Raw genomic sequence first — 69543 nt, forward strand, 5'->3', positions numbered from 1 at the left:
TGAACCACAGGTCTCAGACTGCAGGCTCTGCTGGAGGCTCGGGCATGGGGGGATATCGGGGGCTCCCACCGGCCCCCTCCCAGGTGTCAGACTGTCAGCAACCTGTGCCTTCCAGCAGAGTTGCCAAGGTGAGTTCCCTTGGGTGGAGGACAGGGACAGACGGTGCTGTGCCCATCACAGCTGAAGGCTCCGGCTCTCCTCCTGTTTCAGAGCCCTTCATGGGCTTCAGGCCTCATGCAGAGCCTGTCTCCTTGGCTGGTGTGGGAGGCGTTTTATCCCCAGGTCTCAGCCAGTGGTTGCCCAGCAGCACGGTCAGAGCCGGGCCTACCTGGTTCCCTGGGCTGGCACTCTGAGTCCAAGGTGGCACCGTTGGGCAGTGACCCCTCCCTAAGCCCCCAACCTCTGACCTCCTAGGCACTGGCCCGAGCCATGGCTCCTGAAAAGGAAAACCTGGGGATTCCTTCAATGTCCACCACAGGTGATGACGGGCTCAGAGCACCATGGGGTGTGCCCAAGATGATGAGCCCTCCCTGCATGTCAGTAACAGGGACACACATCCCTGATGCGCGGGGAGGGAAGAGTCTGAGTGTACGAAGCTGTCTGTCCACGCAGGCCACACGTGGATGGGGGGCTAGGACACGGAACGGAGGAAGACAGGACTCAGAGGACTCCCATCTTATGTGGTAATGTCTTTGCATCGACCACTCTTGTATAAAGACTCACCATCATTTCTCGCAAAGTAATAACGCCATGAGATAACGCCACAGTTTATCTTGTAATGTGGATAAGTCAGGACCAACTGGAGACGAGCATCGCCCTGAGGCTGACCCGTAGCAGGGGCCACTGGAGCTTTGGGGAATTTGAGATTTCTTTAGCCAAGCCTGGGGTGCACTGTCAGAGAGCACCTCCAGAGCTGTTCAAGGCCTTTGTCTCCCCTCTGGGAAGGGCTCCGAGTGGAGTCAGATGAGGGGCCTGTGCTTGCCTACCAGGTTGTTCCAAACGTAGGCAGCCGGGCTCCCTGGCAAACTCCTGGGTGCCCTGTGAGCAGCTCTGACGTCAGTGGACAGTGTTCCCAGTGAGTCTGCGGTCAGTCCTTGTGTCCAGCATTGATTTTCCTTCTGCGGTCAAGTTAGGCTGTGTTGTTGGTACTCGCTGTACCTCCAGGTGCTGAGCAAGCATGAGGCTAATCTCCCGCTACACATCCCGCCCCTCTGGCCCTGCTAAACCAGGGCACAGAGGAGCTGGCCCATGGCTTTCTTGAAACCATGCATTTCATTTCTGATTATAAAACTAAGGCGTGCTTTGGTAGACCGTGTGGTGGATACTGGGAAGGATAAAAAGGACATCAACCTGTTCTGAAATCCCAGCACCCAGGGCAGGGACCCAGAGGGGAGATTTGGGTGTATTTCTCTCCATTGTCTTCTCTACAGAAGTGACACAGGTGTGCACACACACATCATGTGGACATGTGCAGATGGAGCCCACCCATGTGTGCACAGGCACGAACACATGTGGGACATTTGCTCTGCCCCGCAGTGTGTGTGAGGCATGTGCACATCCACTGCCCTTTGTGGAAGGCATGTTCACACCTGTGCACATACCTGAGGCCACTCTATCACTGCAGGCCCCTGTGCATTTCCTGGGAGACACGTTCCCATTTCATTAAGAATTCTTGGCTGGGCGCGGTGGCTCACACCTGTAATCCCAGCACTTTGGGAGGCCGAGGTGGGGGGATCACAAGGTCAGGAGATTGAGACCATCCTGGCCAACATGGTGAAACCCCGTCTCTACTAAAAATACAAAAATTAGCTGGGCGTGGGGGCCTGTGCCTGTAATCACAGCTACTCAGGAGGCTAAGGCAGGATAATTGCTTGAACCAGAGAGTCGGAGGTTGCAGTGAGCAGAGATCACGCACTCCAGCCTGGTGACAGAGCGAGACTCCATCTCAAAAAAAGAAAAGAATTATTCGTGATGGATCTACTCCAGGCCCTGCCTCGCCATCACTAGTCACAGAGCAACTCACAGCCAGTGCTCTCCTCACAGGGGTCTGAATGGCAAGGAGTGAGCCCCAGGATTGCCCAGGACAAGTGGCAGCAACAGGGTGAGTTCCCAGGACGCTGGCAGGCTGTGTGCGGCTCCCGGCTCTTGGAGGGTGCAGAGACCCCAGGGAAAGCCATGAGATGCCTCCTGCACTTGTCCCACCGGCAACCTGCAGGGGTGGGTGGGATCAAGAGTGGCAGCAACTGCAGACACCCAGACATCTCCCCAAAAGAGCAGGGTGGGGGGCTCTGGGTGATGTTCTGGAGGGACAGGAGCAAGAGGCCCAGGGCACCAAGGGCTTCTCATCACACAGGCTCTGTCCCAGCCACAGTGCTGTCCCTCCCTGAGCCCTGCATAGCCTCCTGCCCATAGGTGAAGATCCAGCCTCAGCTCCGTGCATGCAGCAGGCCCACCCGTCCATCCATCTGTTCACACCAGGAAGCCCAGTCAGGTGGACGGCCCCTGTCCTGGCAGTGCCATGTTGCTGGAGGCATCCTCCAAGAGTCACCCAGCCCCACAGACACTGATGGAGGACAGCAATGGCGCTTCCTGACAGTGACCACCATTCACCAAGTGCTCGGTAGGGGTGGGCGTCAGGGTCAGCCTCCACCACGTCGCTGTGGGAACAGCCCCCAGGACCCGCTGACCCATTTGATACATCAGGAGGAAAGCCAGGGAGCACGGCGCACTCTCCAGCTACCGTGGGGCCAGCACACTGTCCAGCCACCGTGGGCCAGTGAAATGGAAAAAGTTCCCCTGTTGCCCTTGCAGGGTGTGCAACAAGGGGCGTGGCTCGCTTCTTCAGTGCTCCGCTGCCCAAACCTCTAGGGGAGCTGACAGATGTGCAGGCTGGGGCTCCGACCCCACAGCAGTCTCTAGGGGTCGATGTTTACAGCTGAAGCCCCAGTGGGTGTGTGTTACGGGGGCTCTTTTAGTTTGCCATCTACAGGGCGACTTGTGTTAGTCACAGGGCTTTCTGCATCCTGGGGTTCTTGCCTTGGTGCACCAGAAGACTCAGGTCACATGTGGACTTGCAGAATGAGTGCAAGGTTGTATTGAGTGGAAGCCAGAAGGGGGTGGAGTGGGAAGGTTTTCCCTGGAGTGGGGTCACTGAGCGCCCAGGCTGTCCTCCGGCTGCCCAGCCAAACTCCGCGTGGTTCTGCCAGTCGGTGGCCTGCCAGCATGCCGGTGCCTATCAGTGTGTTCATCTCGACGTCCAGCCGCCCGTGTGTGCCTCTGTGACGTGCTCCTCTCCACGTCCAGCTGCCTGTGTCTGCCTGCTAAGGTCTCGGGGGGTTTTATAAGCACAGGATGGGGGCGTGGCAGGTCAGGGTGGTCGTGAGAAATGCGACATTTGGGCAGGAAATGCCTGTTCTCACCTATGTCCATGGAGTTGGAGCCCTAGTCAGGGATCACTCCCTCCTCTACCCAGCACTTCCCTTTCCCCTCTTCTGTGTCATTTAAATGGACCATACTTTTCCCTTCCCAGCACTTCCCTTCCATATCAACAGCACATTCTCCAGTCACTATGGGGTCAGCACACTCTCCAGCCACGTGGGGCCAGCAGCGGCTGGGCTCCAATTCAGGTCTGCACCAGTCCCTCATTCTTAAACCCCTGGGTCTCGGCCTGCCCATGTCCCAGCTTCTCCAAGTCTTGACTCCTAAAGTCCCAGCCTCCTTGAGGTCTCAGTCTCCCTGTTCCAGGCCTCAGCCTCCCCTGAATCCCTGCCTAGCCCGGTTCCTACCTCCCATATCCCCTCCCCAGGTCTCTGCTACCACGGCTCACCCAGCTGCACCCCCCGCCCCACATATCTCCTGGGACCCAGGAGGCCACTCGTGGGCTAAGCCTGGTATCATCCGCGTGTAAACCTTGCTCTGAGCACACTCCCATGGCTGTGGCTGCCGACTTCACTGTGCATATTAAATGCCATTCAGATGGATGGGATTGGTTTTCAGTGTCCAGCGGACGGCAGCACGTGGAGAAACAGCCGCCCTGAGGGGCCTCTCCCTGAGCCCTGGCGGGTGAGCTCTTGGTGGGAGCGACTGGGGAGCAGGGACCCATTTAGGATGGGGTTGGGGGAGAAGGCAGGAGGCAGGTGGGACCCTCCCTGGAGCCTCTCCTGAGATGCCCTAAGGGCTGGGAACGGAAGCTACTTGGTGGGGGAACCCAGCAGGGGTTTCCTGTCCCCGGGCTGTGGCCATGCCGAGGACCCTCCTGCTGCTGCCTCTCCCAAGGCCACTCGGCCCCCGCTCACTGTGCGACCTCACACAGCAGCTCTCTGAGCCCTTCTGTCGTCTTTAGCCACGGCCCACCAGAGTCCCCTGGGAGCCGCTGGCCAAGGCAAGGCTGGGCAGGGGGTTGACATAGGCTCTCACTCCTTCAGATGCCCTCAAACGGGATTCCACCTTGTCTTGGCTCCTGAGACCTCCCAGCCTGGCCTCTGAGGGTCTGTCCAGACCTGCAGGTAGATGGCTGGGCCTGCAGGGACAGAGGCGGCCGGCAGAGGGCAGCAGAGCGCCACAGAACTGAGCGGCCGGCACTCATCAGGCCGGGACGTGGCCACCCTGCATGCGATCAGCTCTGGCTCTGGCTCTGCCTCTGCCCTGGGCCTTGTCCCACCCCAGGACACCCCAGGCCCTGCCTCGGCTGCGGCAGAGAGGCCAGGCCTCACCCCTCTCTCTCCTGACACCTGCCCAGCCACCGGCCTGAGCCACCGCCCTCCAGGCCTCTCCTGCCATCCACCCCAGCACCGGGCCCCTGATGCCCCTGCTTCCCTCCCATGGGTCCCTCCTAGACACCATCCTGGCCCAGCCAAGATGCCAGCACCGGATCTCCCCAAAACATTCCGGGCCCTGGAGGACAGGGTGAGGCTCCAGCACCTTCCAGGTGGCACACACGATGAACAATCCCGGGGCCACGCACCCTGGACCCACCTCCCCCAACGCAGAGACCCCCACCGCAGGCCTTCAGCCACAAGTATGGACACACAAGGCTCCTGGGGTGTGGGCAAAGGGGTGACACTGGCCCATAGTGTGGGCACCATGTCACAGGGCGAGACAGAGACTCAGCCCCCAGGGTAGCTGACCTCGGGCTGGGCCAGGCCCTGGCCACGCTGAACCAGGCCTGAGCATCCTCAGGGGCCGGCCTCTCCCTGGGGGGTCCCCACAGAGGCAGCCATAGGCTGGGCCCACCTCGAGCCCAGCACCTTGAGGGCCACAGAGCCTCATGGCCCGGGCCACTAGTGGTCCCTTTGTGTCCTCCGGTGACAGGAAGCCCCCTTCCCATCAGCCCAGTCGGTCAGCCCCCTCTGTTCCGGGGTGAGGCCTCTATGGTGAGGCCCGTGGTCCTGGCTCCAACCTAGCACTCCTCGGGACCCACTCCCATGCCCAGCTCCCTGCCAGACCCACACACCCAGCTAACACCAGCCCCACCCGTCCTGCCCCACGGGGGCGGCACCCTCCACTCTCCTTCACTGGTCCCTTCTCTGTCCCCCCTTCCTGCCTCCCCGCCCTATCCGCTGGGCCCTCATTGTCCGGCCTCCTTCCACCACTCCTGAGAACCCTCCCGCACGTGAGCACCCGTCCCCGCACCTGCTCACCAGGCCTGGCTGGGCCGGACCCTCTCCCGAGGTGAGGGCTGCAGCCGGGTCGGCTCGGCTTGGCTCAGCGGCGCAGACTTGTTTCTGCCACAACAGCTGGTGAGGAATGAGCAGACCACGGGCTAGCCAGGTCTCCACAGCCTGCCCCGGGGCTGTGATGCTCCAGGGTGGGGCAATGAGGGAGGAGCTGCAGGTGGCTGAAGCTGGCTGAGGCAGAACGCGCTGATTGGGGCTTTGCCTTCCTCTGGATGCCTCCCCTTGGGAAGCCCTGTGAGAAAGGCCTGAGTGCCCCAGGGGAGAACCTCACACTTCCCAGAGGAGGTAGGGCTGGGGGCGGCACTGGCCCCTAACCTGGAGCCCTGGGCTAGACATTGGAGGCTTCCATGTGTAAGGAGAGGAGGCCCCTGGGAGGCAGAGGAGGAGGGCTGGGAGGTCCGCAGGTGAGGCATCCCCTGGGCCACACCTCAGCACCTGGCTTCCCCCCTCAGTTGCCAAGAAAATGCCACCTCCCCTGGTGGATGGCAGCACATGGAGCTCTCAGTCAGGCGTAGGGTTTGCAGACCTCTGGGTCCTCAAGTCCCAAGTCCTGGTGTGGCGAATGCGCCCCAGAGCTCGGCTGCCAGTGAAAAACCTGTCTTCCCAGTTACCTGCAGCCAGCCTGCCTCAGGGATATTTGGCTCCCTGCAGCTCCTGCCAGGCCCCTTGCCTCCAGAGGAAGCTGTTGGGGAACAGGCTGGGCAGCACAGGCCCCAGAACAATCTCACTGGTGTCAGGGCCCCAGATACACCAAGCAGCCCCTGTAGTCCCAGCGACGGCCCCCGCAGGGAAGCCCATCCTGAAAGGCAGATGGTGGGAGGAGGAGGTGCTTCCGGTGCTTCCTGGAGGCCATCGTGGCCCGGGAGAATGGTTTATTCTCAACCTTGATATTCAGGTCTATACGCTGGGAAGATAGGAGCTGCAGACCCCACTGACGCCCAACCCCGCCCCCAGCCCCGATCTCTCCCGGCCCGGCAGCTCCTCCAGTCTCACACACAAGAGCTCCAGCAGGTCCCAGCCTGGCCATGGCCCCACCTGACTGCACACCTCTGTCCTCGGGGCCCATCACCCCTTGGTGCCCTCTGTCCAGCCTCCAGGAGCCCGCACTGAATGTCTACAGGTCCCTTGGCAGGGTCTCAGGTGATTTTTGAGGAGCTGGCGGAACCACAAGCTCTCTCCTAAGACCCAGCATCAATTCAAAAGCTTGCCTTCCTCTCCAGGGCTCAGGACTGACACCTGCCCAGGGCATCCATGCACGAAAGGGCCCCTGCGCCAAGCACCTGTCTAGCAAATGACAGCCCAACTCAGCAAATGCCCACACCTGCCCGAGGGTCCCCAGGACATGGGCTGCTGGGTCCTGCTGACTGAAGGCTCCGGCACCCGCATGAGGGTGGGGTTGTCTGACTCCGGCACCTGCCCCAGGAGCAACCCCTGCGGATGAGGGCTGCTGGCCAGGCAGACACCCCACTGAACTGGCTTCGTCTCACTCTTCCCTGAAGCAGTGTTTTCAAGGACAGAGGCAATGTGAAACCAAAGAGTTGACTGATTAAAGAAGCACCCTCCTACCACTAACAAAAGATGGGCCAGAGCCAGCACCGTATGCCACAGCATGCAGAACAAAGGCGTCGTGCCCTGTCCCAGGCTGGCCGTGTGTCCCCTCCAGGCCCGTCACTGGGCTTCCTGACCGCCTCATCTCCACTGTCCCTGGTAGCTGCCCTCATTGCACCCTCTTCCATGGTGCCCTCTGAATGAGGCCACCGAGGGGACATGGATGACTCCAGCTGGCATGGCCTTGCCCATCCCTCAAGGCTGCAGCACAGTGGCCACCCTCTCCTCACTGCTGGGAATGTTCTGGAGCTGAGTTGGTGAAGGGAGGTTGGAGAAGAAGCCCCAAGCCCTCCGCACACCCACCCCTGGCAGAAGTTAGCAGCGGCTGGGGAGAGAAGGGTGTGAGCTCTTGCAGATATGGCACCCCAGGGTATCCTGTGCCAGGGGACACTGGGCATGCAGGGGCTGTCGGGGCACAGCAGGCTCTGTGGAGCATCGAGGGTGCCCTGACAGCACGTGTAGGGGAGCAGGGTCCCAGCCTCATCACCGTCCGGTCAGATGGGCCTGGCCTGAGTTCCAACTGCCTCTCCCAGCTCTTTGACCCCAGACGTCACGGCTTTCTGGCCTCTGGAATGGAGTTGGGGAGGGATGAAAGCCTCACCAGGGGTGGAGCAGGACCCACAGAGTCCCGTGGAAGTGCATGGCAGCTGTGAGCCTTTCATTCTGAGTATCTGAGACCCCAGGAGGGGCTGGGCGCTCGTCTGGGCTGAAGTCCCGCAGTGAGGGGCGGCGGCCGCAGCCAGGATGCACCATTCATTGCCGTTGACGAGGTCTGGGAAGAGAGGTGGTTTGGGGGCCATTATCTGGGGTCCCTGGGCTGGAGGGTCCCGTCTTTGGAACGGAGGGGCCGAGAGAATGGGCTCTAAGCCGGCTGCCCAGGCCCCTCGTGCTGTGTGCGGCTCTGTGCTGAGTGCATGGCCCCCAACCCCCCGGCCTGTTTGATGGCTTCTCCCCTCCCCTCTCTGCTGCATGGTCCCCTGGAGCTCTCCCTTCCCCACTGTGGGGCTGAGTTAAAGAAAAAACTGATTCCAGCAGATGAGGGGAGGAACAGCCCTGCTGGAGGCAAGGTGGGCGTGGGGGGAGTTTGTCTCCCCCGATGCGCAGGCAGTGGTTGGGGGAGCGTCTTTGGTGGGAGGATGAAAGCTCAGACTCTGGCCTGTAGGTCCCAGCTCTAGGCTTCCCAACCCCCAGGCTCCCCAAAAGGTCTGTAGTGTCCTGGGCACCCAGGCCCCGATCTCGGGTGGAGGGGCACAGTGCCTCCCACAAGCGGCTCTGCCCAGCCTCAGGGCTCCTCACACACAGCCAGGGCCTCTGGAGTGGGCAACTCCTGCATCCTCCGCTTCCCTCAGCTCAAAACCAGGGCAGGTTTGAAACGCGTGTGCAGCTCCTCGTAGACGCGGGTTTGGAATTTCCAACGCGGTGCCTCCAATTTCACAAAATATTGCCCCACGTTAGACACTCTCAAGGAAAGGAAATGGGGGCTGGGAGGGACCAGGGCCTGTGGGAGGTGGGGCTGGGGGCAGCAGCCTTGGGACCCTTTCCCCGCTCCTTTCAGTCTGGCTCAGATATTTTTTAGATGAAATAAAATCGGATTCAGTGGTGGTTTCTGCACTGCCCCCAGGGCCTGGGGTCAGAATTCCCCCGCTAGGGCACAATAGGTGCCATTTCCCGTGTTTGGGGGCTCAGGGAACAGGGTGTGAGCCATGAGGGGAGGGGCTTGGGAAGGTGGGGATGGGCCGCTGGAGGCTGTGGGCCAGCATCCTGGTGTGGTGCCGTGCCTCCACACGGCAGGCGGGTCCCTTGATGCCCAAGGCCCAGGACCCCAGTCCAAGGTGAGGAGCTGGGTCTCTGGGGAGGCCAGGCTACCTATAGTGGACCAGCTGTACCCTGGAGCCCTGTGCTAATGCCCATCCTCAGATGCTCCCAGCTCCAGCTTGCCTCAGGGCCTTGGCACTGGGGGCCCCTCCCGGCCTCCTGTCCCGTGAGGCCTTCAGAGCCTGCGGAAGCAGCGCCACCTGAGTTCCAGCTCTGCGGAGTCTGCTTTGGGCCGCATTTCCTCACTGCAGGCCCAGCTGGCTTTCAGCTGGTATCTGCCCGGGTGCCTGCGTCACAGAGACTGGGGTATGGAGGATGGCAGGCTCCCAGGGACCCTCTGGGGCCGCTCTCCAGGTTGGGTGCATGCTGGACACTCACTCCATTCTGCCCTCCATTTGCCCATGCTCCGTCCACCCAGCCAGGCCCGGAGGGTCAGGGGTGTGTGGGTAGGTGCTGCTCAGAAGCCCTGGCTATGGGGCAGGGGGCCCAGCCTCAAGACTGCGGCCTGGCCCTGAGCGTGGGCGCAGCCTGGCTCCCCGACTCTCCCTCCCCATAAATAAAAGATTCCCTCCTTCCAGCTTGCGCAGCCGCCGCCTGCTCGCCGGCCCGGCCCTTTGTGCCCACGCGTTGCCATGGAGATGGGCGATTCAAAGGCCTGGCACTTCAAGGCTTCCCTCCTCTCCTGGCGGGCCGGGGCGGGGGTAGCCGGGATGGTTGCCCGAGCCCCAGTGGGTGCCGCCTCCTCTCTCCGTCCAGCAAAATGCCAGATCCTGCCAGGGCTAGGGCAGCCACCAATTCTCACTCTGGTGTGGGTGGCTGACTCTGGCCCCTACCCTGAAAACAGATGCGCTTTTACAGGGACCTTCTTCAAAGTTTGATAGAATAAGGGAAACTGAGGCACAGCTGGTCCCTTGCCCACCGTAGGGAACACAGAGCCGACTCCCTGTCTCATGCACCATTCTCACAGTGGGCTGCTTCCGGCTGTGGCCAGGGTCACCAGGCTCCAGGACGTGGCCCTGGGGAGAGGCTGCCCTTCCTCCATCCCAGCATGGACGGCCTGGGGCTGGAAGCCGGGATTTGGGGTGAGCTGCATGGGAATGACTAATCCATCCACAAAGCCGTCCCCTCCGCACTCTGCACGCCATGTGGGTTGGAGCTATCTCTGAGTCACCGTCGAGATGATGAGAATGTCGCAGGGTCTTTGAGGCTCTTCCGCTCCCCCCAATCCTGTTTCCCATTCACTTTCTATCTCCCCACAATCTGCCCTTTAATCATCTCCTGAGACTCATGCAACTAGCAGAATCGACGGCAGCACTTTCTGGTTCAGCCACTGCCTCCCACCTACCCCACTGTGACAGCCACTTGGCATTTGTTGCCTGCTCGCTGTGGCAGTCAGGCAAGTCTGGGACCCCTTCCAGCCTCGGTTTCCTCTCCTGTGTAATGGAAGCAGTTGTCCACTCTTAACAAATGTCCAGAGATGTCTGGGGGCCAGGTCTCTGTGCTGGGCCTGGGAACAAGACACCTGATTTTGGGCAGAGATTCTGTCCCCCTTGCTCCACCCCATGAACTCTGGTGAGGTGACCACTCACAGAGTTACTTCCCGGCCCCAAGTGGCCGGCCCATCAGGGACTTCCCGGGAGTCACAGGTTGCAGGGAAGGAAGCCAGGGAGAGGTGGCAGAGCCGGCTGCACCCCAAGACTGTCTCCAAGGGGCCCACCCTTGGCCTCCATCCACCCCTCCCTGGCCCGGACCCCTGTCCTGCCTCAGCAGCCCAGCCCACGGCAGCTGTCCCCTCACAGGCTGCAGAGATGGTGGCCCTGGTCCCAGCCATGGAGCAGGCAAGGCACGTGGACATAAAGAAATATGGTTGTGCTGTGGCCAGGCCATGGAGGAAGCTCGGGGGACCTCGATGTCTAGCATTAAGACCTCCTGGGAGTGGGTTGTCCCTTCTGGAAGGGTGCTGGGGACAGCCGTGTGGCCCTTTTCAGTGCAAGGATCCCACGTCCCCAGGCAGTGCCATCACATCCCCTGATAAGCCCTGAAGCCCAGGCATGAGGATGCAGCTGGCCCGGTCCCGGTGGGGAAGGGAGAAGTGCAGCAGCTGGGCTCCGGCTCGCCAAGCGCTGATCGCCAGTGTCCTGGGTCAGAAAGCAGGAGGCTTTTGTGCACACGTGGGCCTCGGGACTGGGTCAGGGCTCAGGCTCCCCAGACAGGAGAAAGTGCACGCAGGCCCACCGGCTCCCCAGCTGAGGCCGAGTCCTTGCCTTCCGTGCTCGGAGCCCTGTCTTAGGTGCTTGGTGCTCTTCTCTGCGTCCTGGGTTTCCCGCCGGCCTGCCCCGCCCCAGGACTTTGGGGAGGCTGGGACTGACCACGATCCCCCAGGAACAAGGCAGAAGATTGATAGAACTGGGCCCTGCCTGCTCTCTCAGCCCCCAGCGTCCCCAGAGGTGAGCTCCAGATGTCAGCAGGGCTAATTTGGGAGCCCCTGCCCCGTAGAGGAAACCCCCTGCGCCAGGCAGAGCCCCACTTGGCCCCTGCTTCAGCTGAGGGCTGTGACCCACGCTGCCACCTCCCCTGCCCTGCAGCGGAGCTAGATGATGGCTGCTCTGTCAAGGGGGCCACTCGGCCAGGACTAGTTCAGGGGATAGTTCCGGGCTTTGACCCTGGCCTGTCTGACCTGCAGGCTGAGCATCCCCCACCACACTGTTTTCTACAGGGTGGACGGGAAAGGAGGCCAGAGACCGGGAGACCCAGCCACAGCCATGCAGGAGAGGGCTGGTCAGGGCTGAGGCTGCTGCCCCTGGCCTGAGAGCGACAGCGCCATGCCCCTCCATCTGCCACCTGCACCCAGGGTCACCTCCAGCCCACAGGGCAAGGGGGCCAGGGCCGGGTCCTGAGTGCAGGGGTGTCCTTGGCAGGGTGAGAGTCAGCCTAACTCAGACTCCACTGCCACACTTGCAGTGAGACTGACAGGTGGAATAAACCCACCAGGCCCCCCGCCACCAGGAAGAGCGCTTCAGAGTGGCCCAGGCCCGGCCCTGTCCCTGAGAGAGGGGTGCTGCTGGTGCGCCCTGAGCAGGGGCTGGGCTGGGCCCTACTGCTTGGTTCTGTCTATCTCGGATTTTTGCTAACAAGCCCGTCTTTTTTCTTTTTTTTAATAAACTTTTTAACTTTAGAACAGTTTTATTTTTGCTGAAAAATTGAGAAGACGGTACCGAGAGATCCCATCGACCACACACCAGTTTCGCCGTTGTGAGCCTCTCGCATTGGTAGGTTATTGCTGCTGAGCCAAAAGCGGCCACTGTTACCAGCCATCGTCCTGCACTGCGCATGTTTCCTTCGTCCTTACCCATGTCCTTTTCTCCATACCAGGATCTGACTTTGGTCATCGAAATTGCCAAAAACAAGGGGACACAGGAGTGTGTTTGGCCAGGTGGGCCACCTGCTGCTTCTGCCGCCAGACGTTCATCCCAGCTCCCCACGCACTCGGGGGACTTCTCAAAGGGTCTCACGTGTTGGGTGCCAGAGACACCCTCGTGGGCCTCGGATTCCTCCTCTGTGATGAAGGCCGGGGCTGCTGGTTCCTCCACACCATGCTCGGCCCCCAGCAGACAGGCAACAGGGCCTTGTCCCACTGTAGCTGTGGTCAGGTGGTCCGGGCCTGGACGGTCCTACAGGGAGCCAAGGCCCCCACCTCGAGGTCTCCCTGCCCAAGACACCAGTGGGGTTGGGGTGGGCCAAAGGCCCCTTGCTCCAGGGGCCATAGGAGGGGCTTCTTAATCTGAGGGTGAGAGGGTTTGGGAGGTGACACCCCAACTCCCACCCCGATTCTCACCCTCCACTTCTTGCCCCAGAAACTATCACCATGACTGCCCACCTCCACTTCTCACCCCCACCTCTCACCCCTACCTCTCACCCCCACCTCTCACCCCTACCTCTCACCCCCACCTCTCACCCCTACCTCTCACCCCCACCTCTCACCCTCACCCCTCACTCTTACCTCTTACCTCTCACCCCCACCTCTTACCCCTACCTCTCACCCACACCTCTCACCCCCACCTCTCACCCACACCTCTCACCCCCACCTCTCACCCATACCTCTCACCTCTACCTCTCACCCCCACCTCTCACTCTTACCTCTCACCCCCACCTCTCACCCCTACCTCTCACCCATACCTCTCACCCCCACCTCTCACCCATACCTCTCACCCCCACCTCTCACCCACACCTCTCACTCCCACCTCTCACCCACCCCTCTCACCTTCCAGCTCTCACTGGCCTCTATTTCTCCCCTGTCAACCTCTTCTTGCCCCGCGCTCAGCCTCCACTGAAAAGGTGGCCTTTTCCCCAGATAGCTGGGCAGGGGCTGGGCCGGACAGATTGCTGGCAGGGGAGGCACACTTGCTCTTCTTTGGTGAGAGTGGCTCTTGCCTCCTATGATCCTGGAGCTCAGGCCTGTCCAGCGCCCCTCCTGGGAGGCAGCAGGGTGGGTGTGTTCTTGCAGATGTGGACAGCCCACCTTGGCACTCAGGGACCAGCGATCCAGCCCCTCCTCCACGCAGCCATCCTGGATCACTCCCCGAAGCTCTGGCCGACTGGCATCTCAGCACCTCCCCAGTGAATGTCCCCAGGCCCTGCAAACTCAGTCCTGTCAGTCCCCAGCCCACTCTGGAACCCCTCAGGGATGCTCCTTTCCTTGAGTCCTCTTCCTCCCATGGTCTCCATTCCCGTGGATTCTCCCTGCTGGGAAGTAGATCTCACCCCATTTCACCATCAGGGAGACTGAGGATGGGAAGGTAAAGGGACTGCCCAGAGCCATGCCTGTGGGAGGCCTGGGACTTGCTGGTGGCCTGTGATGGTTGGGCAGGGGGGTGGGGATAACTGGAGTCCCCAGGACCCCGAGGACCACACCTGGCGGTGGAGGCCTAGGGTGAGGGGCTGGGGCCGAGCAGGGCCTCTGTGCTGCCACTGTTGAATGTGACACTGCTCCTGAGAAGCAAGACAAGAGACAAGCAGGCCTCTGCTAATGGGGCGCTAACAAAGACAAGAAGGGTGAGCAGGCATCAGGAGCGCGTGGGGACTCGCGGTGGGACGGCCATGAGAACTCGGCCCACGGCCATGTCAGTGGTGGCAAGGAGAGGATGGATGCCAGCTGTTTTTTTATTTTATTTTATATTATATTATTTTGTTTTATTTTATTATTTTTCTAGAGGGTCTTGCTCTGTTGCCCAGGCTGAAGTGCAGTGGCACAATCATGGCTCACTGCAGCCTCGAACTCCTGGGCTAACGTGATCCTCCCGCCTCAGCCTCCCAAGTAGCCGAGACTACAGGCCTGCACCACCACAGCCAGATAATTTTGTTTTAATTTTTGTAGAGACTGGGACTCACTATATCCCCCAGGCTAGTCCCGAACTTCTAGCCTCAAGGGATTCTCCCCGCTCCGCCTCCCAAAATGCTGGGATCACAGGTGTGAGTCACTACACTCAGCCTGTTTTATTTTAAAATAATTTTTAAATTTCATTTTAATTTTTATTTTAAAAATGGGTATCCTCTCCGTCCACCCCATCTCCAGCGACCTGATACCCCCCAGCTGTACCTGCAGGTGGTCCCCCTCCTTGCCCCCACTAGATATACCTGTGAGTACCTCACCCTGGCCCCACCAGACCTGCAGGCATCTCCCTGCCCTCCAACAGCCAGACCTCTGGGAGACCCTAAGCAGCCCCCATAGGGAATCCCCACCCTGATGACGGCTGCCGTCCCTGTGGGTGAGGGAGCAGCATCTCCCTGCAGCTTAGATCTGCATGTTTCTCATTCTGAGTGAAGGTCAGCAGGGGTGATGGGAGGTTCCTTTTATGCCTTTGCCCATTTTTCTCTTGGGCTGCTGCTCTTTTTCTTACTGATTCGTGTTGAGAACCAAAAACGGCCCTTTGTGAGCTGAGTTGCCGATATTTTTACACTTTGTTGGTTTTCATTTTATGGTGGTTTTTCTCTCCGTGCATCTGCCTTTTATTTTCATGAGGCTGAATATACCCGTCTTTTACTTTATGGCTTCTGGGTTTTGTATAATTCTTAGAGTGACTCAAGATTGATTTTTTGCATTCCATGCTTTCTTCTAGGAGTTTTATGGTTTCATTTTTACTTTTTAAATCTTAGTTCCACTTGGAACTTGTTTTAGCGTCGAGGAGTGAGGTAGGAACCCAAATGTTTCCTCCATATGTCAATTCCGTTGTCTGAAGGCCAAGTGTTGATTATATATGTGGGATTATTTGTTGAGGATTCCATCTCTCCTCTTGGATTTGACCTGCCTCTTCTCATATTTGCATTTGAGCCTCTTTCTGGACTCTTTCCCATCACGTGACTGTCCAGGGTCTGTGTTAATTATCATGGTCTTAGAATATGAGGTATTTCAGGATGCGACATGGCCCGTCTCTCTCCGTATGCTCATTCTTTCATGTGAACTTCAGAATTGCTCTGCATGGGCCTCCTGATTCATTCAAGGAACAAGCAGTCAGGCTTCGACCAGGCCAGAGAATGGGCTGCGGGTCCCAGCAGGGGGCTTTCATCTGGGTTCCATCCCCTTGGCCTGTGCCCCGGGGCCTGGCTCCTCGGGACTCAGCCAGTCCTGCTGGTGGAGTGCGCAGGCATGACGCTGAGTGCTGGACTCTGTTTCCAGGCGAGGCCTTGGGGTGGAGGGGTGTCCCAAGGGAGTGGCTGAGGCAGAGGACCCTCTTTCTGGACGTCCTCACTTGCCCATGGGAAGGGAGGTGGTCCTGGCTGAGCCACAAGGCCCTGCACACATGCACCTTGGCAGAGCCAGTCAGAGGTCTGATGACCAGAGCACCTAGGTGGCAAGGGCAGGCAGGAGTGTCCAGGAGGGAGCCAAGCTGTGGCTGCTCTGCTGAGCCATCCGTTCCAGCAGGCAGCAGGCAGCAGGCAGCGGACTGAGAATGCTCAGCTGAGAACTCGAGCCTGGGCATGAACTGAAACCTACCCCTTAAGCGGGCCTGCTAAGAGTGGCAGCTGGGAGCTGGAGACCCAGGACCCAGGCAGCGCCCAGCAACCCATGTGGCCTGTTCTCAGCCACACCCCCAGGGCCCCAGGCTTGGCTCCCACCATGGCCGGCCTCCAGGGAGCCCCTCACCTGGCTGGTGGGCCAGTGGGGTGGGGGCATTGAGCAGAGGGTGGGTGGGGCCGGCAGACCCCAGATGTCCAGACACAGGCTAGGAGAAGCGCCTCCGAGGCTGGCAGCAAACCCCGGCCAGCCTGGACCGTCAGCAGGAATCCTGGCTAAAAATACCCCAGTCTCAGAGGCCCGCCGGCTGCTGCAGCCTCCTCAGAGCCCCCTCCTCATGCTGGGCACCGCCCATGTGCCCCTCCACCTCCCTTGTAGGCGACAAGGCCTGCAGGACACAGAAGAAAACTCAGGCCCTGCGCCAGTGAGTCCCAGCCCCAGGCCCCGGCCTCCAGGACTGTCCACAGAGGCCCCCATCTCACTGCAAGGCCAGGGCTGGCCCCGCCCTACTCCACACCCGTGAGCCTGGGAAGCGTTCAGGGCAGGCCCCATCAGGACCAGCTCTGGCAGGGGCCCAGGCTCTGCTGGTCCCACCCTGCAAAGCTCCCTGTCCCATGGCTCTCAGAGGCAGAGCCACTGGCTGGGGACCAGAGCCCCAAGGACTTGGTCTGAGTCAGCCTGGCAGAATGTGGCGTGCTAGGTGGGCTCTTCCCAGTCACCCCTGTGGACTTCAAGTGACCACATGGTGTGGCTATGCCCTTTATCCTGGAATCACTGGCTGGGGGACTCAGGCCAAGGCCCACCTCCCTGGTGCTCAGTTTCCCCACCTGTACCCAGTGGGGATATGAGGAATGGGGGTCCAGCAGAGGTATGCGGGGTGTTACAGCCTGCCTCCCAGAGTGTTTGTTGAGTGACTAAATGACTGACGAAGTGAGCAGATGAAGGCAGTGAGGGAGGCTGTGGAGGGTGGGACCACTGAGCTCAGAGTCAGGCTGGCCCTTCTGTGTCCTTGGCAGAGCACCCGGTGGCAAGCCCTCAGCCTCTCCATCTGGAAAACGGAACAAACCTGCATGCTGCATGGATTGTGGTGGCCCAGAGTGGGGTGCTCAGGGACCCAGCGAGCTTCTGCAAGAGCAAGGCTGGGCACTGGCCAGCCGAGGCATCCCAGGGGCCATCTCACTGTGGCCCCAAGATGGGTCTGGTGGTCCACCCTGCCTTCCACTCCCGTCCACTCCTGCTGATAGCTATCGCCATGCCTTCCCTGCCTTCCCTGCCCCACTAGGAGTTCGTGGGTGTTTTCAGTGGGTACCCCTCCCCCCCGACCCGGTTTTGACTGCCCGCTGGGCTCCTGGTGTGAACAGCGGCTCCCAATTTAGCTGTCACTGCCAGGTGGGTGGCTCTAGAAGGATCTGCACTCCCTGCAGGGGCGGGGGAGGGGCGTGAAGCCACAGCGGATGCCTTGGGCACAGCCCAGGGACCCCCGCCTTCCGGAGCTCTGCCCCTGCACCAGATTTGGGCCTCCAGGGACCAGAAGCTTCCTACTCCCCAGCCCCACCCAGCCGGCCTCCCCAGAGAGAGGCCACCAACTCGGTTGTGCCCACTGAGAGAAGACCCTGAGCCCATCTGCTGGCAAACACAAGTGGCCTGAGCTCATCTCAAGGTCCAGGAGCCCTGGGGACTCACTCACCCCTTCCTCTGGGCACCAGGAAGAGTGGCGGACCAGGGGTCCAGGTGCCAGCCCTGCGTGTCTCACTTGGCGGAGTGCCTGTTCATCTCCTTTCAGGCTCCCATCCTGGAGATGGGCCACAACGGATCCAGTCCGGGGCTGGGGGAGGCAGAGGTAAGGGCCGTCACTGTGCAATGCACACGTCCCATTGACGGTCACCAGCAGCCTCCGGGTGGTGAGAGATGCGCATGGCCCGTCGGGGGGCCTGACCACAATCCAGGATGCCATTCTGTGGGAGGAGGCCCTTGCTAGTACAGAAGTCAGAGGCATTCGGAGATGGGCAGGCCCAGTGGGACTCTTGGGGCCACTGCCAGGGTTTGGCTGTCGGTCCCTTCCTTGTACCAGCCCCCTTTGCTGCTGCATGTGGCTTTGATGAATAAGAGATGAGGAAGCAGATTAATTATGGCTTAATAGGCAGCAAAGTTGGGCAGAGGGACTCCTAGGGACGGGAGTCCTCAGGGTGCAGAGCTGACGGGGGAAGGCCAGGACACCCTCTGCAGCCCCGGGGATGGGGGATGGTGAGAGGCTTCTGGAGGAGGCAGAGTCTGTGGACAAAGAGAGGGCAGAGAGGGGCTGCCAAGATGTGGGTCCACCTAAGCTCCCCAGACCTCCTTCTCCCGTCTGGAAAATGGGTGGTGGTAGTAGTGTCTACACTGCAGGACTGAATGGGATGACTCACTCAGCAGGCCTGGCACAGAGTCCTCTCAGGCCTTGGGCATGCAGCCGCCCTCTGTGGTGAGAGCAGATGGCAGGCTGGCGCCCCCCAGCTCCCTGGCACCGGGACCACATCCCCAGCCGCCCACTCAGAGTGCAGGGAAGGGTCGGTCACACTGACACACTTGGGCAGCAGGCATGCGCTTTCCGCATGACCTTCGCGCTTCCTTCCCGGTCTCTCCTTGCATTGGCCTGGAGTGGCCCAGAATGTGTGGAGCAAAGACACAGTTTCCTTGCTGCCCCATCCCTCCCCAGGAGGCATCGAGGGCCTGGATGTCCATGAGTACTGCACAGGCATGCCAAGCAAAGCCGTGGCACGCCTGTCTCTCCAGGCGGGAGATGAGCCTCCCGAAGCCCTGGGAAGCAGTGACCTTCCAAGGAGGGTGAACCATGTCCCTGTCAACCCAAGACAGGCCACCGCAAAAGGTCCCCTCACCTCAAGCTGGCTTCTATGGGCAGGCCTGGAGTTTTGAGTGAAAACCCTGCATGATCCTCTCAGGGGACAGGAGGGATGAACAAAGGAGGGACGGTGACCAGCTGACCAGGCCCTGAGGCATTAGCCTCTGCCTCTTCCACATGCTGTGCCAAGCTCAGAGAGGCCAAGGGGCTGGGCCGAGGTCACACAGCTGGGCAGGGCCCTCATGACTGGCACACTGGTGATGGAGGCCGAGCCCTCCATCGGCCTCCATCGATGGGGTGGGAGGTGAGGCAGCCCCTGGCCTCACTGGAGTGGGGGTGGTGGACTGGGCAAGCTGGCAAAGTATGTGCCCTACAGGGTGGGTGTGGGGTGGGGAGTGATTCAGGCAGATGCCTGTGTGGCCCTGTTGGCCCAGTCCAGGCAAGGTGTGACAGGTCTGCACGGCTCTGAGGGCACAGCTGTCTGCAGTCTCCAGCTCACTCCTGATCCCCAGGGCCACGTGTCCAGAAAGCCTGGGAGCTTGGATCAGCTGGGCACAGATGGCCTGTCCTCCCAGCATCCCTGCTGGGGCTTCCTAGGAACTGATTGGTGTAGACTCTGGGCAGCAGATGGCCAGGCTCTGCCCACAGGGTCCGTGGCTCCTCCCACGAGGTCACCCCATAGGACTGGCTGTGCCCCTTGACCAGGGGCTCCAGCCCCTGTCAAGCCCTCCCCTCTAGCCCCTCACCAGCCTTCAGCTGCTCTCCCTCTCTTGCCCGTTGGGTCCTGAGGGGTGATGGCTCCGCGGTCACCTGCCCAGAGAGTACACCACTCCCCATACTGCCTCCTACCTGGCTACACCCTGAAAAATGTGGCTTACCAAACCCTCCCACGTGCGTAGCCCGACAAGCGGGCTGTGCCTTGCTGGTAGCAGACCGACCGACTGCCTAGCCCTGCTCAACTCTGCCTCTGCACCCGCATAACTCCCTATCAGCGTTGGCCGACACCTAACCATCCCAGCCAGCACCCAGGAGTGGGCCCAGCTTCCAGTGGGGAGGGCGCTGGCCAAGGTGCTGGCCGAGGAGGCGGACACAGGAAACCAGCCCGTCCCCCAGTGCTCCCTCTGCGGCCTCGGCTCTGCTCCCACTGCACAGACCTGTGGGGAGGTGGAGGCCCAGGCCCCAGCCTAGAGCAACCAAAACAGCCAGGCTTGGTGGCTGGAGAGGGTTCCGGTGCCAGAAGCCTCCAGAGCAGCCCCAGCTCCCCATTTCCCCCCATGCCCATTCCATGCCCCAGAATGGTCACTTCAGCTGCTGCAGGAGGGGCGGGAGGGGCTTTAAACCTATGGGAGGGGGCGGGTCACAATCTTCAGCTGTAGTGGGCCACTCTGGGTCACTGATAACTGAAGTGACGCCTGCGTAGTAAGCACGGAAGTGTCCTTTCAAAGCCTCTCTGCAAGCACAGAGCAGCCCAAGACTGGAGCCTGGTCCACCCCAGGGCTGTCCTCAGACTGATGGCCAGTGCCACGTGACTCATCTAGGGTCTGATCCATCCCTGTGGTGAGAGCTCAGTTCCTGGTCCGGCGGCTGCTGTGTGCAGGGACCCTGGAGGAAGAATGCTTGTGTGGGGGTCGGGCCTCAGCCTCCCACTGGCTCTGTGAGCTTCGCCTGAGGTTCCCCATCTGTGCAATGGGTGACGATGTCTTGGTGTGGCTCTGGGAGGACCCATTGATCCACCTCAGGGGCTGAGCTGGTGGCACTCGGCAGCCAGTACCCCCTGGGGAGGTGGCAGTGTGTGCACAACCCACCCCTTCAGGAGACCAGGGGGCAGAGTGGCTGGGGGTATCTGGGCCCCACCTCACCTTCTGTGTGGCTGGGAATGGCATGCACTCCACAATGCCCTGGCAAGCCTAGGCTGGGACAAGGACGATAGGGTTAAAGCAGGCCAAGGTGATGAGGGGCACAGAGTGGCAGCCAGAGGCATGTGGGCAGTGCAGCCTCCACACCAGGCAGAGGGCCCACCCAGCATGGCTCCGCCCCGCAAAGCTGCCTGCCACTGGGCTCAGATGGGAGCACTGGGGCTCTGGGAGGTCCTCACTTCCTCTGGACAAGTCAGGCAGGTCGCCAGCCCTGCGCCCTGCTCATCTTCCTCAGGGCCACCTCCATGGCCAAGGGCGGGCAGAGAGCACAGGGCTGCCCAGTCACCAGGTCTCTCTGCTTCCTATCAGTGGACCTGGGCTCTGAGGGGGGCCATCAAGGCATCAGGCTGGCCCACTCCGTCCTTGAGTCAGAGTCCTACAGACTGACACTAGGCTGGCCTGCAAGACCCTCATCTGCATGGTCCTCTCATGCAGGGTGGGTCTGGGGAGGACCCAGCCGGCCTGAGCTGACTCCCAGCACTCCTCCAGGTGCAGGGGCAGCCTGGCAGTTGTCTGAAGACCCCGGGATGCGCTTAGGAGCTCATCAGTGAGGCCCAGTGGGTGCCTCGAGCAGAAGACAGAGAAGGGACACCTGCACCCCTGTGTGGTGTGTGCAGGGGCGTCACTGGATTCTCTGGCCCCATGCCCCACCCCGCCCGTGGGGGGCTGGCTTGGTAAAGTGGGGGATACTAAGCAGGTGGCCTCGGAGAGCACTTCTGGGTTTGGGGCCCCCATTCTGCAGGAGGGAAGAGGGGGGACCCCTGCAGGGTTACGGGTAACATCAGGCCTGGGTCCCCACTCTGGAATGTGCAGAGAAGGCCACAAAGGCCCAGAAGGGCCCCCAGAACTCTCTTAAGCCTTGAGCCTATTTCTTACTGAAAAATGGGGGCGATCGTGCTCCAGCAAGGGGCTTCTGTGCAGGGGGCTGGGGATTCACGGGTTTCGTGAGGCCAGGAAGGGATTGGGTCAGGCAGAGGCCATCCCCAGGCCTCGGTACAAAGCCTTTGCCCGCTTGGGGACCGGGCCAGCCTAGGCCACCACACCCTCCGGCCCGCGCCCCCGGCCCGCTCCGGCCCAGGCAGCCATCCCCTCGGCCGCCTGCAGGGGCCGCCGCCTCTTCAGGAATGCGCCGCCTTTGTCTGGGGCCGCGCGGCGCCAGTGCACCGGGCGGCCTGAGCGCCTCCTGCGGCCCGGCCTGCTAGCCCCGGCCCGCCGCGCCGCCCACGCCCCCACCCCGGCCCGCGCTCCCCAGCCCCCGTACGGGCCAGCGCCAGAGCTCAGGTGAGCGCCCCGCCCGCCGCGAGGCCCCGCCCCGGCCCGCCCCCGCCCCGCCCCGGCCGGCGGGGGAATCGGGCGGATTCCTCGCGCGTCAAACCACCTGATCCCATAAAACATTCATCCTCCCGGCGGCCCGCTCTGCGAGCGCCCCGCCAGTCCGCGCCGCCGCCGCCCTAGTCCTGCGCGCCCTGCGCGCCCCGCGCGCCCGCGGCCCGAGCCCAGCCCGAGCCCGGCGGAGCGGAGCGCGCCGAGCCTTGTCCCGCGGCCGGGCCGGGGCCGGGCCGGAGCGGCGGCGCCTGGATGCGGACCCGGCCGCGGGGAGACGGGCGCCCGCCCCGAAGCGACTTTCAGTCCCCGACGCGCCCCGCCCAACCCCTACGATGAAGAGGGCATCCGCTGGAGGTGAGTGTCCGCGCGGCACACGAGCCCGGCCGGCGGCGGGGCGTGGAGGGGGATGGCTCGCCCCCTCCCCGGAGCCGCAGGGCCCGTCCGGGGCTGCCGAGGCGGGGGCAGCGTAGCTGGGCGGCAGGGAAGGCCACCGCAGTGCCGTGCGAGGCTGGGGCCGCTGGCGCCCCGGCCCTGGGAGGGCGGAGCCGGAGGCAGCAGGAAAAGTTGCCGCTTCCCGGGAAAGTTGACGGTGACAGCAGGGCCGAGGGTGGCGGTCCGGGGGTCCCCGATGCTGGGCCAGGTCCGGGACTGGGGCCGCGGGCTGGAAGGGCGGGGTCCGGCCGCGGAGCGCCCCGGCCACCAAGGGGTTAACGAGCGGGTTTTGCAGAAACGTGGGTACCGAGGGTGGGTGGGGGTGTTGGGCCGCCTCCACCCCCGCCCCACGGACTGGGCTCAGAACCTCCCGTTTCTCCGAGGTCAGGCCGCAGTGGGATGAATGGAGGCGTTGGCAGCAGTAGAGGGCGTGGGGGACAGGGTTGTCCCAGCACTGCCTCCAGGGCAGGCGGTGAGAGGAGGCAGCAACGCCCGCCATTCGCAGCCCCAGGGACATTGAGAGGCTTGGCTGGGGGAGTCAGGGGTGGTGGGGCAATCAACAATTCCTCCCTAGCAGCCCCCGTGGGACTCCTTCCCCCAGTTGGGTGTGAGGTCCCGCAGTGGGGGCAAGGGAAGGTGGGCTTCATGTGAGTTGGGCATGCCCTGCCTGGAGGGTGCTCCCCAGGTGCCCACCCAGGCTGCCCTGCTGATGTCCATGGTGCCGCAGGCTGCACACACGTTTCCTTGCACGTGCACGTGTCTACACGGACTGCACACTTGCACACCTCTGGTGCACATGCATGCCAACGCCGCCCCAGTGTGCACATGCACAAACACTGGGTGCACACACGGACTCTGAGGGCGCATATCTGTGTCCTCGCCCCCGCCTGCACGCCCACGGCCACACATGCATGCACGCGGCATGCCTGCTGTGGTCTCCACGGGTGGCACATGCTGGGGCCCCTTTCGCAAGACCCACTCCTGCACCCATATGCTCATGTGTTGAGTGGGGAGGCCAGGCCCACAGACAGGGGCAAGACATCCTCCGCCCCACCTCTTCCTGCCTGCTTCTGTGTCCTGGGGGTCTCCCCCTCAGGTGTGTGTGTGCGCGCGTGTGTGTGACTTGGTATGCGTCTGCACGTGTGTCTGTGCGCGTGATCATGTGTGCCTGTGGGCACACAGGCATATGTCTCTTTGCCTCTGGGGTGTGGGTGCCCTTTGTGTGCCCAGATGGGCTGTGGCCTAATCTGGAGCAGAGGCCCTGGAATGTGTGTTGGGGGCTCATTGAATGTCCCCAGCCCAGGATGTGAGGGACAGGGTCTGCCAGCCGCTCCCACCCACCAGGGCTGAGGCAGTGAAAGACGATGATGGGCTGGAAACTGCCTGGGCAGGGACGACCCATTTCAGGGCGTGAGGTCAACACTGACCAACAGGCCAGACTGTGGGCACCCTTGGTGGCCACTGCAGCTTGGCTGACTGGAGCACGTGACCCAGAGTGACTGCAGAGAGGCCCTGCCTCCAGTGCCTCAGTTTCTCCATGGTGAGGACCTTCTTGGTGAGGGGTTCCAGGGTGGGCTCCCCTACCTCTGGTGTTGTGTAGGGTGCTGAGCAGATGGATGCCATGCTGCATGATGGGCAAGGGTCGCCCACTGGCACTGTGGCAAGGGCCCTAGGCTGGGGCTCAGAGTGGCAGGCCACACCTCCTGCTCCCCTGGCCACACCAGTGACTTGTCTGTAGAGTGGGGACCCGCAGGGTATCTCGTAGGTTGTGTGAGGGTGAAACATACTAGCAGAGGGGCAGCTGAAGCAGTGGAGCCGGCCAGTCTCTTTTTCTAAGCCTCAGTCTTCTCATCTATAAAGGGGGTTCTGTTCCCTGTTCTGCTCCACTGAGGTGAGGAGGAAGTGAGCTCCCATGCCAGGGGTGGGAATGGGTGGCCATCCGCACCTAGACCCCACTGGGCCGAGTGGCACGTGCAGGGCCTGCCGTGGCAGAACCATGACCTGGATTTGGGTTCTGGCTCAGCCACCTGCTGGTGGTGTGACCTTGGGTGTGACAGGTCACCTCTCTGCCTCAGTCTTCCTCACCTGCAACATGGGCCAGTCGTCAGGGATTATCGGGGCACTTCCAGGCTGAGGCTGGGCGGAATTGGCCCAGCTTTCCCCGTGGAGTTCTGACTCCGGTGCCTCTGCCTGCAGAATGCCCAGAACACCTCCCCACACCCCCACCCAGCAGAGTCCTCCCGGGACCTGTGCGTGCCGGCTGGGCCCTCACCCCATCCATTTGCAGAAGGGACAATAAAAGCCCCTAGTCAGGCAACTCAGGTCACAGGTGGGTGGAGGGGGACAAGGCAGGGATGCTGCCCAGCTTGGGAGACACCCCTGCAGTACCTTCACTCCCTCCCTCCCCTCCCCCTGTTCCTCACCTGGGGGGCTGTGTTTCCCTATGTCGGGGTCCTTCCACTGGGACTGGCAGAAATGTAGGTTTGCCTGGAGCGAGAAGCAGGGGAGAGGCTGAGGGAGGGCCTGGCCCAGCAGGTCTCCGAAAGCCAGAGGGCTTGTGGAGGGTCTATGGAGGACACCCGCACAGGGGCTGGGGCCTTGGAAGGTGGGGAAGGTCCTGCTGTCCCGGGAGGCTGGGGACTGGCCTACAGCCTGTGGAGGGGCCTGGGTTTGTTTGCTGTTGCTGTGAGTGACAGGCGGGCTGTGAGGACCAGGGCATGTAGGACAATGCCCTCCTCCTCCCTCCGCCCAGAGACAGTGCAGCCTCGCAGCACAGCCCCCTCCTCGTCCCTGCCCCAGCCTTGAATTCATGCTTTGTGGCACAGACGGCCCTGTGCAGCCGGTGCAGCACCAGGAGGGTCCAGCTGGTGAGGACAGGACGGGCAGGAGGCAGAGGAGCCCTCCTGCTATCCTGGGCCTGTGGCCCGGAACCTCTCACTGGGAGCCTCGGTCTGTGCGCCTGGGAAAGGGGTCAAGAGCAGGAAGCACACGGGGAGTTGCAGGATGACCTGGAAACGAACAAATGCGTGTGTGAGCTAGGCGCCCCGCCCGGCCCTGGCACAGGGTTAGTGAGGGCTCCTGATACTTGGCTACTGTCTGATCAGTGAGGTTCATGCTGTCCCGCCCCGATTCTGGTGAGCCTGACCTCTGACCCCTGACGCCCAGGCTGGCCTACCTGACCCTCTGCAGCCACCCAGGGCCTGGGCCTCGGGGTCCGAAGGAGCTGGCCTGGCTGCCTGCTGCCCCTGCACCTATGCAGATGCCCTCTCTGCACCTCTCAGTGTCCCTGCTCTGCGGCCTGGCTGCACCCAGGCCAAGGTCACAGGCACCCTCAAAGCCAAATCCCAGACACTGCATTTGCCCCAACCAGCCGTTCACCTTCTCATTTGTTCATTCGTTCGTTTGTTCCTGGCCTGTCAGATTCTCTTCCGAGCCAGGCAAATCAAGGGGTGTGATCCTTGGCATCATGCATCTCTAGCATTGAATGCTTTAAAGGATAGGAGGTCACAGAGTGGTCCGGGGAAGCCCGATCAGAGTGACGGACATGCTGCCCCACCCCACAAATCTCCCTGCACTGTCCCTGGGGCCCAGCTGGGTCCCCCCACACCAGGTGTTCTGTGCCGCCGTTTCTTCTTTTATCGCTTTATTTTAAACACTTTGCACATCGGGAACTATTCTTGTGCATCATGGGTTTTCTGGTGTGTGTGGAATCCCTTCCTGAGAATGCACCATCATTTATTTATCCAAACCTGCGCTGGCCTCCTGCACTGCCTGCGGCCGTGGAGCTGGGTGCCGGGAGATGCAGCCTGCACACCCACCCCACCATGTCCTCAGCTGGCACCCACCAGGTCCGGGGGCTGGTCACGTGCCCCTCCCCTGACGCTTGGGCTGATTTCAGGGAACTCGGCAGCAGGGCCAGATCCCGCCCCTCCTAACCCACTGAGGCCTTTGACAACCGAGGGCCAGCCGGGCGGGTGATGGTGAGTGAGTAGAGTCTGTTTCCGGCCATCGGCTCTCTGGGCGGCCATTTGTGCAGTGGGTACCTTGGGGCTGCCTCTCCCCTGCCTCTTTCACACAGCCTCTGGTCTTGCCCACTATGGCCTGTGGGGCCTCTTCTGTGGGGCAGCGGGGCATGGAGTGGTGCTGGCACCGTCCCACAGCTGTGTCCTGTCTGATGGAGGCGGCCCACGGCAGCCAGACCCAGGAGGTGAAGAAAGGCAGGGCTGTTGGCACACCTCGAGAGTGGCCTTAGGAGGTGCTGAGTGGGCACAGGCCAGGGTCCCCATGTAGGTCTACACAGGCCTGGCAGGCGGTAAGCCCCATTCAGGGCGCTGGCACATGAAGCCAGGCTGATCTGGAAGTGGGGCGTCGGGCGCTGACCCAGCCTCACTCAGAGCAGCCTGCCCTGGGCCCCCGGGTGCTTCTCCGCTCTCCAGTCGGCACCCTGGCATTCTGAGCCGGCTGTCACAGGGCACGGTCCGTGGAGTTGAAGTTCTTTGGAGTGTTGATGGGTGTCACATAAGGGCTTTGTGGTCAAATGTGGGATGTGCTGGATTAGATGGTGCTGATGGTGCTCCTTTCCCGCAGGGCGTCTCGGGCCCTGTTTTGAAGGGGGGTGGGCGGCACCTTCTCTGAGGGGCACCCCTGTGCAATGCACCTCAGGGCCTGGTGTGCCCAGGAACCTGTTCTGGGAAACAGTGGTTGAGGTGCCTCAGAGGACCAGAGAAGGAGACCTGTGGGCCTCCAGCAAGGGCCCCGGAATGGATGGACCCTGTCACACAAACCCCGCACCCACGGGGTGCCCAGTGGGTGGAGGGACCACTGCTTCTCCCAGCAATTTGAGGCGATGTGCAAATTTAACCTTTGGATTTATGACTCTATTTCTTTGCAGCAAATGTCACGGGAAATGTCAGGCCAAGGCTGAGGCTGGGTGAGGGGCCTGTCGAGGAAGGGGGTAGGGCTAGGCAGGCTGGAGTGCTGCAGAGGGGCTCAGGCCAGGGTGGGCTCCAGGCCCCTCACCTCCTCCTGGTAGCCTTCCTGGGTTGTCCCTTCCTTGCCTGGATCCCCGACTGTCACAACCTTGCTGAGATGTTGCCTTCATTTGCCTTCTGCCAGGGCCCAGATGAGGCCAGCTCAGGGACATGCCAGAAGTCCCCCATTCCCCAAGGCTGGGCAGCCGTGGGATCAGCTTGTGCAGTGTCAGCTTGCTGTGTGACCTTGGGCAGCTCCACCCTTCCTGGTCACCGTAGGCCTCATCTGCAGTCCACGGCTGGTAGCCAGAGGTGGTGTTCCCAGCTCAGGGCCCTCAAGAGTGGGGAAACGCCTGGAGTCCTCGATGTGTGGGGTGTGGGGCTCTGGAGGAAGTGGGCGGGGGCTGAGTGCAGGGCTGGGGTTGTGGAGGGCTGGTCCTTGGTGGTCCCAGGGCCTAGGGCAGCCCCTGCACACAACAGGTGCTCAGTAAAGACCGAAAGGCAGTGCATGGATGTGGAAGGTGGAGGTGGATTCCAGCTGGGAGTCCACAGTCCCCAGTTACGCGCCCCCTCCTCCACTGCTACATGCCAGATGTCATTCCAAGGCCCCAGCCTGGCCTGTCACCAGCTCTGCCCTGCCTCCCAGGCCCGGGCGGGTCAGGGAACGCTGACTGCCTCCTCCCTGCCGTGTGCCACGTCTGTGCACTGGAGCAGGGGTTCAGGCTCCCTCGTGCCCCGGCAGTTCCGCATCTCTCCGGCACACACAGCTCCCCCCACTGCACACCTTGAACCTCCAGATCCAGCCCATCTGCTAGTGTCACATCCTCCATACCCAACGTCCAAGCCCGGAGTCCCAGCCTCTTCCCTCTCCCCAAAGGCAAAATCAGTGTCAAACTTGTACCCCATCTTCTGGTCCATCCCCTTCACTCCTCACTGAGGGCCAGCCTCAGACCTGGCCTCCGTCCCCGGCCTGTGGCCACAGCTGGCCCCAGCTCCCTGCCTATCATCTTGTTCCCCACCCAGGGATTCAACTGCTTCCCTAAGACATGTTTCCAGCCAGGCGCTGCCTGCCTAAACTCCCCCATGGCTGCCCCTAGATGAAGCTTTGGCCCCTTTGTTCTCAGGGCCTGGGCTAGAGAGGGTCTCACGTAGGAACCTTCTTTTCCATCCTCACCAGGGAAACCCCTGTCCCTAGATCCCAGTGCCTGGCACCTGTGTCTGCCTTCGCCTTTCCACCTGAAGAGCCCAGGTCTAGCTTGAGGATGCAGAAAGCCATGAAGAGTGGGACAGCCACACTGGCAGGGAGGGAGGGCCCAGGTGCCGGTGAGGAGGATCATTTGCACCTTCGTGGGCAGTGCCTGGTGCCCATCTGTCCCTGGGTCAGCTCCGGGAGACCCCAGGGTTGGTGGCCCTCAAGGCTGGCTGTTAGGTGCAGATCAGTTGGCCCAGATGGCTGCACAAGGGTCGCTCTGTTTCCCCCGGAGAGCCCCTACCCTCTGAGCCTCCCTGTCCACATGTGGCTATTGTGAAACTGGAGCGGTGATGAGTGAGCTCTGCCCACAGGGCCCAACCATCGTGGAAGCTTGATTTGGGCAAGCTGCAGGCTCCTGGTGTACCTGCTCCAGGGACCCCCTTCGTCCAGGCCAGGCACTTGCACACCGCTTCGTGGCCTGGGCTAAACTAGCTGTGGAAATCGAGACTGGTGATTGGGGCCTTGTGGGAAGGGGTGGCCGGGCCCTCACCTCCTGGGGGCCTCCCAGATTTTCAGCCCTTTGTTACCTGTCCTGTCCTGCTCTGGGGGGATGCAGGCTGGACTCTGGCCGGCCCGTGTGGCCAGTGGGGATGGGCATGTGGGCTCCACTGTACTGCCTGGAGCAGGAGCCTCTGCTGAACCCTGGTGGGTACAGAGAAGGAACTGCTCTCTGGGGCCACCCCTCCCCATCAGTCCTTCTGCTGTGAGGGTCCTCATAGGACATCCTGAGAGACACATTAGTTCATGCCAGGGGAGCCCAAGTGACGGTGGGGCTGAGAGGCCATGACGGGGTAGGAGTGGGGTGCACAGGCTCCAGGCAGGGCTAGCAGCTGTGGAGTCCAGAGGGGAGGCTGGGCGCATGTGGAGAATCTCAGTGAGGAGCCAGCGGCGTGGTTTGGGTTCCAATGGGAGCTCTGCTGCAGGACCTCTGCGCTGACTCGGAGGGAAGCATGGGGTCCTCTGCCTTTGTTGTGTGGAGGCTTCTGTCCCGCCCTTCACTTGTGCTGGCCTCGAAGTGCAGTTGGAGAGGATGCCTCGTCCCTGCCTGTTCCTTGGGCAGAGTCCTCAGTGATGGCAGGGCAGGGTGGGACTGGGTATTGGGAGGGTGGGCCACCTGACCCCAGGCATGGCCTCTATCCCAGAAGCCCATTCAACCCACTTGGGGAACCCACTCGCCCAGGCCTGGCCAGCTACCAGCACAGCTGTTGAGGGAGGGCTGAGGAGCCGGCCAGAGGTCACGCCGGATGTGCCGTGCTGGTGCTCCTGGCCCCACCTGCCTCCACACATGCCACCAGGAACCTGGGAGTCGGCCCTGGTGCCCCCTCCTTTGTGGAGCCCAACCAAGTTCCCTCCCACACACTCTCCACTTGAGTCTCCGCTTCCCTCCCAGCTCTCCCTGGACATCCAGGCCCCCTTGTCAGGGAGCATGGAGCTGGCCAGTCATGCCCTACCCAACCCCAGGGCTCCTCAGGGCCTCCCAAGGGGTGGGGCTGTATGAGGTAGTAGCCCATGAGCCTAGCAGGGATTGGCTTCTCGAGGTTCCCTTCGGGGCTACAGATGAGCCCCCTAGGGCCATGTGATGCAGAAGCAGGACTGCCACAGTCCCCTCAGCTGGGTGCATCCCGTGCCCCACCTGCTGGGACCATGGGGGACTGTGGACTTGAGTGTGGCCTGCCAGGTGAACCCCAAGTGTCCCCTGGGGAGGGTTCTCCCCTCCTCATCCTTGGTGCAGTTTCAGGCACCAAGATACACTCCCGGGGGCCCTGGGCCAGTCCCTGATGCAGGGGAGGCCCCCCGGGGTCACTTGCTTCTCCCTTCATTCTCTTAGCAAATTCTTCCTGGCATCAGTTCCAAGACAGTCCCATGCTGGGCGGCAGGGACCTTGAGATTCTTGACATGCTCTACCCCCAAGCCCCTCAGATTTCAGGGAGACATGCTGAAGCCCACAAGGTCGCTAGGAGTGCTGGCGGTGGGGGGGGTTGAGGACTCTGAGCCCCCCACATTGAGCACTCATGGAGGCCACACTGGCCCCAGGTCTGAAAGAGGAGCTGGAGCTGCTGGCCTGCAGACTGAGGAGGCTCCAGTGTCCCCTAGCAGAAGCCCAGTGGCTGCAGGACAGTCCACTGCCCGTGTGAGATGCTTAGAGGGTTCTGGTTTGGGGGAGGGCAGGTGAAGAACTTGTGGGTCCAGAGGGGAGTAGAGGGAGGGGCAGAGACTGCAGAGGTGGACCACGGGGCGAGCTCTCCTTGGCCCCAGCGGGAGGCTGCCGCGACTCTGGTGCTCCCTCAGCCTGACACGTGGCCCCTGCACACCCAGCTGCGTCCAGGCTGTCTTTCATCTCCCTGCCTCGGCCCCAATTTATGTCAGGCAGAGGCTGACACAGGGACAGGTGTGACAAGTGTCTAGCTTCCTATTTGAAAATTGGCAAAAGAAAAACTCTCCCCATAAAGATATTCTATCTACATACCTCCCGGATGTCACTGCAAGGACCCGTCACAGCTGAGACAGATGGCGGCCCTAATGGACTCCATTCTTCACCCGCTGCCGGAGGGGAGGCCGGTCCCCTGGGGTGGCCTGAGGCGGACGATGGGTGATGGGTGGGGCACCAACCTCCCTTTGTGCCCTCCCCTATGCCATGGCCTGCCCGCAACCCCGAGCTGCCCACCAGGGCCTTTGTCATAGCCAGGGACGCCAGGGGCAGGTGACTTGGACACCTGAGGCCACAGTGATCCAGTGCCTCCCTCCTGGCTGAGAGACAGTGCACATTTGACCCCCAGCCTTGGCATATGTCAGGACCACCCCCACCCCCGCTGGCTGAGGTATCACTTCCTCCAGGAAGCCACCCCAACCACCCCACCTGAAGGTGCCGCTACTGTCCCCTGCAGGCAGAGCGCTCCAGGAGGCAGGGTACTCAGGATCCCCTGGCCCCCAGATCACAGGGAGCTTGATGTTGCAGGACAGTCTCCATCACTGCCTCCGGGTCTCGAGGTGATGAGGGCCCTGGGAGCCGGGAGAGTAACAGGTTACTCTCCAGTGAATTGAGGGGAGGGAAGGGCTGCAGTCCTGCACAGCCCCCTGTGGCTCACTTTCTGCCTGGGGGTGTCCACCGTGTTCATCATGCTCACTTGCATGGGGCTACCCCAGGCCCAGGGTGAGGTCGAGACCCACCCAGCCTGTCACTTATGCTCAGCCAAGCCTGAGTACCCCATGGACAGGAGCTTATGGGCTATTACTCCCAGCTGGGCTCCCATGGTGGCCCCATTGGGTCTGAGGATGGACACCTTGGCAAGGTAGATGAGGAAGGGATTGGGAAGGGGTGGCAGGGTTGGGGCTGGGGGAGAAGAGCCCCCCAGAGGGAGTGTGTCTGGGAATAGAGCAGGGCATTCTGGAGGGGGAGCTCCTTGAGCAAAAGCCAGTAGGGGCGATGGCCTTGGAGCAACAGAGCCCCAGGCGGTGCTGGCTTCAGGCCTGGGGTCAGAGCCAGGTAAGATGCCAGCAGAGCACTTCCTAGCTGCAACTTGGCCTTGGAGCCAAGGGCTTTCTCCTCTGCGGGATGGGGATGGTGGTCCCCCCGGGGGTGATGTGAGAAGGTCCTCCAGGGAGAGGCCAGGTGCAGGCTGCCCTATTCTTGGTGGGTGGATCAGGCATTTCCTGTGCACCCACCATGAGCTATGTGCCACCTCCACCCCCCGCCATGAGGTGGGCCTTATTATCTCCATTTCCAACTGAGGGAACCAGTTCTGAGAGGTTGGGGGGCCTGCCTGAGACCTCCCCAGGCATAGCCAGGGCCCCGAGCCCTGACCTGTTTCCAGGACTGCCCTGCAGGGCCAATCACAATGGGCAGGGACCCTGGGGTGTGGGAGCTCATGGAGGGGGCTCCTGCCACCTGCAAGACAGACTCACCCACCCTTCCACCTGGCCCAGTGTCAGCATGAGACCAAACAGAGCAAACGAAAAACACCCTTAGCCGGGCGTGGTGGCTCACACCTGTAATCCCAGCACTTTGGGAGGCCGAGAAGGGCAGATCACGAGGTCAGGAGATCGAGACCATCCTGGCTAACACGGTGAAACCCCATCTCTACTGAAAATGCAAAAATTAGCTGGGCACGATGGTGCACACCTGCAGTCCCAACTACTCTGGAGGCTGAGGCAGGAGAATCACTTGAACCCAGGAGGCAGAGGTTGCAGTGAGCCGAGATTGTGCCATTGCACTCCAGCTTGGGCAAGAAGAGTGAGACTCCGTCTCAAAAAAATAAAAAAAGAAAAGAAAAAGAGAAAAAGAAAAACACCCTTGATTTTATTTTACAAGATCATGTTCATTGTAGAAAATTGTGGAAAAATACACCAAAGTTTTAAGAAGGAAGTTGTAGTAGTCTGATCAGGCTGCCATGACAAAATACGATAGACAAGGTGCACTAAACAACAGAAGCGCATTTCCTGACAGTTCTGGAGGCTGGAAGTCTGAGATCAGGGTGCCAGCATGGGCTGGTTCTGGTGGGAGTTCCCTTCCTGGCTTGCAGATAGTCACTTCCTCACTGTGCCCTCACGTGGTGGGGGATGGAAGGGTGGAGAGAGAGGAGGGCATGTGCTCTCTGGGGTCTCTTTCTCTTCCAGGCCACTAATGCCATGGTGAGGGCCCCAGCCTCGTGACCTTATCTAACCCTAATCACCTCCGAAAGGCCCTGCCTCCAAATACCATCACACTGGGGATTAGGGCTTCAACATGTGATTCTGGGGGAGACACAGACATTGAGTTGTAACCGAAGTAAAGCTATCCGTGTTGCTACTTAGTGACCGCGCCCTTGGCATTGGGGTACTGAAGCCATGCCCCCACCCCAGGAGCATCCATTGCCTCATGGGCTGTGGGCCAAGGCTCTCTCCCAGGGCTGAACATCCTGGGGAATGCTGTTTCCATAGCTGCACAAAGCCTGCCACTTGCCCTTAGTGATGAGCATTTAGTGCATTCACATGACAAACATTTATGGAGCACCTCCTGTATGCGGGTCACCAGCCCCTGTGGAGCCTGAAGCTCAGGGTGCCTCAACCAACAGAAACAAGCCACACAGAGGCCTGCTAAGTGGACCAGTGAGGTGTGGAGTGGAATGGGCACCCTGGCAGTGGGTGGAAGGTGGAGGGGTGTGAAGGAGACCCTGGGAGTGGGCCCACAGAAGTGCCTCATCCAGACCCAGCCCTCCCATTTCTCAGATGAGAAACCCAGGCAGGAGCCACAGGTGGTGCCTGAGTAGGGTCATGTGACTGGGCCTGGGGGTGACTGGGCCTCCAGGCCTGCTGCAGCCATGATGGGGGTTGGAGAAGCAGCCAGTGGAGGAGCGAGCGGGATGGGGCATGGCTTCCTGCACGCCTGGCCTGGGAGGGAGGCACTGGCTGGCTGGCTGGCTTCCCGGTGGGTTGCAAGGTTTTAAATATGCATTAACAGAAGAGGTGCTGAGGCCTGGCTCAGGGGCTGCCCTGAACAGGCTGAGTCCCCGGACCCTACTCTGTGAGGCTGGGGGAGGAAGGAAAGGGGATGGGGGCAGGGCTGTTGTAAAATCATCAGGACAGTTTTAGGAGAATGGCTTACGCCTTTGCAGGTTTGAGACGCCACCCGTGGGGTGACCCGGGCAGGCCAGGAGACCAGCTGGCTGCTGGGGTGTCCTCTGTGGGATGAAAGGTCAGGCTGCCCAGTCTTTGGGGCTTACATGGGGGGAAAAGTGCAGTATGGCCTGTGCATGGCCCCCCGACCCCTGATGACCCTGTGGTGATGCCCAGTGTGGCTTTGGGGGACCCCTCTGTGCCCTGGGCTCTGTGGGGTGGGTCCCAGACAGAGATGCTGAGGAAATAAGGCTGGACTGCCCGGCCTCCCGGAGGGCAGCTGACCCCCTTCCCCTGGCCCTGCGCAGTGGGGCGGCGCATCAGCCTCAGGAAGTAGCTGAAATACACTGACCTCGTTTTCCAAGAGGCAGCGGCACCTGGGCCTCCCCCCATCGTGGGTGAGAAGCCGACAACAGTTTCCATCCCAAATTGATTTCAAATACGGAAGAGTTATCACACACAATCATATAGGAATAATTTATCACTTGTTAATAAAAGAGCAATTACTTATTCACGTCGCCGCTGTGTGCGTGCATCGGTTTGGTTGCGGAGACGCATTGGGGGCTCTCATAGCAGCTGAGAGAAGCCCGTGTGCACTCAGCCAAGGTCAGGAAGGAGGATCGGGGGCTGCGAACCCACCTCAGTGCTAAGTGACCCCTGCCGGGTGTTGACCGCACACCCCTACCCTCTTCTCCTGAGGGGCCCCAGCCTGGAGTGGGGGGCTCAGATCTGGGACAAGGAGGGGACAGGAGCAGGCAGGGGTAAGGGGAATCCAGGGATGGGGCTTCATCACAGTGTGAGGGCTGGGCTGGGTGGGCAGGCAGGAACTCTGAGGCTGGGCGAGGGGAGCAGCTGCCTGGCCTGCAGGGAAGGCCCAAGCACAGAGTTGGGCTTTTAGGCCAGAAGCTGCCCCTTTGGGTGTGTGGATTGCGGAGTCTCTGGGGCTGAGAGCCCATAGTGTCCTGGGAGACCCAGATGCATCCTCAGCCACTCGGCTGAGCAGGGGACCGAAAAGCGGCATGTGGATCCTCCCTGGCCAGCTGCCAGCTGCCCCGGGCTGTGTGTCCAGGTGTTCTTGGGCTGTCACCGTTCCTCTCTCCTCCTGCACCTTGGAGACACCTGCTTCTAACCCACATTTGTCTCCACCTTCTGGAAGATACACTTTCTTTTTTTCTTTTTATTTATCTCTGTTTTCTGAGATTTTAGTGCCAAATACGCAGTTGTTTTTAAAAACAATAACATTCGGTCAACAACATATTGCACAGAGTTAACACCTGCAGCTGGCCTCAGAGGCTGGTCTGGAGAATGGGCTCAAGCTGCCCCTGCCCCGCGTCGTCCTGGGAGGCAGCCACTGTTGCCTCTGTTCCCTGGCTTTGCCGGTGGTTGCCACCACATTTCCTCAGCTTCTATCCAGTTCTGTCTCCTCCAGCACACTCCCCGGCACAGCTGTCTCGCTGCCATCAGTTAAATTCACAGCCAGTGTTTCCCAACCCAGGTCACATAAATGTTGTTCGCAATCCTGCCATGGGGTGGATGACCTTCCTTCTCTTCCATGGCCTTTTGTTTTTCTTGGGGCTTACAGTTGATGTTTTTTCTGCGTTCACCACCCTCATGGGCTTACTCTTCCCCACATCAGGACTTCTATCGGGGTCTCATTTTTCCCATGGGTAAAGATTCACCCCAAGCACTTGTCCTGCTGCCCCATAACTTCCCTTCACCGCCTGTTGAGATTTCAGTTAATGCTTCCTGGGTCCCACGTTTTCCTCTTTCTGGGTTTGCACTTCATTTTGGCTGAAGCACAAGCCTGACTAACTCTGTAAAGAAGATATAGTGAAGAATCATTCCGGAAGTCTTCCTGTATTTACCAGTATGTTCAAGCTGGATTGTCTCGGTCCAGAATTCCATGTTGAAATTAGTTTCCCCTCAGAGCTATGAAGCTGTTGCAGTGTTGTTGTTTCCTGGCATCTAGTGTGCTGTGAAGACAGCCAATACCACAGTGCATCTTCTTTTGTGTGTGTGTGTGTTTTCTTTTTTTTTGTTTTTTGTTTTTTTTGGGGAAAGAGTGTCACTCTGTCACCCAGGCTGGAGTGCAGTGGCATGATCCTGGCTCACTGCAGCCTCAAACTTCTGGGCTCAAGCAATCCTTCCACCTCAGCCTCCCAAGTAGCTGGGATTACAGGCATGCATCACCACACCCGGCTAATTTTGTAGTTTTTTGTAGAGACAGGGTCTCACTGTGTTGCGCAGGCTGGTCTCAAACTCCTGGCCTCAAGCAGTCCTCCCACCTCAGTCTCCCAAAGTGCTGGGATTACCGGCGTGCACTGCTGCACGTGGCTTCATGTTGCATCTGTGTGACCAGCTTCTCCTCCTGGAGCTTCAGGCCTCTCTTGACTGCTGGGGGCCTGAAAGTGCACTGTGAATGCCCAGTGGAGGACTGGGTACTCAGCTTTGGAAAGTTTTCTGGTATTATTTCTTTGCTAGCTTTTCTCAGTTTTTTGTTTTCTCTTCTGGAACTCCCCTTAGATGTTCAACCCCCCTATATTTGTCTCCCAAATCTCATTCATGTTTCTTTCTCCTTTGTTTTTCTTTCTGGAAGATTTCTTTGACCTTGTTTTCTAACACTTGTATTGATTTTTTTTTTAATTTTAGTGATTCTATTTTTAACTTCCAGGCACTCTTTCTTTTTGTCTGATGCCTCCTTGCTCATAGCACCCTGTTCTTGTTTTAAATCCCCATCTATGCCTAGGAAGACACAAATGAGATGTTTCTCCTAATTTTTATCTTTTTCCCATACTGTCAGCTTCCTCCAGCATCATTCTCCCTCTTTTTCTGCATTGATATGTTTTCCAGATGCCTGGTGGTCACTGGTTTTCTGGTCACTTTTATGAGGGAAGCTGGTTGACTGCTCTGTTGAGATGGAGCTTTTCTTCTGCCCATCGGTCCTGGGTGCCCCTGGATCCCTTTCTCTGGGTGTTTCTCCAGGGGAGCAGCCTGCCACTGTGCTCCCCACTCCTCACTCTGCATCACCCTCATTTCAGTGGGTTTCTGGAGGGGAGGAACACGTGTCTGTCATGCAGATCCCTGTGTCTAATACATGGTGGGTGAGCAGGGGAGGGGGACCATCAGTGTTGCATGAGAAGCCACAGCAACTCGACTCTGAGCACAGGCTGGGTCTCTCATGAGATGAGTCAGGCTGTACCAGGCCTCAGGCCTGTCCTCGAGCCTCGTTTCTCTGCTGAGGCTGAGATGGGCAGAAGCAGCAAGGAAGTGGCTCCAGGTGGGTTTGTAGCACAGCCTGGCTGCTGCCCCCTCCTCCAGCCCAGATGCAGCCAGGCTCCTGCCTGCCATATCTCCTCGATAAAGCAGGCCTACTGCCAGGTCAGGCCAGAGTGGCCTTGCAAGACCACTGGAGCAGAGGGGTCCTTGTGGCTCTGGGACACTGTGAGCTGTACCTTGCCTCCATGGGCTCCTCACCTGAGATGAGGCTGACCCAGGTCAGATAGGCAGGCCTCTGGGGAGGCAGGATGCTGGGTGGGGGGCTGGGTGGGGTTTCTTTGGGGTCCTGTGGGGGTGGTGGGTGCTCTCATTGTCCTCACATCACTGGTGTGGGGACAGATTTGGAGGGGGCTGGCTGTTTCTCTGCCCACTCTGTGAGGGGGTGCAGAGGCTGCATCTGAGCCCAGGGCTGCAAGACTCCAGGGCCCACCCTCAGCCATCCCTGGGAAGGCAGCCTCCTGGCCTGAGGTTGAGGTGCTATGGGGAACTAGGGAGCCCAGAGTGGCTGCCCCTCCCTGCTGTGTCATCCCTGGGGCTCAGGGTCTGCTCTGGTCACCTGGGGATGATCATGGTGATAAGGATAGTGGTGATGAGGATGGGGGTGGGCAGGGATCTTGGAGCCCAGATTGTGTGCCCTGTCTCCTGGCCTCGCAAGATGGCCAGCAAGACACTTGCCTCAGTCAGTGCCTCATCTGAGGAGTGGGGTTGACAGTCACCCCCTCACTGTACTACGGGAGGATGCAGTACAGGGATGTCCTGAAACCTCCAGGAATGAGGAAAGGCTGCACCTTGGGCTGTCCCAGGGAGGCAAGGGACCCTCATTCCTTACTCCCTGTCCCTTGTCCTCTTCCCCTCCCCATCCTTGAGCCAGGGCATCTGCCCAGGGACATCTGCTATCCACCCAGTACTGACCCACTGATCACCTGGGGCTTCCTATCCTTGTGTGAGATCAGCCCCAGGCTGCCCTCTATCTAAGGGCCTTACACAGAACTGGTGTGATGATAGTGGTGATGACAGTGATGATGATGAAGATGATGATGGTGACAAGGATGTGGATGCTGATGGTGATGCTGGTGATGAGGATGAGGATAGTGATGAGGATGAGGATGATGGTGATGGTGACAAGGATAAGGAGGGTGATGTAGGTGATGAGGATGCTGATGGTGGTGATGGTGACAAGGATGAGGATGGTGATGATAGTGATGATGCTGATGGTGATGAGGATGAAGAGGGTGATGATGGTGACAAGGATGAGGATGGTGATGAGGATGGTGATGGTGATGATGGTGATGATAGTGATGAGGATAAGGATGATGGTGATGATGGTGATGAGGATGCTGATGATGGTGATTGGGATGATGATGGTGATGAGGTGACAAGGATGAGGATGGTGATGGTGATGATAGTGATGAGGATGCTGATGGTGATGATGAGGATGATGATGGGAAGGCTGAGGATGAGGATGATGATGATGGTTATAGTGATGGTGATGAGGATAAGGATGATGGTGACGATGGTGATGATGATAGTGATGGTAATGGTGGTGATGAGGATGATGGTGATGTTGATGAGGATGGTGATGATGATAGTGATGGTGATAGTGATGATGGTGATGAGGATGGTGATGCTAGTGATGTGATGATGGTGGTGAGGATGGTGATGCTTGTGATGTGATGATGGTGGTGAGGATGGTGAGGGTGGTGATGGTGATGAGGATGGTGATGATGATAGTGATGGTGATAGTGATGGTGATGATGGTGTTGAGGATGGTGATGATGGTGGTGGTGATAGTGATGGTGATGATGGTGTTGAGGATGGTGATGATAGTGATGGTGATAGTGATGGTGATGATGGTGTTGAGGATGGTGATGATGATAGTGATGATGATAGTGATGGTGATGATGGTAATGGTGATGATGGTGTTGAGGATGGTGATGATGATAGTGATGGTGATAGTGATGGTGATGATGGTGTTGAGGATGGTGATGATGAGGATGGTGATGATGATAGTGATGGTGATGATGGTGTTGAGGATGGTGATGATGATAGTGATGATGATAGTGATGGTGATGATGGTAATGGTGATGATGGTGTTGAGGATGGTGATTATGGTGATGAGGATGGTGATGATGATAGTGATGGTGATCATGGTGATGAGGATGGTGATGATGGTGATGAGGATGGTGATGATGATAGTGGTGATGATAGTGATGATGGTGATGGTGATGAGGATGGTAATGGTGATGGTGATGATGGTGATGATGATGATGGTGGTGATAGTGGTGAGGATGGTAATGAGGATGGTGATGATGATAGGATGGTGATGGTGATGATAAGTATGTTTACAATGATGATAACAAGGACAGAAAATGCCTCCACAGCCTAGTTTTCCTTCACAATCTTGGCCATGGGTCTGCAGGAGCAACCAGGCCTGAGGCCGTGGAGGGTGGTCCAGGGCATCCTGTTTGCAAGGAGGAACTGCACTCCCTTTCCTCTCTTGTTTCCTGGACCAAGTGTTCTCATCTTTAATATTTCTTTGTTCTTAACTGTGAAGATCCCTTTAGCAGAGGCTGGAATCCTGATGTCCTGGGAAGTACATTGACATGGATCTGCCCCAGTCACCTCTTTCCAGGTCCTGTCCACCGAGGGAGGCAGCTTGATGTTAATGGGTCATAAACCACCTTGGTGTGACCTGGCCAGAGTCCCTGATACAAGGTGCAGGGAGGGGCCTTGGCCCAGCCTCTGCAGGGTTCCAGGATGGGTGGACTGGCATGGAGAGGCCCTGTCCCCAGAGAACCCCTACCTCAGTTAAACCACTGTCCTGCTCAAAACTACCTGCACTGGATTTATCTCCTCTGAAGTGCCACCCGAGTCCTTTCCTCCCAAGTCGGACTGTGTCATTTCCTCTGCTGTTCCCCTCTCTTTACAACCATTCTGTTCTCTTTGTGTGTGTGTGTGTGTGTGTGTGTGTGTAATCCCAGCTACTCAGGAGGCTGTGTGAGCCACCCCTCCCAACTTATTTGTGTTAAGTTGTCCTATTTTATGCATGTTTGACTGTGAGCGTCCTGACAGCCTCTTTACAAAAATGATGTTTTTATTTTGACCTGCAGAGTATTTCGGTATTTCTGAGTCTCTTTCTTGCCTAGAACCCCTCACCCTAGGCCTCCATGAGATGCTGAGCTTGCCCAGGTCTCTGCAGAGCTGAGCCTGCACTGAGGTTGCTAGGCTCTTTTCACCTGGCTATGTGACTTCAGCAGGACTGTGGTCTTCTCTGACCCTTGGTTTCCTTTTCATTAGGTGGGGGTCTGAGTGAACTGCTGGGGCCATTGTGAGGGTGAAGGTGGCAGCACCCACACTCGGCTTGCTCACAAACCAGGTTGGCAAACTGTTGATGTGAATGGTGTGATACTAAATAATTCCAGCTTTGTGGGCCACACAGTGTGTCATAACAACTCAGCTCTGCTGTTGTCGCGGGAAAGCAGCCATGGACAATGCGTGAACACATAGGTGTGGCTGGCCGCCAATAACACATCCTTTACAGAAGCAGCAGCCAGCCCTTGGGCCAGTTTGCCAGGTGCCAGTAGAACAGGAGGCCAAGGCCCGTCGGCTCTGACAAGGGTTCCACTCCGGCCCCCGGACACGGAGCTCTGGCCTCAGCTGGGGGAATTCCAATGGGAGCATCCCAGGCTGAGGAGGATCCTCTGCCGCCTCTTGGACTCCTCATCCCCTGGGGAGCGCTGGATCCCACTGGCCCTGCCTGGCTGGGCTTCTCTGTGGTCTTACCAGGCACTGCTCCTGTGCCATGGGCCAGCTGCTGCCCCCAGCTTAGTTTGTAACGTGAAGGGCTGGGCGGTCCCTGGGATGGCTCCAATGGGAGCCTGTCCAGCTGCTCTCCTGCTGACTGAGGCTGATCCAAGGCTGCTGAGAACGAGCCGGCAAGAGCCTCAGGACCCACACGTGTCTTTTCACAGCAGAATAAATTCTGCTCGGGCAGAGGCCGCTCGCCTGCCTGGTTGATCATGTTTTACAAGTGCTGAGGGCGAGAGAACGCATGGGCATGTGCCCACCCGTCTTCCTCCGCTGCAGGGGTGTGCAGACCCTCCAGCTGGGCCCTGGCTCCTGGGAGGGGCTCACATCCCAGCAACCCTCTACTGCTCAGTGGACTCTGCCTGAGCCCTGACCAGCCTGGGGGCTCTTATTGTGTGTTTCCAGCATGCGTGCCTATTGTGTGCACCCCCGGGGGTCCCCATTGTATGCACTGAGTCTGTGCTCCTGGCTCGTGCACCCTGAGCATGTGCTCTTGTACTTCCTCCTGCCCTGTCAAGGCCAACACTCTGGGCTCACAGGCAGTGGTCAGCCTTGTGCGTGCAGCAGATTCAGGGCCCTGGGGGAGTGTGGGAGGCCTGGGGCTTAGGTCTGGATGCTAGCCCATGGGAATGGAGGGCTAGGCACCAGGTACTGGGCAGGGTCAGGCAGGCAGATGGGCCTGGGAGGCAGGTGTATGGCAATGCTGGGCCCAGGCCTGGCTCAGGGTGTACCCCCAGGGTGGGAGCATGCCAGCTACCGGCCACTTCCTCATTAGTGTCCTCTGGGGACTCAGCTCGCTGTGGCTGCTGGATTGAATTAGCTGAGGGACCAAGATGAGCCCTTGGTGGAGACAGAATTCTCCAGATAATTAGGCAGCGGGTGTTTGTTGGCTCCTGATGGAGCGTGGAGGAGCAGGGTGGGCTCTAACCTCCTGTGGGGCAAGGGGATACTGGCTGTGCCCTGGGCTGGACGAGGCTTCCACTGGGCAGAGCCCCCAGGGACCCCCAGTGTGGGGCTTACTGGGGTGGGAGCCGAGGAGGGTGCACCTCCAGTAAGGGGTGTGTGGGCTGGATGGGGCAAGGTTCTGGAGCCCTCCACACAGGCAGCCCAGCCTTGACCAAACATGAATCCTTGAGGCCTAGGTGCCAGGCCAAGGATCCTGTCCACTAGGAGCTCTGCCAAGACCCTTTGGCTGGCAGTGGGCTCCTGGGCTCCTGCCAACATCCTCATGCTGCCTGGGGCCAGCTCAGGCCTCTGTGGCTCCTAACCCTCCCGTAGGGCACCTGTCGTGCAGCAGGGTGGCCACCCGTGGTCAGCTGGCCCTGGACCGTGAGTGCCTGGAACCTGGCTCCTCGGCCTGGTCTTGTGTGGGCAGCACTCCGCACAGCACCTACGACAGGGGGCCACTTCACACCTTGCCCAGGGACAGACGGAGGGCCAGGGGAGTAGATGATCTTGCACATTGTGGCCCACATTGATGTGTCCTTGGGGTGAGGGTGCCATCCAGGGCTGCCAGCTCTCACCTGGCCAGGCCATCCTCTGCTAACTTCAGGGTCTGTGACTTGAAAGGTGTATCCTCTCAGGGTGCCCTGCTGGCTGGAAACAGGACTGTGGAGCTCAGGTTAGGAGCGGGGGTGGCTAAACCTTTACTGCCCAGCAAGACCTTTTAACACCCCTGGGGCCATGAGGCTGGGAGGCCCGCTAGCCCCCGGGGCTGTGGCTTCTCCTGCTTTACTTGTTATTATTTGTCTGACAATATATTTAATTATAAGATTTTGTGTACTTTCAGGCACGTTTCTTGTAAGTAGCATATGACTGCATTTGACCTTTGATGGTGTTTGCTATTGATTATACCCACACCAGTTCTCATGTTCCTCATCTGTAAAATGGGTCAATAAACTTGACACCCCCTCCAAGAGAATTTGCTGGACTGAAGGGTCCAGCCCATGGCCTGGCTGCTGGCCCTGGACCCACCCACATCTCGTTGTCTCTGGTGAGCCCAGCAACAGAGGGCAGGGACAAGCCCTACTGGCCAGGGCAAGGTGTGGAGCCAAAGGGGCTGAGGGAGCACCAGGCACACTCAGGAGGCCAGTCCCGAAGGCTCCCACACTGGGCCTCAGTTTCCTCCACAGCATGTAGCTAGCTAGGCCTGGAGCTGCTTCAGTCTGGGCCCAGTGCCCTCTCACCATGGCAGGTGTCCTTGCCTGGTATTGACCTCACCTGCCTACCCCGCCATCGCAGCCAAGATTAACAAGGAGCAGGGGCCAGGGCCAGGGCAACAGGGGCTGGTACCCACTTCCCTAGGATATTCAGGACCCCTCAAAGGCAGACTGCCCCCACCAGGAGCTGCTGCCAACCTCCTGCCCCAGCACCCGGAGCCCTGGAAGGGCACAGGAAACGCCATGGGAATTCTGGCTGCCCCTGCACGTGTCTGTGGGCCTGAGGATGGATGGCGGGTGGGTGTGCATGTGAGAAGCAAGCGAGGATTGGGGGACAGATGGGTGGGGGGGCGGGGGGAGTGAGTCAGTGGTGGAGGGCCAGGAGTGGGGAGCAGGCGTGGGAGGGGTGCCCTGACCCTCTGTGGTGTGGGGATGACACAGGCCCGCCACCCCCGCCCAGAGCTATTTCTGGCCTTGGTGCACTGAGCTGTGGCCTCCTGTTCTGCCTCATAACTGTGGTCTGTGACGTGACCGCCTCACGGGGACATGGCTGGTGTCCGAGAGGATCCTGAGCTGACTGCTGTCCCAGCTGTGCTACAGCTGGCCCCACCCCCAGCCCCAGCCCTCTGCAGCCTCCTACCCCAGCCCTGGGAAGCAGCAGCTCAGAACCTCCCTGGAGATTCCCCTCCCAGCCACCCTTGGCACAGGAGCATGCTGCCTGCCCCTCTGCACGTGGTCTGCAGCCCAGCCCCTCCGTACCCTCCCCCATTACTAGCCAGGCCCCCAGCCTTCATGCTTGGGCAGGACATGCCACATGGTCCCTCTGGGCAGCACTGTGACTGTCTCCCTTGGCCACCTCTCTGCCTGGGTAGTCTGGGGTGGGAGCAGGGCAGGGCTTCACCACTCACTGCCTCAGTTTCCTAATCTGTAAATGTATTGCTGACTCACATCTTTTTATAGCAGGTGATGGGACCCTCCGGTGATCACAGCCCGGGGCGGCATCGGGGCCTGAGGGCGCCGAGCTGTGTGCGATGAAAGCCGGTGCTCGGGGCCTCCACAGCTACCTGCCCTGCGCTGCCTCCTGGCCTCGCTGGGCAGAGGCAGAGGCATTCCTGTGGGACCTCAGCCCAGGCTTGGCAGGGCACAGAGGTGGGCGGGGCCCCAGGAACAGTTGGGGTCAGGGACAACATGAAGAAGGCCATCACTGCTCGGCTTGGCTTAGCTACCTGGGCTGCCGGGGTGAGCTGCTGACCTCAGCGGCCGCCTGCCTGCCCATCAGCTGGGCGCATCCCCAGAACACCTCCCACCGCCACCTCCCCATCCCCTTTCTCCACCCCTCACCTCTGCTCCTGCCCTCCCATCCTCCTCCCTCTGCCTCCTCCCACTTCCTCCCCCCTCCCCCTCCCTCCTCACTCCCTCCTTCGGTGAATGTGAACAGCCCTCCACTCAGCGGAGCCGATGGTGCAGGTGCCCACCTGGGCTGCCTGTTGCTCCCGTCAGGGGACGCGTCCTGGACTGTTTGCTGCCCAGCCTCCTGGGCCTTCAGCCTGGTAATCCTGGGTCCTGCCCTGCCCAGTCTGACTGCTACAGGGAGAGGCCCCGGGTCAGTATCTGGTCACTGTCCTCCCGGGAAAGCTCAGAGCCTTCCAGGCAGGAGAGCCAGCCCTCCCCAGGCCGTGGCTCCGGAGCCAGGCCTGGGCTGAGACAGGAGCTCCCAGCTTTGACCCAGCCCTGACAGCCAGCAGGGCCATCCTCCGGGGGGGGTCCCAGGAGGAGACCCTGGAGGAAACAAGAGATGCAAATTGGCCTGGGAGGGTGGGAGAGGCACAGATGTGCCAGTTTGTGTGCAGCTTGGAGACGGAGGAGAGCCTGCTGGGGCCCTCACAGGCTCAGGTGGCCGCAGGGCCGTCCTGGGTGGGGACGGTGGACAGGCACACTCTCCATGGTTTCTCTGTGAGAGCTGGGGCCGTGGCAGGGCTGGTTGCTCACCCCATATACAGGGGGCAGGAAGGACAGAGCTCATACTGGATGATCTGTGAGAATTGGGACCAGGGTGAGACTGGGTGAACGTGGAAAGTAGGGTGATGGCAGGCAGGGAGGCCAGGCTGTCTCCAGAAGGACAGTGGAGTATCCTGTTAGAGTTGGCCAGGCAGATAGAAGACAGAGAAAGGCAGATAGAGGGCCAGAGAGACCCTGTGGCCTTGAGGCTGCAGAGCCCAGGGGACAGGTCAGGGGCCACGGGCCAGGGAGGTCTTTTGGGGTTGTGAGGGGCTGCAGTCCACCATGGGGACAGGGAGGAGGCCAGTGAGTCACAGGTCTGGCCCCCTGGGGTGGGGTCAGAGGACGCCCTCCCACCACCTGGCTGGGTCTCCCTCACCCCGGAACCCCGGCTGTGAAGACAAACCCATGCTACAAAGTTGGGTTTGATTATCTCATAAAAAGATGCCCCCTCCTGCTCGCTCAGCAGAGGGGTTGCCATGGAGACCAGCGGGCAGGCCCCAAGGGGGGCCGGGCTGGAGCCAATTACCGTGGCTGCAGCGAGGAGAGAGCCCACCTCACCCGACTCTCAGAAGTTGGTTTACGAAAAGCAGTTGTTTCAGCAGGAACCGAGCCGTGTCTTTGCGCCCAATACCCACTTCCTGGCAGAACTGAGCGCCACGTGGCCACTCCCCAGTGTCCTCCCATGTCTCCCCTGACCCCGCACCACCGTGTGGCTCAGTTCTGGCTCCTCACTGGGGCCATGTTTAGAGTGGACACAGCAGCTTCAGGAGGGAGGAGATCCCTGAGCACAGGGCTCTGTTCACGGGGAGTAAGCTGAGCCCCGACCACAGCCAGACTCTCAGCCCACAGCTTCGGGCCTGGAGCCACAGGACGGTGGTGGGATGGTGGCGTGGCTCAGTGGTGATGTGGCAGGTGTGGCCACCATGGGTGGCTAGTCTTGGTGGGTGCAGTCAGTCACACCGTATGGTTGGTGACAAGGCTCAATTGGTGACCCCCACAGTTGGTGGTGTGGTGTGGTTGGTAATGTGAGTCCTGACCCTGCCCCCAGAGCACCTGGGGCCTCCACCCCACCTGGCCCCAGGACAGGAAGTGCCATTTACATAGCACAGTTTTCTCTCTGGTGACAGCAGGTGAGACAGCAATGGGGAGCTGGCATGGTCAGGCCCCACCTTCCTAGGAAGAGTGTATAGGAAGAGAGCAGAGAGAGTGTCTGCAATTTAAAGAGAACCCAAGGCCAGGTGCTTTCCTCACCCAGTCTACCCAGGGAGGGGCCTCTGGACCCCCATCCCTGGGCTGCCATTTCCCTGGTAGCCAACAAATGGCCCTGGGGCTGGGAGTGTGGCAGAGGAGTCCCCCAGGCTGTGGGGAAGGGGGTCTCAGGACCTGTGAACCTGAGTCTGGGAGGACGCACATGCCCAGCGATCACTGTGCGTTCTGGGCTTGCTGGGCTCTGTGCTTGGGGCATGTGCACTGTCTGCCCAAGTAGACAGGACCCAGTGGGGCAGGGGCCCCATGCGGTGGGAGGGCCCCAGGGTCACAGTTCTGGGTTGGGGAAGCTGGCCTGTGGTCCGCTCATTCCTCCTGCCTGGCTCCAACCCCAGCACTTAGCTGGCCTCCTGTCTGCAGAATCCTGCTCTTAGCCAGCTGCCGAGGAAGGTGTTAGCTGTCAATGCAGGTGTTAGCTGATAACTCAAGTGTTGGCTGATAAGCTATAACCCTCCCAGGGGGATTCACATTTTAATAGACTCACTCCTGAAGGCGGAAAGAATTTTCAGCATTCGAAAGGGGTGGGGGCTCAATGGTGGAATGAGAGGCAGGAGAGCTTACTCCGGAGTGGGTGACCCCGCTGGTGAGACCAGCTCTGGATGTGGCACCCCAGCAGGTACTACTGCCCATGCAGGGCCTTGGTGAAGCCCCGGGTGTATCTGGCCCTGTAATGGAGGAGGGGTTGCAGGCCCCTGGGGCTGGGGGAGAACCCACTGGGAGGCTGTCCTTGCTGATGGCATCTGGGTGGGAGGGGTGCAGGCAGCTGGCACTGCAGGGGTTGGCTGGGGAGGAGTGAACTCCTCCCAGGGAGGAGATAGAGCAGAGAATGAGGCCAGGGGGCGGAGGCTTCAGGAGGGGGTTCCTGCCAAGTCAGGAAGTGCTTGAAAGGAGGATGTGTGGAGGAGGGAGCAGCCTGCCTGGGTGGTTGTGGGACGTGACTCCTCCTCCCGAGCCCTGGACACACTCGCCCTCTACCCCCACCCTTGGGCATCCAGGAGCTTGTTTCTGAGATAGCAGAGGTACCCAGAGGGACCCCAGCCCCGCTGCAGTGTTTCCTAGGCCCTGTGGGTGGAACCCCCACTGGGACCCCCGGAGACTCGTGCAGTGCGGGCTCTGTGTTCACCGGAGTCCTGAGGAGGTGCCTGCAGTTGCCAGCGCCCATTCCAGGAGGCCTTCAAGTGAGTTCCCCTGGTGACCCAGTGGGCTGCTCCCGGGTGTGTGGGCACCGGATGTGTGGTATGGGGAGTCTGCAGATGTGGCTTCCAGGGTGGAGTGTGTGGCTCCAAGGCATGTTCTAGCCCAGCGTCGTCCATGAGGCCTGTGAAGCAGGGATCCCAACACCTCGATTCCCGGAGTGATGGCCACATCTTGGACCTAGCCCCAGGCCTTCCTGAGACCCAATCCCCAGGGCCCACCTGGCTCTAGCAAAACCTCCAACTTCTCCAGTACCCCTGCCCTGCCTGCTAACCACTCTGTCTTCTGCCCACAGGGAGCCGGCTGCTGGCATGGGTGCTGTGGCTGCAGGCCTGGCGGGTGGCAGCCCCGTGCCCAGGCGCCTGTGTATGCTACAATGAGCCCAAGGTGACAACAAGCTGCCCCCAGCAGGGCCTTCAGGCTGTGCCCGCGGGCATACCTGCCTCCAGCCAGCGCATCTTCCTGCACGGCAACCGCATCTCACATGTGCCAGCTGCCAGCTTCCGCGCCTGCCGCAACCTCACCATCCTGTGGCTGCACTCAAATGTGCTGGCCCGAATTGACGCGGCCGCCTTCGCTGGCCTGGCCCTCCTGGAGCAGCTGGACCTCAGTGACAATGCACAGCTCCGGTCTGTGGACCCTGCCACCTTCCACGGCCTGGGCCGCCTGCACACGCTGCACCTGGACCGCTGCGGCCTGCAGGAGCTGGGTCCAGGCCTGTTCCGCGGCCTGGCTGCCCTGCAGTACCTCTACCTGCAGGACAACGCACTGCAGGCGCTGCCTGATGACACCTTCCGCGACCTGGGCAACCTCACACACCTCTTCCTGCACGGCAACCGCATCTCCAGCGTGCCCGAGCGCGCCTTCCGCGGCCTGCACAGCCTCGACCGTCTCCTGCTGCACCAGAACCGCGTGGCCCACGTGCATCCACACGCCTTTCGTGACCTTGGCCGCCTCATGACACTCTATCTGTTTGCCAACAATCTATCAGCGCTGCCCGCCGAGGCCCTGGCACCCCTGCGTGCCCTGCAGTACCTGAGGCTCAACGACAACCCCTGGGTGTGTGACTGCCGGGCACGCCCGCTCTGGGCCTGGCTGCAGAAGTTCCGCGGCTCCTCCTCCGAGGTGCCCTGCAGCCTCCCTCAACGCCTGGCTGGTCGTGACCTGAAACGCCTAGCTGCCAATGACCTGCAGGGCTGCGCTGTGGCCACCGGCCCTTACCATCCCATCTGGACTGGCAGGGCCACCGACGAGGAGCTGCTGGGGCTTCCCAAGTGCTGCCAGCCAGACGCCGCTGACAAGGCCTCGGTACTAGAGCCTGGGAGACCGGCTTCAGCAGGCAATGCGCTGAAGGGACGCGTGCCGCCTGGTGACAGCCCCCCAGGCAACGGCTCTGGCCCACGGCACATCAATGACTCCCCCTTTGGGACTCTGCCTGGCTCTGCTGAGCCCCCGCTCACCGCAGTGCGGCCCGAGGGCTCTGAGCCACCAGGGTTCCCCACCTCAGGCCCTCGCCGGAGGCCAGGCTGTTCCCGAAAGAACCGCACCCGCAGCCACTGCCGTCTGGGCCAGGCAGGCAGCGGGGGTGGCGGGACTGGTGACTCAGAGGGCTCAGGTGCCCTGCCCAGCCTCGCCTGCAGCCTCGCCCCCCTGGGCCTGGCACTGGTGCTCTGGACAGTGCTGGGGCCCTGCTGACCCCCAGCGGACACAAGAGCGTGCTCAGCAGCCAGGTGTTTGTACATACGGGGTCTCTCTCCACGCCGCCAGCCAGCCGGGTGGCCGACCCGTGGGGCAGGCCAGGCCAGGCCCTCCCTGACGGACGCCTCCCGCCCGCCACCCCCATCTCCACCCCATCATGTTTACAGGGTTCGGCGGCAGCGTTTGTTCCAGAACGCCGCCTCCCACCCAGATCGCGGTATATAGAGATATGCATTTTATTTTACTTGTGTAAAAATATCGGACGACGTGGAATAAAGAGCTCTTTTCTTAAGCTGTGGCCTCTCGGGCTAGGGTGCTGTGGGCGATGAGAAGCAGGGGTGGGCGCTGGACGGGCAGCCTCTCCCCCATCACAAGGCCCCAGAAGAAGGGGAGATGCCTGGCACCACGGGTGGGACAGCCTGGGACAGTTCCAACGTCAGGTGCCCCTGCCCCCCCAGCCGCACAGATGGAGCGTGCTTGGTGGCTGACGTCACTGAGCCTGGCTGATGGAGCACATGCCAGGTCCATGGGTCTGGACATAGCAGCCCCTGCGGGGACATTTGCTCTGGGGCCCTCCACCCCAGTCAGCCTGCCCGGGCAGCCCCCAGGAGGAGGCTGAGGATGAGGGACCCTGTTCCTACCCCTGGCAGGTGGCAGGAGAGGAAGGCCCTTAAGGACAGTTGGGCGGGTCGGGCCTGGCCTCAAGGCCCAGTGGGGGCTTCATGCACCCTTACACCACTGCCGGTGGTCACACTAGACCCCCCATGCATGTGCCCGGGGCACCCCCACTTACACCATACCCACACCCCAAACACAAGCCCTGGTGGGTCTGCATGTCCCTACACCCATGTATGCATACACGCATGCACACACAGCAGGGCAGGGAACACATATCCACACACAGGCACACACCACGGACTCGAGAGCAGCACACGCATCCAGGCAAAAATATGCACAGGCAGAAATATGCACAGGCACGCTTTCCCACGGCCTGGGCCGAAGAGGACTCAGAAACAAAAGGGAAGGGCCACGTGGCCAGGAAGCCTTCCCAGGAAAGGGCCCCCTCCCCACCAGGGCAGTGGCTGGGGAGGGGGAGAGGGAGAAAAACAGTGGCGTGGGGGAGGGTGTGGGGGAGCGTTGCTGGTGGAGCCAGATGGTCGTGGGGGCGGCCGGGGCTCCAAAAGCCTGGGGGGAGGAGAAGCAGGGAGAAGAAGGGGGGAGGACGCGCCTAGCAGCCAAGGCCCCAGCTCCTCCGCCAGCTTCTCTGTGCCTGTGCTGCGGCCCAAGGCGGGAGCTCAGACCTCTCCCATCAAGCACAGGGCAGAGTCAGGATGCGGTGGTCCTGTCTGACCCTTACCCTCCTCAGGATCATCCCACATGCACTGTCTCTTCTGAGAGACCCTGTACCTGTGCCCATAGGTGCTGAGACCCCCATGTGGCTGCCCACACCTCCACCTGCAGTTTGCCCCTTTGCTCACCTGAGCTCTAGGGCCAGTAGCCTTGCCCCGGAGCTGGGGGCAGCTCAGGCAGGGCAGCCCTGCGGGGCTGGGGTGCTGTTTGCCCAGGGCTACCTCTGCAGCCCCTCTGGGCCCAGGAGACCCTTGGCAGCCCCAGCAGAGGCCTGTCTGTGGACAGCCTGGTGTCAAGATGTTGCACAGTCTCTGCCCTGTGCCTGGAGCTCCACCATCAGCACCTCTGGCACCCCCAGTCTCTGCAACCCCACGACCAGACCCAGGAGTCTGCCAGGCTGTGCCTGGGCACTGGCATGGGCAAGGTTTTATTAATCCAGTTTTTTTTACCAAGTGGCCCCTGTCATGCCTGAGAAGATACGGCCAAACTGCTGGATCTGGGGTAGGGCTCTCAGCTGAGGCTGGGAGCTCCTTGCAGTCAGAGCCAGGAAACCGAAGTCACTCATTTCCAAAGAGCCTTGAGCCCCAGCTGAGTGACCCACCTGCAGTGGATGCTGGCGCCCTCAGTGGCTTGTGGAAGGACAGCAGGTCCTGCCTCAGCTTGTACACCTCCTAGGACAAGGAGTTCATTACCTCTGCTGGGCCCACTCCTCACTAAGAAGCAGGCACCTGTCACCCTCAGGCCACCTTTGGGGCTGTCACCACCAGCTGTCCTCAGGGCTCTGCACCCTCCCCTCCAGGCCACAGTGGGGGCCTGTGCAGTGGCAGGGGTGGGGAGTTGGGCACAGTCCGACCAGGCCTGAGGAGGGGGTGAGAGGATCCGGAAGGAAGTGGACGAGTTTTAAGTTGGACTCAGTAGGATGCACGGACACTCCCATGGGGTGGAGGCGGCAGGCAGGGCTCCCAGGCGTCCGCCCTAAGCAGCCGGCACGGGGCGCGCGTCCCTGAGGTGGGGGCGCCGAGAGGAGCGGCCGCTTTGTCGAGGCCCAGAAGACATCTGGGCGGGGGTGTCGTGTGGGCTGTGCAGGCTGAGCTCAGCAGAGGGGCCCGGCTGGAGGACACATTTGGGAGTCGTGAGCACTTGGGTGATATTTACAGCCCAGGAAGAGATGAGCTCACCGGCCGGCCGCTGCTGACGAGGGGCCGGGAGGGGGTGGGGCATTGGACCAGGGCCCAGGGACTCAGCTCCTTCCTGTGCCCACCCTGGCGCTCCCCAGCTCTGCCTGACCAGCCCTGGCCGGCTGGGCCCCTGAGGTCAGGTGCTGGACCAGGCAGGGGGTGGGGGTGTGGCAGCTGGTGCCCAGCGTTGATCTCCCAGACCCCAGAGCAGGTGCAGGAAGCTAATTAAAGCTGCGTGAATCAGCCTTGAGTGTATCAAACCCTGGCCCCCCACCCCATGCGGGCTGCTGATCTACCACAGACTCTCCTGGCCCCGTCCAAAGATGCCTGGCCAGCCCCAGGGCGCCCTGTGGACCAAATCCTTCACAGTTCATGGGCCTGTCCCTGTATCACAGGCCCAGCCAGGGCAGCACCACCCAGCACAATTGGTGGAGGTGACAGCTGGGGCTGGGCTCACTGTGGCTGCAGCCGTCCTGGGTGGGGGATAGGGGCAAGCAACCCTCAGATGCTGGGCCCAGGCTGGGCTGCTCCCGGGGATCCCTCTCAGCCACCCTGACTCCACCCCTGGAGCCCTGGGGGCTGAGCTGCACCACAGCTGCCCTGCACAGCTGTCTGCCCAAGGCTGCAGGGGGGGCCCTTTCCTTGGATGGGAGCGCCTGCCCCCTGTTTATTTGGCTGCCCAGGGCTTTGCATAGTAATTGGGAGAATTATTTTTTAATCCTTAAATTAGTTCTGAAATAATAGAAGCTGCTGAATGTTCAGCAGCCAATGGTAAACTAACGTCCAGCGAGACCGAGAACATGCCGGAAGCAAGTTGAGAGGGAGGCAAGTGTTTGTGGAGGGGCTGGCCACTGTGGTGGCAGCGGGGGTGGGGGCTCCTCACTGCCAGGCTGCCTACAGCTGGCAGCCTCCCTGGGGAGGAGTGGGCACCTCACACTCACATCGCTGCTGGAAGACACTGCTAATGTCCCCAAGGCACAGATGAGGAAACGGAGGCCCAGAGGCATGAAGCGACGTGTGGGGCAGGATTGGACCCAAGGCCACGCGGGAGCAGACCCTTCGCTGCCAACTGTGTCTGTGCCCCAGAGTGCTGCGCTGCTTCTCCGTCCCAGTGCCCGGGAACATCACAAGACCCTGGGTGTCAATTCCCTCCACTATGCCAGTCGGCCTAGGGATGTCACTCAGGGGTGGCACACTGAGCTGTGGCGGGCTTGTGACTGAGGCAGCTCTGTGTCTGGTCAGCTGACCTTCGGGCCGCCTCCGGCCACAGTGAGGAAGCCCAGCCCTCAACTCAATTTCCCCCAAGGTGCCCGCCTGGTGGCCACCCTCATGCCCAGATTTCTCACTGGTGGCTTTGGCCTTAGTCCTGCCTGGACCCCAGCTGACTCTTTTTCCCACCCTGCTCCGGGTGAGGCCACTCCAGAGCCCTGCCCTGCAGCCCAGCCCCTGTGTATACCACAGCCTGGGCTTGGCAGGGCTCCCCACGTGAGGCCCGGGTGGGAAAAGTGCAATGACCACTGTCAGCAAAGGGTGTATCTCAGCCCATCCCCCGGGGCACAGCAGCTCAAGGACCCCATTGTGCCAAGGCCTTGGAGAGTGGCTGTGATGGGCGTGAGCCCAGTGGCCCCCAGAGCCCCACTCCTGTTGGGAGGGTGCATGTGTCAGGGCCCAGGGCTCCCCAGCAGCTGGCCTGACCCCAAAGTGCCAACCCTAGGTCTGGAGGCGGAGCTCCATGGAGGAGGCCATGGGACTTCCCTGGTTGGTCAGGCTTCTCCAGGGCTGGGGCCTGGCGCTATTGTCTTTTCCTAGGGGAGGTGGGGCTCTGCCAGGGCACACCTCTCCAGAAGCCCCTTCCAGGTAGGTTGCACTCCCCACCCGCCCCTATGCTGCAGGGAAGTCCTGATCCCAGGGGCAGGGGACCCTTGCCGGGCCAAGCCTGGAGTTCTGAGCCAGTGGGTGGAGGAGCAGCCTATGGCTCCCAATCCCCAGCCCCCAGCCCCGGAACTCCTTAGGATCTTCTTCTTGGTCCTTCCGCTTTGCTCAGTATTCAGTTCTGACCCCACTCCCTTCTCCAAGAAGCTCTCGCTGATCCTCCAGGCTGGTTCTCACCCAGCCAGGTGGTCATGGAGTGGATCCATAGTGCCCAGACTCACACGGCCAGAGCCAGGGGCAGGTCACTACCCCTCGATAGCCCTCTGCTTTTGTGCCTGTTTTGAGGAATGAGTAAACCCTCATGGGAGAAGAGGTCCCTGCTTGGGTCCAGCCCTAGAGGAGCTCACAGAGAGCCATGATGGCTGAGGCCTCCAGCGGAAGGGCCAGACAGGGTGCTTCTGCTTCTGCCACACAGTCCCAAGGCTGAGGCGAGGCTGCCCCTCTCTCTAACTGTCCCCACCCACAACCTGTCTTCTTGGATTCAGACCACAGGACCAAGCTCGAACCTGGTTCCCCAGGCCCCAGAAAACCAAGGGAGCCTCCCAAGGCCACACAGTAAGCAGTGGAACCAGGCTGGGCTGGGCTGGCTGCCTGAGCCCGCCTCACGCCCTGTGGGCCCCCCCAGAGCTGGCCTAGGGACTCCTGACCCTGACCTCAGTGGAGGAGCACTCAGCCTGACATTCTGAGAGTCACACAGGCAGCACTTTCTTGGCACCAACAGCAGATTGCATGTGGGGTCAGCAGAGGCCTGCTGACTAGGGGGCAGGGCCAGGCTCACAGCCACCAGAGCACAGGAAAGGGTGCCAAGCTAGGCAGGAGTCCTGCCCTCCCAGCCTGTACTGTGGCTGGGCTCAATGGAGGGTCCCTCTCTCTCTGACCAGTTGGCCATGCATTTATTAGGCACCTGCTGTGTGCTGGCGAAACAGGAAAGGTCCCCTTGTTCCCTTCACAGGACATGCAATGGGGATGTGGCTTGCTTCAGTGCTCTGCTGCTCAGATCTCTAGGTGAACATACAGACGGGCAGGCTGTGGAGCTCCAACCCCACGGCAGTGTCTAGGGGTGAATGTTTACAGCCGAAGCCCCAGTGAGCCTGTGTTACAGGGTGCTCTTTTAGTTTTGCTGTTTTAGTTTAGTTCTCTATAGACGGCTTCTGTTACTCAGTTCAATTAAACCCCAGTCAGAGCCCTGCCTCATTGCAAGGACAGAGGGCTTTCTGCATCCCAAGGTTCTCACCTTGGTGTAAGAATTGGACCGCACGTGGGCTCGGAGAATGAGTGCGAGGTTTTATTAGGTGGAGGTAGCAAATGGGGGAAGCCAGAAGGGGACAGAGTGGGAAGGTTTTCCCCTGGAGTCGGGCCTGGGCTCTCCTCTGGCTGCCCCAGCCAAACTCCAGGTCATTCTGCTGCTGGTTGGTAGCCTGCCGGCATGCCGGTGCCCATCAGTGCGTTCCTCTCGACGTCCAGCCGGCTGAGTGCTCCTCTGCTAATCCGCTCCTCTCCACGTCCAGCAGCTTGTGTGTGCCTGCTAGGGTCTGGGGAGGTTTTATAGGCATGGGATGGGGGTGTGGCAGGTCAGAGTGCTCTTGGGAAATGCAAAAATGTCTGTCCTCCCCTAGGTCTGTGGGATGGAGCCCCAGCCAGGGACCACACCCTCCTCTACCCAGCACTTCCCCTTTTCCCTATCATTTAAAGGGACCAAGCTCTTCCCTTCCCAGCACTCCCGTATCACCGCAAGGAACCCATGGGCCTCCTTCCTGGAGGTTGCTGCTGAAGCTGCAGGCATCACCTGGGAGAGAGAGGGCCTTGCCTGGGCCTGGGCTGCTGTCAGGCCACGTGGATGCGGGGAGGCCATGTTTTGGAAGCCTGAGGGAGGAGCCGCACGTTGTCCCTGCACATGGCCCAGCCTCAGACACTAGCCAAAGTGAGGGGCAGAGAATGGCCCCTTTTGCAGACGCAGTGCACCCGGCCCGGCCCGCAACGAGCCTCTCCTGCAGGGGCAGCCTCCACGGGAAGGGCCAATTAAACCCACCACCGACTGGCCCAACCAACACCGGGAAACAGGAGGCCTCCGATTTGTCTTCACAAAGGGCTGTGCAGAGATTTATGGGCAATAAATGAACATCCATCTCGAGGCAGGCAGAGGAGCGGTGGCAGGGCCGGCAGGGCGGGGTCAGCCCCCTCTGATCGCAGCACGGAAGCCGCATTAATGACGCTTACCAAGGAGAGACAAGGCTGAGGCTGGCAGGGCCACTCACCAAGGAAGGAGAAAAATAAATGTGAACAATTAGGGAAAAATGAAGACCTTGCAGGGAGAACACCTCGATACACACCTCGAGGCCAGCCTGGCAGGGTCTGGGGACGCCGAGCCAGGGACCTGGAGGGGTAGGGTAGCGGGCAGCCTGCAGGAGGGGCACGGAGACAGCCTGGTGCTGCTGCACAATTATTTTTGAAAAAAGACGGGGCAGAGAGAAAGAGTGGAGGTGGGGCGGGGGACTGCAGCCTCCAGGGGTACCGGGGGTTTCTGGGAGGCAGTCGCTGCTACCTTCAGGGGGAGCAGGAGGGTCTTGAGACCTTGGGAGCCGGGGTCCCAGCCTCCGAAGCCCTCCCTGAGGTCCCTTAGCCAACAGGGGTGGAGGAGTCACAGCCCTACCCCTCTAGGCTCCCCTGCGGCCACTCCAGCCTCCAGCCCCACCCCTCCACCTCAGCTGTCGGGTCTGAGCACCCGCCCTGTCCATCCATCCCTGTATGCCTCTCCGTTCACCCACTGCTTCAATAGACCATCCCCTGCTCCTCTCAACAGGCCCCGCTCTGCAGGGGAACCACGGACAGAGGCCCTCCCATCCCCAGGTCAGGATCATCTGGGACCCCCGCTGTGGCTGAGGACCCCTCCAGATCTGCAGAGGGACAAACTGGCCCTGAGGCCACAGCCAAGCCTGACTTGGGTGGGGATCCAGCCTGGGGCCGTCCTGCTGCTGCCCCCCACCCCCTGACATCCTGTCATGCTCAGGAAATCTGGTGGCACCAACTCCCCAGATCCCTCCTGGCCCCACCTCTGGGCCTGGTCGGGGGATCTGGAGGATGGCATCAGCCCTGCCTGCCTGCTGTGGGCCTGGGGGTAGCTGTGCCTAGGGGCATGGGGGAACGAAACTGCACCCCAAGCTCACTCTCCACTTTCAGGTTACCCTAAACACCAAGTCTGTGCAGATTTTCCCACCCCATGAGACTTATTCTGTAAAAGCTGGTCTCAGTTAACACAGCCAAACAGAAGAACCCACACTACACTCTGGAAATAGGACACCCTCGCCAGGATGAGGGGGTGCCCGGCACTATCCCCAAGGCAGCCACAGGCCTCAGCGGGCACTGGGGAATTGGTGCAGACCCTGCCCAGAGCCCTCCCCTCCTCGAGGGATGAGACAGTGGGGCCCTCACCCACCAACTCCCCACATGGCAGACATTTCTAGGCACTTCTAGGCTAGCCAAGGGGGACAGAGCAGCTCCCCAGAGGCGCAGGCGCGGCCTGCCGACAGTAGAGCTCGGGGTCTGCACTCCAGGTCCCCACGCCCATCAGTGCCCACCCAGTTCAGCAGGGATAGCAGCATTCCCTGCCCAGCCACTCCCACAACACCACCCAGGTTGGGGGCAGGCGCCCAGTGCCTGGTGACAGCAGTGCCACCAGGCCTGCAGGTGGGGGTCACCGTGTCATCACTACAGATGAAGAGAGGGCGGCCAAGGAGTGGCATATGGATGCAGCCTATCCATGGGGGTGCTCGCTCTGCACCCAGAGCTGCCTCCTGCCCGGGACGCCCTGGACAGGGCCCCGTCACAGTGCTGAGTCACAGATGCCAGCAGAAGGCTGGACAGAAGCAACTCGGGAGCCTGAGGACGGGGAACACAGCCTGCCAAGTTTCCCCAGGTTTCCAGGGAACAGTGAGAGGGCCAGGCCAGGCCACAAGAACTAGGGCCCTTATGCCCAGAACCAAGCAAGACGTGGGAGAAGTGGGATCCCCTGTGAGTCCAGGGTCCCAGCTGACCTCAGTCCCTCCCTGGGCCTACTGGAGTGTCCCTGCAGAGACTGGCTGCGCCAGCGGCCTGAAGGCCAAAGTAGGTGGGACCATCCTCGCCGAAGCCGGCCTCAGTTCTCAAGGCCATGCTGTGGAGCCAGTGCCATCTGGACCCCCTGGGTCAAGCAAAGGGTGTGTGCTAACCAAAGGCAGGCCCTCAAGGATGCCAAAGGCCCGCGAATGCCCAGTGGACCGTGAAACCTGCCGACAAACCCTGCGGGTTTTGGGGCCACAGGGAGGGAGGGTGACTGCCCTTCAGGAGCCAAAGGATTTCACTGGAAGCCACTCTTTTGGCAAAAGCAGCCAAGTGATAACCAGGCCTTCACCTGTGTCTTAGGCTGAGCCACAGTGGACCAGGAAACCGCAGGGAAGGCCACAGGGAGCCACCTTCCAGGGTTGGCGAAGGGCCCAGCCCCTCAGTCCCATCCTTCCACTGACCCGTGCCCACCTCCAGGGCGGGGGAGGAATGAGGGCCACGCTGGCAGCTGCCTGCTGGATGGAGCCTCAGTGACCTCATCAGCCGCTGAAGGTGTTCCAGGAGGAGAGGTACATGGTCCTACACCCAACCTTCTCCACCCAAGACCCAGCCTGAGACCAGGAACAGCGTCTGCCATCCTGAGTTCACAGGACCCGCCGGAGCCAGAGCTGGGCCACTGAGGGCAGCCAGCTCAGCTGAGGGGCAGTGCCTCCTAGGACGTCCTGGTTGCTGAGACTGGGCCACCTGCCATGCTGGCCATTGTCTGTCTCAGTTGGGGTATGTCTGTCTCCTGTGGCCCCTAGGGCTGGGCCCCGCTGTCCCACTGGGTACAAGGAGGGACCTGGGGCTGCCAAAGAAAGAAAAGCTGGGCGGGCAGTAGGGGGCCTGGGAAGTATATTGGGGGGCTGGAGGAGCTGCAAGTGTCACAGGCCAGGAGTGCACACCAGGGTCCCAGCGCCTGCAGCCCCTCACCTTGCACCCTGCATGCCACAGAATACCCAGGCAGAACCAAGTATGACACCCTCCAGTCCAGGGACTCTCCCTGCCTCAGAGAGAGGCTGAGTCACACTGGCCCCACAGAGAGCCAGGCTGTGGCGTCTGAGGTCTTCTCCTGCTGTGGGCATCACAGCTGCATACCCTGATAGCCACTCAGTTCCTGAGAATCCCTGGAAGGAGGGACTCGCTTCTCCCCACCCACTGGCTGGGCAGGAAGGCAGGGATAACCTGTGTGCAGAGGGAAGAGTCTGTGCGGGGGCCCTGAGGACCACTCACCCGGAGCCTGACCCTTTTGGGGGGTGTGGTGCTGAGCCATCAGGAGGCCAAAGGAGGGGTGGGAGTGACCCTGGACACCTGTGGAAAGACAGGGCCTCGTGGTCCACCCCACCTGGCTCTGGGCCCCGGGTCCCCTGGCCGCCATGGGCTGCCACCTCATTGCAGTGCCTTCCCGGCTCCGCCTGCTCTCCAGCTCTCCATGCATCAGGCTGGAAACAGAGCAGGAGCGCAGGAATGTGGGATTTCACTTGCAAAATCGGGGCAAAGCAGTACTAATAAGGCCAGGCTTACAAGGCTGGGGGTGGGGCTGAATCCAGGCCCTGAGGGTGGGAGAATGACTGGGGTCTGGTGGGCAGGGGTGCCGGTGGAGGAGGGAGGGCTTAGGGGACCCTGGGTCTGTCATCCTGCCCCTGCCACGCTCAGGGCTGGGGAACTCCATACCTGCCAATCCCAGAGCCCTAGGTAGGTAAAGCCAGGACCGGGGCACCAGCCCATGGTGTGTGGCACCCCCACCCTTCCCTGAGCCCTTGTGGGGAGGGGACTGGGCAGGAGGGGACTGTCCCCTCCCACACACAATGTGGTCTCTCTCCCACAGCCCTCCTGCCCCAGCCGGACACCCTCTGCAGTGGCCAGAGTGCGAGTGGTCCTCAGTCCCGAGCCAAGTGTCTCACCCTGCTCCTCTGTCCCTCCCCTCCCTGGCTGACTGGCCTCCAGCCTCCAGACCCTCCATGGGGACTCAGGGGCTGACAGGGTGGCCCAGTAGAGCCCGGGTGCTGAGCCGGGCTGTGAGATGGGTGGCCAAGGTGACATGGAGGGAAAGCGTGCTGAGGGGTGCGGGTGGTGCTTTCGTGGACTCACTCCCCTGCCGATCCTCCAGCCCCAAGCCCAGGCCTGGGGAAGCTGGGCCCAGGAGAGGTTGTTGATCCCAGGGCCAGGGAGGTCCGCACTGTCTAGTCTCTTTTCACCGGGCCCTGCTGCCTGCTGCCAGGAACCATCCTCAAGACAGGGTTTAGACCCTGGGAGCTGGGCAGGGCACTGGGTGGGTAGGTCTCCCTCCCGCCCCCTCCAAACAGGGCAGGCCCCCAGTGTGGGGGCTGCAGCTCCTCACCCCGCACACTTTGACTAAAATGAAAACGGCGTGTCCCTGTACCTAGGGTCTGTGACTCGGGGGACCCTGGCCTGGCCTGGGGCGTCATGTGCAGTGTCCTGCTGGAGAGGTGCCCAGGCCCATGCCCCACCAGAGTTGTGTGGCCCCCACCCGCTCCCCACCTGTGTGCTGCTCCCTGAGACTCCAAGGTGGGTCCTGGCCGCCGGCGGGCACCTCTGGTGGGCTCTGATGCCCAGGCTAGCTCTGCAGGGTCAGGAGTCTGGCAGGCTTGGCCCCACACAGGCCCCAGGGGAGAAAGGCACCCTCCCCAGCCTCACAGCACCATCCCCACAGTTCTGCACAGTCCAGGTGCTGGGCTGCTGTCAAAGGCCCTGTGATCACGGCGGGCTGGCTGGGCCCCGGGGCTCCCTCTGCACTCCCTACACCTGCCCTGCCCCAACAAGCCCCTCCTAATTGGGCTTTCTCCCTGACAGAGCGCCATAACCTCTCTTTTCTGTTCTGTTGACGTCGGCACAATCTTTGCTCACTGAAGCCTGGCGGGAGTGGAGAGGCCAGTGCAGCCGAAATAGCTCTCAGCCCCTGGAGCCCGCAGCCGGAGCAGAGAGTATTCCCGGGGGTGGGGACGGCCTCCCCTGCTCAGGCCACCCCTTGGTTCAGGATCCAGACAGCTCCCACAAAACTTAGGGAGCCTGGTGTCCAGCTCAGGGCCCGACAGCATGGGGCCAAGACAAAATGTGCCGGTAGGCCGGGCGCGGTGGCTCAAGCCTGTAATCCCAGCACTTTGGGAGGCCGAGACGGGCGGATCACGAGGTCAGGAGATCGAGACTATCCTGGCTGACACGGTGAAACCCCGTCTCTACTAAAAAATACAAAAAACTAGCCGGGCGCGGTGGCAGGCACCTGTAGTCTCAGCTACTCGGGAGGCTAAGGCAGGAGAATGGCGTAAACCCGGGAGGCGGAGCTTGCAGTGAGCTGAGATCCGGCCACTGCACTCCAGCCTGGGCGACAGAGCGAGAGTCCATCTCAAAAAAAACAAAAAACAAAAACAAAAACGAAACAAAACAAAACAAAACAAAACAAAATGTGCCGGCACCAGCCTGGGCAGTCAGACTCAGAGGGACCCAAGAGCCAGCATCACCTCACTCGCCACGCAGCCACCGGCGAGCTGGGGAGCCACGGGGGCCTGAGGCTCAAGGGTGCCTTTTCCCCCCACGGACTACCTCCTCCGCAGGATCTCTTGGTTCTTGTTAAAAATGCGAGTCCAGGCCCCTTTGTTAGAGGGTGGGTTGGCAAGGGTTTTTTGTTTTTGATTTTGTTTTTGTTTTGCGGGGGGCGGGGAAGGTGTTGTCTTGGGCTGAGCCAGTGCCCTGGGTGACTCCTGTGATTGGGTACATTTAGGACACAGACCCCAAGATGCTGCCCCTCAAACAGAGAGAATTCAGCAAGAATGACCAGGAATGAGTGTTGTGATTTTTTTAACTGGGAAACTACGGATAGGGTCCCAGATGGGAGCACAAGGCTGACGGGGGATGGGGCAGGGCCGCTGTACTGGCCACCTGCCGCTGGTGGCCCTGGGGGTCCCATCACCTCCCCATGCCTCAGTTGCCTCTTCTGTAACAGGGGGCAATGGTGAGAATCACAGCAATGCTAGCAAAGGCAAGAGCCCTGGGGCTGAGGGACTCAGCTATGCCAAAGTCCAGACCGTCCCAGTGGCACCCCAGACCCACTCCTCCTCAGCCTGGCCAGCAGCTTATGGCATGAACTTGCTAAGAAACATGCACAGCACAGCACTGCAAGCTGGGCCCAGGAAGGGGCAACCCAGGAGCCATGCATGGACTCCCATGCACCCACACATGTGCACAGGACAATGGGGGGCGATCTGAGCACAGCCCCCACCTGTCACCCAGCTGGTTATCTGTCAGGGCTGGGATGTCAGCAGACATTTCTTTTGGGTTCATGTCTCTGTAGCTCCCTCCCCCAGCCTGTGTCCCCTGGTCTGTGGTCTTGGGTGTGCCTGCTGGATCCTCAACTAAGGCTCCTCATACATGGGCCCCCCTCGTCACCAGGCAGCCCATGCCAGCCAGACACATTGCCAGCCAACGACCCTCACTGGGGTGCAGCTCCTGAGGCAGCACTGTGTGGTGAGACCCCAGCTCCTGGGACTTGAGCTTCCATCATGGGCACTGAGCTGCCCCAGTGGGCTTCCCCTGACATGCCAGCCCAAGGAAGCCCCCTGGTGCCCACACTGGCATTTTCTGGCACCTCCAGGGGCTCGCTGGTGCTCACCTCACAGCCCTCCCATCTGCGGAGAGCCGGCCTGGCTGATCCCAAGCAGCAAATGGTGCTGCTGCCAGGAAGGCTGCCCCAGGCTTAGGCGGGGTCTGCAGTCTTGGTCTTCTCCCCGGGCAGCAGCTGACCTGGCTGTGGACCCCTGCACCCAGTGCAGCAACCGGGGGTGTGGGAGAGAGTGGCCTGGGGGGTCTGTTCTGAGAAGGGCCCGGAAGCCAGAGATCCCATAACCCAGCCCCACTCAGGGCTCACCCGGGCTCTTGAGTGCTGCATGCTGCGTTATTCACCAGCCGCTCGGCATTACAATTCAAAGCTGCTGCTGAAACTCGGGCAGATCCCAGCTGCAAAGGGCAGTTCCTTCCTCGAGCTGCAGAATGTGGCTGGAGGGGCTGGCTCAGCCCGGGGTGAGCGTTCACACTGTGGCTGAGTCCAGAGATGAGTAGGTGGGAGGGTGCAGGAAGACCCCCAAGGACCCCCAAAGGCCCCGGAGTCCCATGGGGGAGAGGTTGGAGACAAGGCCCTGGTCCAGCACCAGGCCCTACAGGGCTGTTGGGCGGCAGTGCCAGGGCCAGCTGGGTTTTGCCTGAGTCCTGGCAGGGGCATCCGTGACGTGGTCGTCGGGCAGTGGTCCGGCAGTGGTCATTGGGAACATTCCCTGGGTGTCTTGGGGGTGTCAAAGAGACCAGATGTGCCCTGAGTCTCTCGTGCCATTGCACAGGAGGACACCAGATCAGGTAAGGAGCTTCGGCCCAGCCTGGCTTGGCTTCTGCATCCTCCCCAGAGAGGGATGCCCCACCTGTGCCCCCAGCTTTTGCTTGGCTGCATGTTGGGCCTTGAGGCCCCAAGCATCCAGGGGCTCTGGGTCTCTTGCCCCAAAGTCCAGGCTCAGTGTCCTTCCAGAGGACCCTCCTCCCCCAAGACCCCACAATGACTCAGGCCAGGACCGTGAGATGCCTTGGCGGCCTGCGAGGGAACAACTGACTTCTCAGACACAGTACCAGGAGCTGGACCTGGGGGTCTCCCCAGGGCGCCTCTGACTGATGTCCCTGTTCCACCTAGATTGCTGTGGCCTTGAAGCGCCCCTCAGGAAGTCTTTGTGTGCCCCCCATCCTGGACAGAATCAGCCCGTCTATCCCTGCCCTGTCACAGGGGCCCTCTCTCCAGCCTCGGAACCCCCCCTAGGGATCCTGGACCTCTGAGGGTACAGATTCCAGAGGGACAAGAAGCTGCCCCATCTGGCTACCCCTACCCACACAGGGTCCCCTGCCAGGCAGGTGGGAACCAGCAGGTGGCTTTGAACCTCAGCAGTGTCCCAAGGTGGCAGGTGCCCTGCCCCTGCACTGGCCTCCAGGCTTTGGCATGCATGGGTTCCACCCTTGACAGCCCCTCACTCTGCACTCAGAAACCAGTTCAGGGCTGCCAGGGGCTTGCAGGAACCCAGAGTGTGCCCAGCCCAGGCCTCTCGGTCCTCCGTCCTGGGCTATTGTCAAACCCAGCCAGTGTCTGTTAAGCGCCTACTGTATATGCATACAGTTGAGGGGGAATATTGCTCGGCCCCCACATTGCACACTTGTCTGGTCTAGAGAGTTGAACCAGTTTAGGGGCATTGGGGCCCATACACCAGGGCATCGCCACACCCACTGGGCTTTGCCCTTGCTAGCTGCCCCCATCCTGCCCCCAGCTATGCATGCTCTCCAGGCCCTGGACAGCCCTCCCTGCCAGCCTTCTCGGAAGACCTCGCTGACCTCCCCACCGCACTCCACGCCTCCCACAGTGGTCCTCTCTCCTGACCCCCTCGCACCACCATGCCACCTCATATCAGCCTCGGGGCCGCCCGCCCTTGCACTCTCCCAGGGCAGCACACAGGACAGCAGCTGAGGGGATGTGGAGTGGCCAGGAACATCACGGCCCGGCCCCCAGTGGTCTGCTCTGCCCATCCTGACCCGAAGCCTGGGATGACCCCTCCTCACCGGAAGGCAAAGGAGGGCTGGATTGGCAGAATCCGTCACCCAGGGGGCAGCTCCCACACGCTGACTGTACACAGCTCTTAGCTTTTTGAAGAGCAAAATAAATTGTTTTAACAGCAGAGCAGTTACCCTTCTCTGCGCTGCAAGCTGAGGGCCTGGGGGTTCCTGCACCCTGCTAGCTGCCCCTCAGCCTAGGCCTGGCTCCAGATATCTGTGGATGCCCATATGCCTGAGGCCGAGTCAGCTTGGAGACCTGGGACCAGCCTGTCCAGCATCCCTGGACTCAGATGCCTCCTCCAGGGAGTGATGAATCTGATCCAGGCCTGGCCTGGGGTCCCCAACACCCTCACAGGGGCCAACCAGACCTGGAGTGCTCCTACCCCCACTCCAATGAGAACACAGGGCGGCCCTGCACCTCCAGCCTCCTTCCCCATCTTCACGTGTCCACTCCCCGCACTGCTGCTGTGCTGGGGGACCTGGGGACATGCGGGGGTTGCAGGGGCCTAGGCATTCCCAGCCAGGCCCAGCCTCAGGGATCACATGGCACAGCCCCGCACCCCATGGCCCCTGCTTGGGATGCTCCCTGCAGGTCCCGGGAACCACTGCAAGGTAGGGGCGGGGCCTCAGAGCCCTTCCCCAGAGCTGGGGGCTAGCAGCCACCTTTTGGCTTTGGAGAAGGTAAGCCAGGCCTGTCTACCAGGGACTAATTATTTCTGCAGCAGCCGCTTTGCCTGCCCGGTGCCCCCACTGTCCTCACCGCAGGCCCCACAGCTTGTTCTGAGTGTGCTTGTGTGTGTGCACGTGTGTGTCTATGAGCATGCTGCCTTGTGTATGTGTGTTGCACATGTGTGTGTAAGTATGCTGTCCAGGTGTGCCTGTGTGTGCTGCCCACACGGGTGTGTGTATGTGAGCATACTGCCCAGGTATGCACATATGTACACGAGTGAATATGCTGCCCATGTGTGCATGTATGTGTGTGAGCATACTTCCCATGTGCATGCATATGTGCATGTGTGTGAGAATGTGTGGCCCACGTGTGCATGTGTATCTCTGTGCTGCCCATGTGCACATGTGTGCATGTGTGTGAGCATGCTGCCCATGTGTGCCTGTGTGTGTGTGTGGGCGTGCTGCCCGTGTGTGTGTGTGTGTGTGGGCGTGCTGCCCCTTTGTGTGTGTGTGCCCATGTGTGAGTGTGCTGCCCATGTGTCCCTGTGTGTGTGTCAGTGTGCTGCCCATGTGTGCATATGTGAGCGTGCTGCCCATGTGTGCATGTGATGTGTGTGTGAGCATGCTGCACATGTGTGCGTGTGTGCTGCTCATGGGTGCATATGTGTGAGCACACTGCTCATGTGCGAGTGTGTTGCCCATGTTGTTGCATGTGTGCATGTGTGTGAACGTGTTGCTCATGTGTGCGTGTGTGTGAGCATGCTGCCCATGTGTGCATGTGTGAGCATGCTACTTATGTGTACATGTGTGTGCTGCCCATGTCGTGCGTGTGTGTGTGTGCTGCCCATATGCACGTGTGTGAGCGTGCTGCCCATGTGAGCACGTGTGTGTGTGAGAGAGCATGCTGCCATATGGGCATGTATGTCTATGTCTGTCTACCTGCTGTGCCATGGTGTGTGCCCTCCTGGGCTCGCCTGTCCCTTCATCTCCAAGATGCCCTCTGGTCCCTGGCTCTCCCCCGTGCCCAGTTCCTTCCTCTCCCCCACCCAGGGTCCCCACCCCGCTCCTCAGTCCAGCCAGTGCCAATGGGGAATCAGGAACCAGAGTGTGTACCTCTCTCGGCCTGGCTGTGTGACTGGGAGCTGAAGAGCCCTCTCTGGGCCCACTGCCGCTGCACTGTCTCCCAAGTGAGGTCACTTGTGCACCTGACACAGGCTGAGCTCAGCAATTGTGTCCCTGCTGCTCCAGCCCTGGAAGGGGCCCTGAGGATAGGCCCTGGGTCAGAGGCAGGCTCTAGGCTGGACAGCTGCCCACACCACAGGGCGGGCCCAGCACCCATGCCAGACAAAGAGCCATCAAAGGGAGCCACAGAGTGACAGGTGAGAAGAGAACGCCCCAGGTTTGGAAGGTTTGGGTCCCCTCAGCCCCTGCCCCCACAAACGAAAACCATCCCTGGGCCTGACCGCCACTCAGCTCCTGTGCCCAGCCGGCGCTGTGGCCTCGGTGAAGACAGGAAATCCATACCAGGCTGAGGGATGCTTCCAGCGAGGTCAGGCCCACTGGCGGGAGAGGCCAGTGGGGGTGGCGGGGCGGCAGGCCCGACTGCCTCCCCTCGCGGGCTCCCAGGCTTAAATCAGGCAGGGATGTCCAGGCCAGCTCCCATCAGGCCTTCTGAGTACACCAAGCCGGGCCGCCGCAGGGCCAGGTCCCTCCAGGCTCTGTCCAGCTTTGCCAGGTCTCCAGCACACAAACCCTGAGCCTGGGGCCCAGCTGGAGCCCTGGCAGCCCAGTTCCTCGCACATGGGCAGCGGGGATGCAGGTTCCACTCCACATCCCAGGAGCCAGCACAGGGGCCAGGATATGAGAGCCCTTGCTAACCAGGATGGAGCCGCCCAGCAGAGATGGAGACTCACCCTCAGGCCCCTCCTTGCAGCCTCTTCCCCCTCCCCCATCTGCCCTAGGGGCTGCTGGAGCTTCAAAGGCCCCTGCTGGGGTTCCACTTCACCACCTCAGGGCACAGCTCATCTCCCGCCCAGGAGCTGTCGCCCTGGATACCACCTGCACCCACGGCAGCTCAGAGAGGCTTCCTCTGGGTCTTCCAGACTCCCTGGCCAGGCAGACAACTGGTGAAATCAGCACCCCCTCTCCCCAAGAGACCAGTTGGCCAGCTCAGGGGCATTTGTGGATAAATAAATGAATGAATGAACAAAAGAACAAATGCTCCAGGGCTCCCCACAGAGCTAGGGTTGCCCCAGGTGACTGCAGGAGGAGGAGCTTCCGGGCCCTGAGGATAGGGAGCCCAGTCTACAGGGCTCTGGACCCAGCTTTGTTCGTGGTTCCTATCAGCGCCGAGGATCAGCTACAGGACAGAGATGTCCAGTGTGGGCTCGGGTGCCCAAGGCCTGGCGCCAGCCTCCCTGATGCACACAGCTGGGCAGGGTGTGCCAATATGGTCTGCTGGAGATGTGGAGGCAGAGGGAGTGAAGGTTCCTGCCACTCCTTCCCAAGTTGCTCCCATCTGCCCCTGACTGCCTGGCAGGCAGGCCCTTTCTGGTGTGGCACCACCACACGGCTGGTCCTGGCTGATGGGGCACGACACACTAGGTTCCCGCAAGGCCTGCATGCTCCGTCTCTCCCTCTGTCTGGGATCCAGCAGCATCTGAGGGAGTGGCTGGGTCATCAAATGACTTACAACAGGGCCTCAGCCACCCACCCTGTGGGGGTTTGCCAGACCTCTGGCCTGGGTGTCCAGACATGTAGTGCTGTCCTCTGGCACTGGCCAGGGTGGCCTCTGTCCCCATTTCTCTCCTCCAAGAGGTGGCTCTGCTACCCAGTCAGCCCCTCCTGCTGCCCCCTCCCTCCTCCAGGTCAGACACCAAGCCATTCCCCAGGCCTGACTAAGGAGGGGTGCGGACTGCCCCCTGCACCTGCCTGGTGACCAGTGCCCACTGTGCATTCCCCCAGCCAATCGAGCCTGGCACACCCTGAGTGCTCCCTAAATAGCCATGGAGGATATCACAGTCACCCCCATTTTATTCAGGGGTCACCAGCTCCCTGCCCTTAAGGCCAGGCTTTCCCTGAGCCCTAAACCTTATTTGGAGTGGTGGGGGCCGCGCCTGCAATGCCATGTTTTCATTAGCAAGAGATGAATAATTAATGCCACAGCGCCTTTGAGAACTGTTTTGGTTTTTATTTTAAACATTTTTTTCTATGTATAGAAACAGCACTTCCGTTAGGCACCAAATTTATTTTTTAATAAACGTGGCAGTTATTTATTCAATCCCTGGTGCTCCCTGGAGTAGCTGGCACAAGGGTGAAGAGAACTTGCCAGGGCTCCATTGGCAGTCTCCCCCATGTGCCCGCCCAGCCCCCGCTGTGCATGGCCAGGGTGGAGGACACAGGGCAAAGGGCAGAGGTCAGTGAGCGAGGCCCAGCCAGAGGTCAGAGCTGCAGTGCAGTTGCACAGTGGCGAAGCCCTGTGGCACACTGGGACGCTGCCTGGGTCCTCAAGCTTCCCAGCCTGGAATGGGGTGACAGTGCAGGAGGCCCCAGGTCTGTCCATGCTGCCCAGGTATTCTAGGCAGAGGGTGGGAGCTCCCCTCAGAGAGATGCCAGGAGGCACAGAGAACCCAGCAGGGCCACACGTCCCAGGAAGGCAGACTGAGCCAGCCATGAAGTACAAGGCCAAGCTCCGCACCACCCACCAGGCCCACCTCTCTTTGTGCACAGAGCCTGGGACCTGAACTGAGGCCCAGATAATTCATGGGCTCTGTAATTCTCCAGGTCGAGAGGCAGCCAGTCTTGATTTCTTGGCTCTTCAAGTCCATCCACAAATCCCATTACTTGGTGCTTTCTCAGAAATTAAGTCGGAAACAATTTTATTTTTAAATTACAAGTCGAGGAGA

General features: G+C 60.6%; 1 protein-coding gene across 1 annotated transcript; it reads left to right on the forward strand.

Moving 5' to 3' along the window:
- Positions 1-22222: 22222 nt before the first annotated feature.
- RTN4R (reticulon 4 receptor) lies at positions 22223-50130 on the forward strand. Its single transcript, XM_050746199.1, has 2 exons — positions 22223-22545; positions 48436-50130. The coding sequence occupies exons 1-2, from the start codon at positions 22524-22526 to the stop codon at positions 49833-49835; spliced, it is 1422 nt and encodes a 473-aa protein (XP_050602156.1). The 5' UTR covers positions 22223-22523; the 3' UTR covers positions 49836-50130.
- The last annotated feature ends 19413 nt before the right edge of the window (positions 50131-69543 follow it).

This window comes from Macaca thibetana, chromosome 10 (assembly GCF_024542745.1).
Source record: "Macaca thibetana thibetana isolate TM-01 chromosome 10, ASM2454274v1, whole genome shotgun sequence".
NCBI classification, from domain to species: domain Eukaryota; kingdom Metazoa; phylum Chordata; class Mammalia; order Primates; family Cercopithecidae; genus Macaca; species Macaca thibetana.

What these genes read in the sequence shown, in the direction of transcription:
- RTN4R (XM_050746199.1), top strand. Translation starts at nt 22,524, where the DNA reads ATGAAGAGGGCATCCGCTGGAG. An exon ending in GAAGAGGGCATCCGCTGGAG is followed by an intron (nt 22,546 to 48,435) that starts GTGAGTGTCCGC and finishes TTCTGCCCACAG; the next exon opens with GGAGCCGGCTGCTGGCATGG.